The 72,089-nt window shown below is 37.1% G+C and overlaps 4 protein-coding genes, 1 non-coding gene and 1 pseudogene across 5 annotated transcripts; 2 read left to right on the top strand and 4 right to left on the bottom strand.

Moving 5' to 3' along the window:
• Nucleotides 1-25,292: 25,292 nt before the first annotated feature.
• Nucleotides 25,293-26,951, bottom strand: LOC113280098 (receptor-like protein 38). The gene has a single exon (XM_026528748.1). The coding sequence runs from the start codon at nucleotides 26,949-26,951 to the stop codon at nucleotides 25,293-25,295; it is 1,659 nt and encodes a 552-aa protein (XP_026384533.1).
• Nucleotides 26,952-29,884: 2,933 nt separating this feature from the next.
• On the top strand, nucleotides 29,885-46,117 carry LOC113280097 (annotated as a pseudogene).
• A 14,582-nt stretch (nucleotides 46,118-60,699) lies between these two features.
• LOC113280096 (macro domain-containing protein VPA0103-like) lies at nucleotides 60,700-62,494 on the bottom strand. The gene is made up of 6 exons (XM_026528747.1): nucleotides 62,357-62,494; nucleotides 61,801-61,946; nucleotides 61,613-61,708; nucleotides 61,406-61,480; nucleotides 61,160-61,229; nucleotides 60,700-60,768 (listed from the first exon to the last, which is right to left on the bottom strand). Exons 1-6 carry the CDS (start codon nucleotides 62,492-62,494, stop codon nucleotides 60,700-60,702), a joined length of 594 nt encoding a protein of 197 aa, XP_026384532.1.
• Nucleotides 62,495-62,978: 484 nt separating this feature from the next.
• Nucleotides 62,979-63,050, top strand: TRNAW-CCA. The gene has a single exon. It is a non-coding gene; the product is annotated as a tRNA-Trp (tRNA).
• Nucleotides 63,051-63,112: 62 nt separating this feature from the next.
• On the bottom strand, nucleotides 63,113-64,802 carry LOC113283709 (macro domain-containing protein VPA0103-like). Its single transcript, XM_026533034.1, has 7 exons — nucleotides 64,547-64,802; nucleotides 64,419-64,467; nucleotides 64,216-64,318; nucleotides 64,018-64,113; nucleotides 63,814-63,888; nucleotides 63,478-63,547; nucleotides 63,113-63,374 (listed from the first exon to the last, which is right to left on the bottom strand). The coding sequence occupies exons 1-7, from the start codon at nucleotides 64,667-64,669 to the stop codon at nucleotides 63,306-63,308; spliced, it is 585 nt and encodes a 194-aa protein (XP_026388819.1). The 5' UTR covers nucleotides 64,670-64,802; the 3' UTR covers nucleotides 63,113-63,305.
• Nucleotides 64,803-64,939: 137 nt separating this feature from the next.
• LOC113283708 (macro domain-containing protein VPA0103-like) lies at nucleotides 64,940-68,388 on the bottom strand. The gene is made up of 8 exons (XM_026533033.1): nucleotides 68,063-68,388; nucleotides 67,462-67,510; nucleotides 67,227-67,329; nucleotides 67,033-67,128; nucleotides 66,827-66,901; nucleotides 66,165-66,234; nucleotides 65,727-65,824; nucleotides 64,940-65,191 (listed from the first exon to the last, which is right to left on the bottom strand). Exons 1-7 carry the CDS (start codon nucleotides 68,372-68,374, stop codon nucleotides 65,756-65,758), a joined length of 774 nt encoding a protein of 257 aa, XP_026388818.1. The 5' UTR covers nucleotides 68,375-68,388; the 3' UTR covers nucleotides 64,940-65,191; nucleotides 65,727-65,755.
• Nucleotides 68,389-72,089: the final 3,701 nt, after the last annotated feature.

Below are 72,089 nucleotides of genomic sequence, written 5' to 3'. Positions count from 1 at the left end.
GAGTCGTCGATCTTTGAAGATCGTATTGCATGTGATGAACTACATGTATAGTACGAGACAACATGTGAAGTAATACATGTGAAGAGTTGTACCAAGGTTTTATCCCACTGGGTTTTTCCTTGTTAAAGTTTTAATGAGGCAATGGACTTCGGCATAAGTCATCAAGAAGAACGACATTTGAAGAGCTACATGTGGATCTCTATGTATAAATTTTTGTTATTGAACCGCGCAAGGGGGAGTGTTACAGGGCCTACGGCCCATGGATGTGCGGTCCATCTAGATTCCTAGGGTTGTATATAAAGGAAACTATGTAATGGTTCTATTTTAATCTCCTAGTAAGATTCTTCTTCTTCTTCCTCATATCTCTCCATGTTTCACCTCTAATTCTCCTCAAACAGAACCCTAATTTTGGGGATTAAAAAGGGTGAGTTTTTGGGGGCTTTTTGAGGTCATGAAATAACAACCTATATGACCCCTTATCTATATTTTTCTCTAATGTCTAATCTACCCTTAATTTGATTAGTGTTAATTAAATTGATTTAGCTAATTAATCAGTCTTAGTGAATCGATTAGCATAATAAAAACATTAATCGTATACAAATCAAAACTTGATATTTTTGAGTTTTGAAGAAGGAAAAATGGTGATTTGGGTGAAATTTTTTTGACAAATTTTGAAGACAAATGACGAAACCCTTTATCACAAAACTCAAGATAACCTTATAATCAACTCCCAACATCAATTTTATCAGTTCAAATCCGTCAGAAATCTGAAAAAAAAAATATGGAACTTTTGCCATAACGGCTGGGTAAACTTATCGACCCGGCTGAAAAAAACACCACGGTTGGGATATTATTATAATGATAAGGATTTAAATTGCATAAACTATATCAACTCTAAGATATTAACCGATACCATATCCAAAAATAAAGACTATTTTTTATGGAATTTATAAGCTTGGTTCTTCTACATAACGCACTCGAGGAGAGGCCGAATTCCATTGTTTCACATCTGCTACTCTCTTCTTCTAATGACTTTCTTTTTTGTTTTTTATAGGGTTTCGTTGATTGATAAGAAGTGTAGGTGCAACGCGATTTCTAATTATTGTCGTGGCGTGGAGAAATCGAGGTAAAGCTTTTTGTCCCTTTCAAATCTTCATATACTCCATAAACGTTGATGCATCATACACTGTTAGTATGATTATGATCTTTGTGTATCCTATAAACAGTTCGTGCCCAACTCGAAAATCCCTTCATAACATGTGGGCTTCGCTTCAATACGTATGGTAATTTACACTCTTTTTTCTTACTATATAGTTAACCAGTTAAGTTCGACAACTGATTTTTAACGTGATTTATTATAAACGGTGTTCTACAAAGCATTGTTGTAAGCTCAATAAGCTAGCGAGTTTTTGGTCGTGCGGGAAAGGTGCAGATTAATTTTTTAGTAACATTTTTCGCTTTGGCTGATTCATTGACGACTTTTCTTTGTATGGGTATCTATTTTTCTTTCTTTGTTCAAGGATATTAGACAGTAATATTGTGTTTTTACTCTTGTTTTATTACCCTTATCCTTTTGTCTTATTTCTAATAGGAATATCCTAGGTCTATTCCTTTAGGGTTTTTATCTCAGCTTGTCCTTTGTATGACTATAAATGCTGTGCTGTAATGTCCCTATCATTATCTCTGAATAGTAGAAAACTTATCTGTTCACTTATTGATATCTCTATTACATCATACTTCTGTTTATCAATATTTGTGTACATCCTTGAACTATCATACTTCTGTTTACAAATCCTTTTGTCTGATTTCTAGTAGAAATATCCTAGGTTTATTCCTTTAGGGTTTTTATCGTAGCTTGTCCTTTGTATGACTATAAATGTTGTGCTGTAATGTCCCTATCATTATCTCTGAATACTAGAAAACTTACCTCTTCACTTATTGATATCTCTATTACATCATACTTCTGCTTATCAACATCTGTGTACATCCTTGAACTATCAACATATTAAAGATAGCTATTTACAAATCTCACATGGTATCAGTAGGAAATCATTAAAGATATCTCATGGGATCTGTGTCCACCTTCCGCCGTCACTCTCAATACCTTATCTTCACTACCAGTTCCTAAATCTGATGACTACACCACTCAATACTGATATACCTCTCAACAATGACACTGATATACCTGAAAACCCTTTCTCAGACAACCAATTTGGTGAAACAAATATACCTGCAAACCCAAAAAACCCATCCTTTGATTTCAATATCTCTACTTTACCATTTACAACTATCACCACCTTTGTTACAAACAAACTTGATGACTCTAACTATCTCATCTGGAAGAACCAGATGGAATCTATTCTTATTTGCACAGATCTATTTGGTTTTATAGATGGCACTCTCCGACCACCTCCTCCTTCTATTATGGTTGTATATACTGAAGTTTTGAACCCTGAGTATCTCAAGTGGAGAAAATGGGATCGCTTTGTCATGAGTTGTTTGAATGCTACCTTCACTCCTTCAGTTTCTTCTGCTATTATCGGGATGTCAACATCTAAGCAGGTATGGATAGCTCTTGCTAAAACTTTCTCAGATCAATTTGTTGCCAAAAAGACTATGCTTAGAAACCAGCTGCATAATATTAAAAGAGGATCTTCTTCCATGTCTGCTTACTTTCTTATTCTCAAGGAAATAACTGATTCACTGGATGCTATTAATGAACATGTTCCTGAGTCTGATTTGGTTATGTATACTCTCAATGGTGTTGGTAGAGAGTATGCCAACTTTGTCATCTCCATTCAAAACAGAGATGTTCCTCTTACCTTCAATGAACTCAGATCCAAACTCATTTAGCATGAACAATGGCTGTCTACTCAAGATATTGAGATCTCTAAGAGTTTGGATTCTGCCATGAACTCTGCTTTCTTCACTAAACCTCTAAAGATGCCTCTTCAAGACCTCACAAAGATACTTCAATAAATACCTCTTTCAGACCACACAAAGATCATACCAACCAACCCTTTAAAATCACAGATTTCAGTAACATTCAATGCCAAATCTGCAAAAAGAATGGCCATACAGCCAAAAAATGTTATCATCGATACACAATTTCAAAATCTAATACCAACCCGAACAACACTAATACCCCACAAGAAAATATGTTCCTTCAAGTTCATACAACTACTATTTCTGAAGACTCAACCTACCCTGCAGCTACAAATTGGCTTCCAGACTCAGGAGCCACAACACACATGACTAATGATATTTTTGTCCTTGAAAACCCTGTCCCATACACTGGATCTGACAGAGTTTTGGTTGGAAATGGTGATCAATTGCCTATTACAATGATTGGTACCTCTATCTTACATACTGATACAACTACCTTTACTTTACCAAATGTTTTGTATGTCCCAACTCTACACAAAAACCTAATATCAGTTGGCAAGTTAACTAATGAACATTCATGCCCCATTGAGTTCCTACCCTGGGGTTTTCACATCAATGATCTGTCTACACACCAGATTCTAGCTGAAGGAAAAATTGATAGAAGCTTGTACCCAATTACTTCTCATGTGACTTCTACTATCCAAGCAAACACTTCAGTTCAGGCCTCTCCTTCAATTTGGCACAACAGATTGGGTCACCCATCTCACAACATACTACAGAAGCTGTCTCAGTCTTCTCACATTCACCTCACCAGTAAGTGTGCAGATTCATTGTGCCATTACTACCAACTAGGGAAGAGTAAGAGGTTACCTTTTCAGCCCTCCTCCAGAGTCACTACAGCACCGCTGGAGCTCATTCATTGTGACATTTGGGGGCCCTCACCTACAATGTCTCATCTTGGTTACAAGTATTACATTTTGTTTATAGATGACTACAACAAGTTTCATTGGATCTATCCAATGACAACCAGAGATGAGAGCACTATCTGCTTCAAACAATTTAAGCAACTCAATGAGAACCTTCTCTCTTGCAAGGTTAAGATTTTTCAGACAGATGCTGCATTTGAATTGGTTAAAGGTTCCCTGAAGAAGTTTCTAGATGACTCATGCATTAAAGTTTGTGTATCTTTCCCTCACACAACTCAGCAGAATGGAGTTGCTGAGAGAAAACACAGTCATATCACTGAGATGGGGAACACTATGGCATTCCAAGCTTGCATGCCTAAATCTTTTTGGTATGGCTCCTTTATCACTGCTACTTTTGTCATCAATAGAACTCCAACTAAGTTGCTTGCTTATAAGACACCCTATGAAGTATTGTTTCACAAGGAGCCTGACTTTTCACATCTCAAAGTATTTGGATGCACCTGCTACCCCTTTCTAGGCCCTTATAGGAAGGATAAACTCAGTCCTAAGTCCTCCAGATGCACCTTCATTGGGTACAGTCCATTACACAAGGGTTACAAGTGTTATGATAACATCTCAAAGAAGACATATATTTCAAGACATGTGATCTTTGAGGAGGATTCTTTTCCCTTTTGTACCTGCACCTCTACATCACCTCTACCAGTTGATACTACTGTTACACTACCCATCTCTCTAACACATGCCTCACCAACATCATCTGAAGCTCTTGCTCTTGATGACACATCTGAGCCTTCTACTAATGAAGTATTTGAACCTCCTCATAACATTATTACTTCACCAGTCACCTCAGATGAACCCTCTTCTTCACACCCAACATTGTCCCCAATTGCACCTGTATTATGTTCACAAGGTCAAAAATGGGTATTACCAAACCTATACTTCTAACTGACTTTGTTACCCACCTTTCAGTAGCTCATCCACTTCATTCTGCCTATGTCACTAAGCTACAACATATCAGGGAACCCAAGTCCTTCAATACTGCTTTTCAAAGTCCTATCTGGAGACCCTCAATGGACATTGAATATAATGCTCTTACACAGAACAATACTTGGAGCTTGGTTGAATATCATCCTTCCATGAATGTACTAGGGTGCAAGTGGGTCTACAAAGTGAAGCTCAAATCTGATGGAAGTGTTGAGAGATGTAAATCAAGACTGGTGACAAAGGGGTTTCATCAGGTTGATGGAATTGACTTCAATGAGACTTTCAGTTCAGTAGTCAAAGCAAACACTGTTAGAATTCTTCTCACTATTGTTGTATCAAATGGATGGACCATTAAACAACTTGATATCTCCAATGCATTTCTTCATGGAGATCTTAATGAGACAATCTATATGCAACAACCACTAGGATATGTGGATCCATCCAACTCTAAGCATGTCTGCAAGCTCAACAAGTCCATATATGGACCCAAAAAAGCCCCCAGAGCTTGGTTTGAGAAATTCTCTGGTTTTCTCATTGATGATGGCTTCATAATGAGTGATTATGATCACTCCTTGTTCATCTACTTCTCAAACAGTGAAGTACTGCTACTGCTTCTTTATGTGGATGAAATCATCCTTATTGGTAGCTCTCCAACTCTACTCTCCAGTTTTGTCTCTACTCTCAGCACTTCTTTTGCTATGAAATACCTAGGAGCATTGCACTACTTTCTTGGTATGGAGGTTACTAAGTCTATTAGAAGCAACAACCTACTATTAAATCAGAGGAAATACACTCTTGAGCTTCTGGAGAAGACAACTATGCTTGACTGCAAACCCTCAGCAACACCAGTCTCAAGTGGTGCTAGAGTCTCAATTTATGCTGGTGAACCACTGCAGAACCCCTCTGACTACAGGAGCATAGTTGGGGCGTTGAAATACCTCACACTTACAAGACCTGACAACACTTTTGCTGTCAACTATGCTTCACAGTTTCTCCATGCTCCAACTTCAAAACATATGCTCTTGGTTAAAAGAAGTCTGAGATACCTGAAATCTTCTCTTGGTTCAGGTATTACCATTAGCGCAGGTGATCTCACTACCATCTCTGGTTACTCTGACTCTGATTGAGCCGGATGCCCTGACTCTAGTAGATCCACCTCTGGTTACTGTGTCTTTGTTGGTTTTACACTAGTGTCTTGGCAGTCTAAGAAGCAACCGACTGTCTCCAAGTCATCAATAGAAGCTAAATACAAAGCATTATCCTGCCTTGCCTCTGAAGTTATATGGATAGCTACACTTCTTGAAGAACTGAACATTCAAATCTCCACTCCTCATCACTTATTCTGTGACAACTTGGGTGCACGTGCCTTGGCTCTGAAGACAGTCTTTCATGCACGCTCAAAGCACATTGAGCTGACCTATCACTACATCAGAGATCTAGTTCAAGCTGGCACTATGGATATTGAGTTTATCTCATCATCTCTCCAGATTGCGGATGTCTTCACCAAGGGCTTACCTTTGCCAATTCTTGATGGCCTTCGTGACAAACTGATGCATTTCTGTGACTCTGCTGCATCAGTTTGAGGGGGAGTATTAGACAGTAATATTGTGTTTTTACTCTTTCTTTATTACCCTTATCCTTTTGTCTGATTTCTAGTAGGAATATCCTAGGTTTATCCTTTAGGGTTTTTATCCCAGCTTGTCCTTCGTATGACTATAAATGCTGTTCTGTAATGTCCCTATCATTATATCTGAATACTAGAAAACTTATCTCATCACTTATTGATATCTCTATTACATCATACTTCTGTTTATCAATATCTGTGTACATCCTTGAACTATCAACATCATTAAAGATAGCTGTTTACAAATCTCACAAAGGAATATTGGTGTAAATTTGTATGTATTTCTTGATTTTCCCTTTCGTAGTTTGTTGGTTTGGTCTCTCTATAAAAAGCATTCGAGGAAAGGCCGAACCACTGTTTGCACGTAGCTGTTTTCTTCTAGGATATGCTCCTTTTTTTTGTTTTTTTTTTGGAGGTTTAGGTATTGTTTCTGATTTACTATTGTTGTTTGTTTTGCTGGTAATCTCAAATATGAAATCGATTGATCCTATTTATGTTGTTTCAATGGGATTCCTAATACATTGTCGCAAGAAGGAAATTTGATGGGAAGTAATGAAATTGATTTTTTTGCTGAAAATGATACATAGCATTTTCTTCCGGTAAACACTAATCCTATTTTTTTCATTTTGATTAACGGTTGTCTATTTAATTAGTTAGGATTAATTTATTGACTAAATGGCCTAAAAAATAAAACTTTAGGGTTATCACTGGCGAGTAAACGGGTGCAAGATTTAAATACGCGAGGTACAAGTTCGATTCATCTACTTTTTTTTTTAATGATTTTGGTCGATAGTTTATGAACAGGTAGGATTTTAAAACAGAACTGAATACAATTAACAGTTCTTCAATAGAAGTATCTTTCAAAAGTATGATCAAGTGAAGAAAAAGAAGACTCCTTTTTTACTGGAAAATAGCTATTTTGTTTTCGGTTTATCGCAGATATAGGCTTCCCTTGCTCATTAAGATGAACTGATGTTTATCACCATTCTCTCTTTTATTTTCCCAGAATTTGTGGTCTTAAAATCTTTAACTCTATAACTCCAGGCTCTATTATTATATAATGTATGTTGTCTTTCTGTCAGAACCTATAAGAACAAAAGCAATTATTTAATCTGTCCAGCAGCTACTGAGATTAATTGTCAACGAGTATTATTAGTGGAGTTACATAATTCTTTTCTCCACAACAAGTGGTGCTAACTAAGTATTCTTCACATGTTTAGATTAAATGTCCGCTTTTGGTTGGTCATTTACTGTGAGAATACATGCTACATGCTATTACATAATTCAGTTCTTGACATGATTAACCATCCTGTGACATTTTGAGACTTTGCAAGTTCCTGCATAGTTATGTGTTCTAAAAAAACGGAATCATGTATTACTTATAGATTTTTCTTTTTACTAAATGTTCGAGATTCAAGCAAAATATGGAGTACATATTTTGCAGATCTTTTAAACATGCGAGAATTGAGCAATACATCATATGGGATTATTGCCATATAATTGAAGATCTTTGCCATTATTTTTAGTATGGTAACGTGTGAGAATCGAGTAATACTGTACTCGAAGAAGGTGACCAGCGGCATCAGCCTATAACAAAAAAACAAAAAAAAGAAGAAAAGGAAAAAGATGACCAGATAAATAAATTCCCATAGCCATATTTTGTGGGATCTTTTTCGGTTGATGTAATCTTATTGGCTGGGACCTAATCTATCAATCACATGGGGTTATAATATTACCATGCAAATGGAGATCTTTAAGCCTAAAATATTTTTGAAAGAAGGAATTTGGGCATCTGTCCCACTTATGTTTAATGTTAATCTAAATACTTAAAAAACCTAGACAAATAAAGCTCCCACATTGAATGGTGAGGAAATCTTCGCTTTCTATTGGCTGAAATAGGTTTTTTTTTTGAGTTTTGTGAAACTAGCGTTTTGGTGAGGACACTTGGCAACGTATGATTGGTTTAAAAAGAATAGGAAAAGATAAAAAAAAGGAAACAAAATTCAATTTGGAATTCGTAAGGACACTTGGCAACATATGATTGGTTTAAAAAGAACAGGAAATGATTAAAAAAAGGAAACCAAATTGAATTTGGAATTCACGAGGACACTTGACAATGTATGATTAGTTTAAAAATTACAAACTCAAAAGGAAAATCTAATCTACCGTGCTTGGAATTTTATGGAAATCCAAATTCAATTAGGAAATCGAGTATCTACCGTATAAGGACTTTTTTTTTCAAATTAATATATAAAGGGAAAAAATCCACATATTTTCTGCGAAAATAAAATGAAAAAATTAATAAAATATTCACATATTCTTCATCTATTTAATGTGTTTGCCCGCCACACCAAATAAAAAATACATCGCCGTGCACACCAAATAAAAAATGCATCACCACAGGACGGGGAAGCCCCGCGCACACTAAATAAAAAATGCATCCCCACGGGGAGGGACGAAACCCCGCACACGTCAAACAAAAAATGCATCTCCACGCGGCGGGGCGAAACCCCGCGCACACCCAATTTAAAATGCATCTCTATGGAACGGGGCAAAGCCCCGCGCACACCCAATCAAAAATGCATCTCCATGGGCCGGGCCGAAGCCCCACACACACCAAGTCAAAAATGCATCTCCACGGGTCGGGATGAAGCCCCTCGCACACCAAATCAAAAATGCATCTCCACGGGCGGGGCGAAACACCACGCACACCAAATTAAAAGAAAGAAACTGTCCGGTGCGTAGCACGGGCACAAATCTAGTATTTCTAAGAAGAGTATCATACTTATGCTTGCTGAGTTGCTATCCTTTTTATAACAAGACCAATACTCAGATAGCAAGAAACATACCCGTGCATCGCACGGGTGATAAACTAGTTGAAATAAATGGTCTGGTTTCCATGAAATTTGTATTAACAGTTGTTAATACAAACCTTACATGGCCGCTCCGGGCGAATTCTTCGCACTTTCTTTGTCGTCCAACTTAATTCCTTGACTTAAAATCTCATCATTTCCGGTAGTCGGTAGTAAAGGTACGTGCTATGAATAGGTTCTATCATGTGAGACCACATGCTAAAAAAAAATGAACACATAACAAGTGGTACAAAATCAATCTTCAATGACATGAAAAAGACTCTGAAGCTCCAAATCGAATTTCCGTAGTTTATTATCATAGAAATCCCAACTTAATTCGTTGACTTAAAATCTCATCATTTATAGCGAATAGGTTCTATAATGTGAAACCACATGCTAAAAAAATGAACACATAACAAGTGGTAGGAAATCAATCTTCAATGACATGACTGGTTTGTTATAGAAGTTACACCTAGAATAGAGTTCTAGTGATCTCCTCCTCCTATTCATGTGATTAGAATTGCTTACAACATCTCAATTCATACACTGATACAAAATTATGAGAAACACTCTACTCACCTGATTAGACAATCCATATCCTACGTGGAGAATAAGTCCCTGAACAAAAAATGCAGATATGGTTATATTATTTTATTTTGCTATATAATATGCCGTCCCATTCGATAGATAGTTGCAACTCACCTATTAGATAGCAGTTTTACTGCGAGACATACCAAATTTCCAGACGAGAAGTCACTGCTCATATTGGAGTGTTACCGCAAGAATTGGAGTTATAAAGTTCACACCCAAAGTGAAGCATTTCTTAGTTTTGTTAATAGTGTCAGTTAACTAGTTAGTAGCCATGCAATGATGTGGAGATTGGTGAATTCGATTAATGTGTTTGGTTTTTAACATCATGCAAAAAGACATCGGGTTTGTTATGAAGTAAGTGTTAAAACCCAAAGAGGTGCGATCAGACATCCTAATAGTGATTCTATTGTCTTCGTAACTTCTTTTAGTGACAACATCTCTACAATCTGTGTATAATGTAAAATTGTTGTAGCCATTGTTGTCGATTATTGTAAACACAAAATTGGTTAAAATGACCGAAATCAACAATTCCTGGGTGAAAAGGACAGTTAGATTTTGATACTGTTTAAATAGACAAAAATATAAAAATTGTCAGGATGTAAATAGTTTCATCCTGCACATTTTTAAATATTTTTTCTTATTTTTAATTTACACATGATGCATCCAGTTTTATTTTTGCTATTTTTTAGGTTTAAGTCAGGATGAATCCAGTTTCATCCTTGCTATTTTCTTTTTGTCCATTTCACCCAAACTATTTTTTACTCGTCCATTTGAACCGTGTTTTAAAAATATTTGGACAAATGACCCATTTTCCGTATTGTAAAATTGTTTATGTATAATGTCCACTTTGGTTCTAGCATCTTGCAAGGTGACATTGGGTTTGGTGTGATGGAAATATGCTGCCAACATTATAATTGGGATTAGTAAAGAAAGGCGCATCTCAGACATACTTGTAACCACTCGACCATGGTGTTCTTTCAAACCTATGAAAAGAAGTAACATTGAATACTAGTTGGAAATTAGTGATGTATGGTGTAGTTTGTGTTCATTCATAGTACTCATTAGTTGAGCTCATTCACGCTAATGTTTAGTTTCACTTCACCTTGTTTATTTTTAATGATGTGCAACTTAAACAACTTTTAATTATCACGTAATTGTTGGAAAACTGTGAAATGAAACGCCATTGGAGGTAGTTCGAAGTTTGAGGTATATGTTATGTTCCTTTGTAGTATTTTTCAGCTGATAGTTGGTTTGATGCTGTTTTTCACAAAAATGGCATGCCTTGATGCGGAATAATGATATTTTCAAATGGATGCTAAGTTATTTTCATTTTTTGTAGAAGGATACTCAAAAGGCCACCGCAGGTGGCCATCATGCTGCTGGTGCTGGACCCGCATCTCTAGGAGTACTTGGAGCTGCCCCTTCCGCACGCACTTGAGCAGCAAGTTTAAAAGTTGTCCTCTCTCCTGATTCAGTCAATGTATTACATTTTCGGATCTAATTAAAATACCTTCTCTTTTGCGTTGTGTTTTGCGGAAAATTTTACACATCTTCTTTGTTTACTTGGTCACCACTCAAACCATCGTTGCTTTAACAAATCAGATTCCACCAACATCTTAGTCACTCAAATTTGATACTATAATAGCAATTATAATATTCTAATGAGAGTGAACTTTTGTAAATTGGGAACTATCAGAATCACCCAAGTTTTATGTCATAAAATATAGTTTTCTAAACAGCCCTTGTATGCGTGAAACATTGTCTATTCATGTTTACGCACAACATACATTTGTAACTGTACACGAAAATACAACTATTGAAGAAAATCACGAGAAACACACACCCTCCTTGTGATTGGATTTTCTACGTTATTCAGCTTTTTATGTTTGACGAGTTCTGTGGTGACCGTAGGGTTTGTTCATGCACCCATTGACTGTCTCTGGGTTGGGTTTTTCATTGTTGTATCAGTTAGAACTGAACTGCTCATTCTATATGATAGAGCTATATATGCACCACTTTTTGTGTGTATACCTCCCACCACTTTGTATATGTGATGCAAAATAAGACTTTGTATCACCTTGCAGTTGCTGCCCGGCTTGGACCATCCTATTCCAGTATTCCATCTCGCAGCATGGACCATCTTATTCCATCTCACGGCGACATTGCACTGATAATGAACTCCACATAATATTTCCCTCTGGTTGGTTTCTTGAAAAGTTTTTGGCAATAGATTCCACTAAGAATCTCCTTAGCATCCTTTGTTTATCATTATTCATGAATTATGTTTGATTAACTTGTTGTGTTTCATTCATTAACAAGTATTAGAGCGTGACCTTGACTTGGAAATTAAATACATGTAGCAATATTATATTTCTTGCTTGTAGCCTTGTAGGTGCTGGTAATTGCATTTGACAAAGAGATGATAAACATTTTTTCCGAATCAAGTTCAAGAATAGCTTAGTATTCTTGTGAGGCAAATGGTCACCATCGGATCTGTGGCGCAATGATAGCGCGTCTGACTCCAAATCAGAAGAGTAAACGATGATTGAAATTCACCGCAAAACCTGCTGTCTTCAGTTTGTAGTTCTAGATTTTACAAGGAAGCGGATACTTACTATTGGTGGAATCACTTCTTCATGAATTTCCTTCTACTCTATGGTGTGATAGCTTAGGTGCTACTTATCTTACAGTGAACCCAATTCTCCATGGTCACACGAAGCACCCAGAAAATGATTATCAATTCTCCATGTCCGTTTTATCTCTTCCAAAAATCAGGTTGCAAATGTGTTTACAAAATCTACTCCAAAGGATAACTTTTGTGTTCTTCGATCCAATCCAAGTTTAATGTTTTGATCATTTGGTTCGATCGAGGGGTAGTATTTGGGTTTTGTGCGAGTAATATCCGTATATATCTCATATCTCTTGTATTCCAAAAAAAAAGTTCTGCAACTTGTTCAACAAGTTTCTTCCGTGTTTCACGTTAATTCTAAGTCTCGACTATTTCAATCCCGGCCACCGATCACCAACCCTATTTTCTTAATTTGAGGTATGGCAAAGCATTAGGGCTTTACAAACTTATTTGAGGTATGGCCACTGCACCAACCCTATTTTCTTGAAAACCATTTTTTTTCTTCTTCTCACACGACATAAAGATGAAGACGAAGAAAGAGGCAATTGCAGCAATGATATACTTTCCGGAAGACATTCTGAAAGAAATCTTCTTAAGGCTACCAGGGAGGTCTCTTTTACGATTCAGATGCGTGAGTAAGTCTTTTTGTACCTTAATTAATAACCCTAGTTTTCGTAGTATGAATCATGAGCTTAGTTACAGTAGCAACAATCCTAGTTTTATGTTTTGCGAGGCTAAACGTAACAAAATATACACGATAGATTATAAGTCAGTATCGTCTTTATTGTCATTGTCAACAACAACATCATCAACAACGTGTGAATTTACTACTAATCACATGAATTACCCTCTCAAATTTCAAGATTGCGAAGTTGTTTTTTTGTCTTCATGTAATGGCTTCGTTTGGATACATCTTAGAAAAATTGGTGGTCATGGAAAGGAGTAATAGATTATATTTTGCCATATTTATAGGACCCAAAATATTCTCATTGAATAATAATAATAATATATATTTCCCCTTCTCCCTCAAGGAAGGGGGCGAGAGTTTTACCATAATTCAAGATGGTATCACGATCCTAAAACCGATCTTTCTTCTTCTCCTTTTTCTCCTTCTTCTTCTTCCCTAGAACCCTAGAAAAACCATGGCAGGTGATAAAAAATCCGTGCATCCATCCTTTGTTGTGACAAACATAAAAACCCTAATCCCTATTCTCCTTGATATCAAACAGGATGAATATTCTTCATGGGTTTTTCTCTTTGAACTACATCTTCAAGCTCACGGTCTTCTATTCCTCATTGATGGATCCGCACCACCAACGGAGATTGAAAAAAATATCTTGACTCAACTCGACGCTTTGTGCCGTCAGTGGATGTTCTCCACCATGGCCAAGGACTTGATGCTCACGGTTTTGAAATCCGGAAAAACCGCTAGAGAACTTTGGGATCATCTTCAAAAGTTTTTCAAGATAACAAAGGTAATCGTGTTACAACCCTTGAAAATAAATTTGTCAATCTAAAGTTTGTTGATTGTGCTAGCATTGATGACTACTGTGACAAGCTTAAGTCATTGTCGGATCGATTGACTGATCTTGACTTCCCCATGAATGACAAACGGTTGGTTATCCAACTTGTCAATGGTCTTCCGGAGGAATACAACACCGTTGCGTCTTTCATTCAACAGTATATGCCAACGTTTGATGCTTCCCGTTCACAACTGTGCACCGAAGAAATTCTTCGTACGCAACAAACCTCCATGGCGTCTTCTACAGCCCTAGCAGCCACCGGTTCCTCCACAGGACAGCGTCCTCAGCGCTCCGGCTACAACAAGCGGAATCAGCACCATCAACGCCCTCAAACCCAACAGCTTTAAGCAGAACCCCCACTTCTGCCAACCCCGTCCCAGTTCCGTCAGCCCAATAAACCACGAGCTGTAGTCTACCCAAACCCAGCATACCCAACACCCTATATGCCTTACTGGGCTGCACCTCCAAGCCCATACCCTACCGTCCCCCACTGGCAGCCCACAGCTCCTCTCTGCTGGCCTTCTCCAGCTCGCTCCCGCCAGACCCAACAACGTCCACGAGATGCTGCCTATGGACAGGCCCAAGCATATGCCATTCCTTCCACAGAGATGTTGCATCCTTCGGACTTTGCGGAAGCTTACAGCTCCAAGAGTCTGCAGTCACCGGACGACACGTTCTATATGGACACTGGTGCAACCTCACATATTACTGCGGATCCAGGTACGTTACACACTGTTTTCAACACTAGCAATGTTAAATCCATCTTAGTTGGCAACGACAACTCTATCCCAGTTACGGCCAGTGGTACCCACTCTATAAATCTATCTTCCCGAACTCTTCACCTCAAATATACTCTCGTTGTTCCTGATATTATCAAAAACCTTATTTCCGTTCGTAAATTTACTACTGATAATCATGTGTCTGTTGAATTTGATCTATATGGTTTTTCTGTGAAGGATTTGAATTCGAGGGCGATCCTTCTTCGCTGTGATAGCTCTGGGGAACTTTATCCTCTCACAGATTCTGCCGTTCCCACTTCAAAACCATCCCAGTCTCCTCCCCTGTCTCTTACCGCCTGCTCATTTGATGTCTGGCACAGCCGTCTTGGCCATCCTGGACAAGCTATTTTAGATAATTTACGTTCCCACTCTTTAATTCAATGTAATAAGAAACAGTCTACCAAACTTTGTCATTCTTGTCAAGTTAGTAAACATGTTCTTCTACCTTTCTATGACTCAAATTCTTTCACTTTTGCTCCTTTTGTTATTATTCATAGTGATTTATGGACTTGTCCTTCACATATTGATACTGGTTTTCGCTATTATCTTATATTGTTGGATGACTATACTAATTATCTATGGGTATATTCCTTGAAACTCAAATCTCAAGTCTACTCCAAATTCTTGGAGTTTCGGTCTTTTGTCAAAACTCAATTTGAGCGTGATATTAAATGCTTTCATTCCGACATGGGACGTGAATTCGATAATTATTCTTTTCACAATTTCTCTCAAACCGCTGGTTTAGTCTTTCGTTTCTCCTGTCCTCACACTTCATCTCAAAATGGGAAAGCGGAGCGTATGATTCGTCGTGTTAACGACATCACCCGCACTCTCATGTCCCATGCTTCTATCCCATACAAATATTGGGCCGATTCACTCCATATGGACGTCTATCTCCATAACATCCTCCCCTCAACCGTTCTTCACTTCGCCTCACCTGTGTCAATTCTTTACCAACGCCAACCGACGTATGATCACATACGTATGTTTGATTGCCTTTGTTATCCTAATCTTTCCGCCACCACCCAACACAAACTTTCCCCTCGGTCCTCTAGATGTGTTTTCCTTGGTTTTTCTTCCCATCATCGTGTCTATCGTTGTCTCGACCTAGACACTAACAAAATTATTTTATCTCGACATGTAATGTTTGATGAAAACTTTTTCCCCTTCCGCACTCCTTCCAACAATCACTCTCAAAATCTCGATCCCTCTCCCCAATCCATTTCTCCTATGTTCCAACTTCCACTGGTATACCCATCTCCTCCTACTACACAGCCGTCCTCTCTTATCTCTCACCAACTCTATACCCCACCTCATCGCCGTCAACGACCACCTCCTTCCGCTGTCTCCCCACTTCCACTCTCCTGTTCTCCCTCTCCCTGTCCGTCGCTCATGGAAACAGACATTCCCTCCAGCTCCTCCAATTCTCCTTCCCGGTCCCGTAAAGCACAACACACCGAGTTTTCCTCCACCCCAAATACCACTCCAGGTCCTTCTCAACCAACTCCATCCACGTCTTCATCCACTCCTGCACAAAAACTCCCCCCATCACACAGCTCCACTCCAGGTCCCACTGTACCTTCCATGTCTGCCAACAGTTCCAGTCCGAGCAACACTCCTGTTGCTCCTTCTCGCCCTGCCACTCGGGCGTCCCATGGGATTTTCCGTCCCTCTCACAAGCTAAATCTCCATGTTCAAATCCAAAAACAAATTTCCAAACTCCCAAAGTCTCACCTATATGCCCTTAGGGACCCAAACTGGAAGAAAGCCATGATGAATGAATACATTGCAATGTTGAAAACTCACACTTGGGATCTAGTGCCGAGACCTTTTGTTGCTCATGTCATTCGCTCCATGTGGCTATTTCGTCACAAGTTTCATGCAGATGGTACTTTGGAACGTCACAAAGCCCGTCTTGTCGCCAACGGTAAATCACAAAAAGTTGGAGTTGATTGCTTTGAGACGTTTAGTCCGGTCGTCAAGCCCGCAACTATCCGCACAGTCCTCACCATTGCTACCTCCAAATATTGGCCCATTCACCAATTGGACATCAAGAATGCTTTTCTCCATGGGGATCTAGCTGAGACAGTTTATATGCATCAACCTCCGGGATTTGTTGATCCTACTCGCCCGGATCATGTTTGCCTCCTTCGTAGATCTCTTTATGGTCTAAAACAGGCGCCTCGGGCGTGGTTTCAGGGGTTTGCGACTTTCAACATTAGCTGTGGTTTCCAGGGTAGTGTATGTGATCCATCTCTATTTATTTATCGGTCAGGACACAACACCGCATACTTATTACTGTATGTTGATGATATCATACTCACTGCCTCAACTGATGTTCTTCTCACCCGTTTTATTGACATGATGAAACGAGAGTTCTGTATGACTGATCTTGGCTCATTACATCATTTTTTGGGCATTACTGGTACTCGGTCATCTTCCGGGCTGTTTTTATCTCAGTCACTCTATACGAAGGACATCATCTCTCGTGCATCCATGACTGCCTGCAACCCAGTAGCCACTCCGGTCGACACCAACTCGAAGCTTAGCGCTACCTCTGGACCAGCTCTTAAGGATCCTACCTTATACCGAAGTTTGGACGGGGCATTACAGTATCTTACTTTTACTCGACTGGAAATATCTTACGCGGTTCAACAGGTATGTTTATTCATGCACGACCCTAGAGAACCTCACATGCAGGCGCTTCGGCCTTTACTTCGGTACCTCCAGGGCACTATCAATCATGGATCGTTTTTATCTGTATCCACCATTTCTGGCATCCATGCATACTCCGATGCTGATTGGGCGGGCTGTCCTGATTCACGGTGATCAACCTCTGGTTTCTGCATCTTTCTGGGTGACAACCTTGTTTCTTGGTCTTCCAAACGTCAGGAAACTGTTTCTCGCTCTAGTGTTGAAGCTGAATATCGGGGCGTGGCCAATGCTGTGGCCGAGACAACTTGGCTCCGGAATTTACTTCTTGAGCTACATATACCACTACGACGCGCTACTATCGTGTATTGTGACAACGTGAGTGCTGTCTACATGTCTGGTGATCCTGTTCAACATCAACGCACAAAACATGTGGAAATCGACATTCATTTTGTTCGTGAATGCGTACGTATTGGAGACATTCGAGTGTTGCACATTCCATCTGAAAATCAGTATGCTGATATTTTTACAAAAGGTCTTCCTAGACAATTATTTATTCGTTTTCGTACTAGTCTAAGCGTTTGTTCCTCTCCCGCTAAGACTAAGGGGGTGTAATAGATTATATTTTTCCATATTTATAGGACCCAGAATATTCTCATTGAATAATAATAATAATAGTATATATTTCCCCTTTTCCCTCAAGGAAGGGGGCGAGAGTTTTACCATAATCCAAGAAGGAGTATTATATTTGGAATCCGGCAACAGAATTTTACAAGAGCATACCCATGCCAAGAGAAGTAAAAAGCCTCAGGCGTGGTTATGGATTTTGTTATGATTACATGACTTAAGACTATAAATTGGTAAGGGTTGTTGTCGATTGGGCTACAAAGTGTTCTGATGTTGATGTCTATACGTTAAGCTCAAATTCATTGAAAACCACTCAAAGCATACCTAACAATATTTATTACGGAAAATGGGTCATTTGTCCAAAAAAACTTAAAACATGGTTCAAATGGACGAGTAAAAATTAGTATGGGTGAAATGACCAAATTTTTTTTAGCAAGGATGAAACTGGATTCATCGCGGCTTAAACTTAAAAAATAGTAACGATGAAACTGGATGCATCCTGATATAAATTAAAAATAAGAAAAAATATTTGAAAATTTGTAGGATGAAACTGGTTACATCCTGGCACTACGGGAAAAATATACATTTACAACTGGAGATTTACAACACTTCGCTATACATCGTAGAAAGTCCTATGTTTTACAACTGGTTTCAAAGGAAGAGTTGTCGTATATCATCACTACCAACCCTTAAGAATAAGGGGTTGCGCTAAGAAAACAAACGACAACTCCTTTAGCAAAACTGTTGTGACGACATTTAGGTATAACAACTTTGTTTCATAAGTGTAGTGACTTAGCCTATCACAATTCTCACAAGTGTTGTTGAAGAACACAAAAATATGATAATGAAAAATACGTTAGAGGGGAGATTCGAACATGAACCTAATGCGTGGATGTCTAGCTCATCAACCATCCTTACAGTTCACAAGTTTTTTTTTTTTTTTTAATAGAAACGTATAACAACACTTATAAGTGTTGTTGAAGTTAAAATATAGAATGTGGGAAAAAATGAGGTTTGGGGGATTCGACGGCCAGGTTTCGATCTTGGATCCGGGTACGCATACAATATGCAGAAATATGATTTTTTAATGTTTCGTAGAATATCTCGAAGGAATCTTACCTGTAAATGGAATATTCTGATGGAATCTTATCTGTGGATTGGTGAATTCATCGTTCCTATAAAGTTTTCGACTTATAATAGTCCACTCGCGACCAACTATCGAGCTCAGAGCCTGGTTCAGTGTCTAATTTGTGGTGTGTTTAAGGTTTCGGAGAATATTCCGATGAAATCTTACTTGTAGATGGCTGGATTCATCGTTCTTACGCAGTTTCCGACTTATTGTAGTCTACTCGCGGCAAGATTTTGAGCTCGTAGCCAGGTTCAATGTCAAAGTTAACAAATTTGTGGTGTGTTTAAGGTTTCGAAGAATATTCCGATGGAATCTTAGCTGTAGATGAATGAATTCATCGTTCTTAGGAAGTTCAAACCGACATTGAGCTTCAAATTTATCGATTCGATGATGTATCATGCTAAGTTTGAAGTCAGAACTCTCCCAGAGCTTCATGATTCATAGTTTCTATGTCGTTATACCATATTTGAAGTTCGAATCGACTCTGAGATTCATATTTATGGATTTCGATGATGTATCATGCCAAGTTTGAAGTTAGAACCCTCCTGAAGCTTCATGATTCATAGTTTGTTTGTCGTTATACCGAATTTGAAGTTCGAAATGACATTGAGATTCGTATTTATCGATTTCGATGATGTATCATGCTAAGTTTGAAGTCAGAACCCTCCCAGAGCTTCTTGGTTCATATTTTCTATGTCGTTATACCATATTTGAAGTTCGAATCGACTTTGAGCTTCATATTTATCGATTTCGATGATATATCATGCTACGTTTGAAGTCAGAACTCTCCCGAAGCTTCATGATTCATAGTTTGTTTGTCGTTATACCATAATTGAAGTTCGAATCGACTCTAAGCTTCATATTTATCGATTTCGATAATATATCATGCTACGTTTAAAGTCAGAACTCTCCCGGAGCTTCATGATTCATAGTTTCTATGTCGTTATACCATATTTTAAGTTTAAATCGACTCTGAGATTTATATTTATTATCGATTTCAATGATGTATCATGCCAAGCTTGAAGTCAGAACCCTCTTGGAGCTTCATGATTCATACTTTATTTGTCGTTATACCTAATTTCGAATCGACATTGAGATTCATATTTATCAATTTCGATGATGTATTATGCTAAGCTTGAAGTCAGAACCCTCCTGGAGCTTCCCGATTCATAGTTTGTATGCCATTATGCCACATTTGAAGTTCGAGTCGACACTGAGCTTTATATTTATCAATTTCGATGATGTATCTTGCTAACCCTAGTTAAAATAAACCGAAAGCAAAAAAATAAAGCACAAAAGCACAAATCGAAATCACAAAAAAAAGAACAAAAAAACACACAAAGAGCTTCATGTTTATCGATTTCAATGGTGTATCCTGAGAACCCGAGTCTTCCAGTGTGAACTAAAGATACTTCATGACATGTATGGATAGTCGAAATTACTTCACGACTTATGTGACTAGTCGAAATTCAATCCGGAAGCACATAGAGAAAGCACAAAGAAAACACACTTTCGTTGATCCGTATGACAGTCTCAAATCAAATCTGCACCGTCCAAAGATATCCCTAATCCGTATGACCATATTTAAATCAAATCTTGGCCGTTTAAAGATAGGTATATAGAAGATCAAAAGAAAATTTCTCACAGTTTCTTCATTTTCCTCTCTTATCTTCGTCTCTAACCTTATCTTCCGCCTCCCTTGCAAAAGAAAACCCTAACTCACCACAGAATCTATTTCTCGATCACTCTCTTATGTAAAAAAACTTACGGAAGTTGTAGATCGGTTCTTTCAAATTGCAATGGCTTCTTTGAAACTCATTTTATCTTCTTATTCTCCCTTCTTCTTTCTTCTTTTTCGTTCTTCTTCTCTGCTCTTCTTCAGTTGAAAATCGAGAGGTGAAATTGAGGTATGGCTTGAGGAAATTTAAATCGTGAGGATGTATAAAAGAAGAAGGAGTTGGTGTTTCTGCTAATTATGAAGAAGAAGATTGAGTCCTATTATGAATCGAGAACTAGGGTTTTCTTAGTGAATCGTTAATTGAGTTAGAAATGGAGAAATTAAAGATGGGTTTTGTGAACACAATATGATGAGGAAGAATTAGTGATTGATGTGTGAGTTTTAATGAAGATTAGAGAAGCTAGGGTTTATGTTCTTTCCCAAAATAGATATTAGGGTTCTTGGATGTAATTGAATCAAGTGATTGAAATTGAAATTGAGGTTTTAGGGAAGGATTAGAGATGGGAATGTTTGATTTGAAAAATTAGAGGCCATGGTGGTGGTATAGGCAGAGGAGGCAGCAAAGGAGGAGGTCGTGGTAGTGGTGGAATGAAAGGTGGTAGTAAAGTGATTAGGTACAAAGTCTGGAATCCTTTTAGATCAAAGCTTGCTGCTGCTGTACTTGGTGGTGTTGAAAATATTTGGATTGTAAGTATTATTTGTGTATAATGTTTGGGATTTTTCACTTTGTGTTTTTACTTTTTTTTTTCTTTGTCATTGTTTTAACATAATTGTGTTTGATTTGCAATTTCAGGTACCGCCTGAGTTAGACCTAGAGGTGGTGCTAGTGGAGGAGGAAGAGAAAGAGGAAGATATGGAGAAGAATGGGAGAGGAGGTTGGAATTTGTATTCGGTATTGATTCTTGTTGGTCCTGTATTTGGATTCGTATTGATTTTGGTATGTGGGTATAGTGGATTGGTATTGATTTTGAATTGTGGATTGAATTTTTTGTATTAGAATAATGCAGCGTCGGAGATTGCTGTGCACGATGATTGCAAACAAAGGTTTTTGGAATTGAAGGAAAAAAGGACTTTCCGTTTTGTTGTGTACAAAATTGAAGAGAAGGATAAGCAAAAGCAAATTATTCTGGAGAAGCTTGGCGAGTCAGCTGAAAGCTATGAGAATTGCCAAAAGAGAAAGGTTTTCTTCATCTATTGATAACTTTTGCAACTGTGTTTTTTGTTGTCTGATAGGAATTATGGTCAGGGTTAGAACTGTGAGTAACCTTTGTCTCATTATTGTGTTTTGAAGGTCTCATGATACCACAAGGGTGAGGACCAAGATGATTTACGCGAGTTCATAGGAGAGGTTCAAGAGAGAGCTTGACGGAATTCAGGTAGAGTTGAAAGCAATTGATCCTACAGTTACAACTTATCTTTCTTGTATTTTTTCTTAGTTGAAATGAATATGGCTGAAACTGAGTCTTGAGATAAAAATGGGATTGCAGTTGGTGATGGAGATGCCGCAATACAATGAATGGCCTGCGAACCTAGTTGTATTTTAGGACATTTGGAAGCAAGATGAATGGAGTGATGTGAAATGGTAATGGGGAATGTTGTTATGATGGCTGTGAAGAAGGGAATGTATGTCTCATGAAACTGGTGGTGTTGAGCTGTTGCAGTAGCACATGTATGGACTGCAGTTAAAGCTCAGATGGATTCAGCTGATAGATTTGAGGAGAATGGCTTAGGATATTGGTGTTGTGACTGTGATGCTGCTGCCATGGCTAGGTTGTCAAGCTGCAGATGTTGATGCAATTAATGCTTTGAGGAGGATGTCTGGAATGGTGGTTGTGTAGTGCATTGGACAGCAGGGGATGACTTGATGGGCAAAATTTGTTCTTGTGTAGGATCAATTATGCTCTGTACGAAGATCTTGATTCGGAAAACATGGATCGAACTAGAGAAGTTTACAGATATATATCTTCATTATCTGCTAAAACCTCGTATATGCAGTTATATGCGAATCCTTTAGCTATTAATTAGTTATCCATCTCTTTATATACAGTAAAAATTGCATGATGATCAGGTCCTGTTTACTACTGCCAAGATTGCATAATCTATGACTACGTTCTGCAGAATTTATATCCTGAACAGCCTTCAGAATAATTTGTTTCTAACTCGTACATTTTGCGATTGCAGGTACATTGATGAATATTGTCATCCCCCGTCCACAACCTAACGGTGAACCCTCTCTAGGACTTGGAAAGGTTAGTTTCAGTGTAAGGTATTGTTAAATGACACTCTTAGGTTGACTGTTACTTTGTATTATAAAATTTTGACTGTTACTTTGTATTGCTAAATGACACTCTTCTCCTATAGGCTTTCATTGAGAACTATGACACTTCATGTCTAAGCCAGTGCCTCTACGGTATCATCTACCACTATATTTCTCATAATCGGTGTTAGGTTTACCAAGAAGAGAGTGTGCAGCAAAAACGGATCATTTCCATTTAGCAATGTAACCCAGACTACCATACTGGAACGTGTATGCTACTGTCATATTTTTAGGGAAGGCCAATATCTATGTTTTACGAATTATATGATATTTTTAGTCATGTTCAAAGAATCTATCATTTTATTTTCTTTCGTTGAGCAACACACTTTCATACAAGGTGATTTGAAGTTAGATAGGTAATGCAATTGGAGTGGTAGGTTAACTTGAATGAATGTAAATGTGCTACACTGGCATGTTAATGTGAATGTGAAATACTTTCGGCAATTCATGCAATTCGGTTTCAGCTATAATTTTTTTTTTCAAAATAGTTTTATGCACACAACTTCTAATAAGAGTTGTATTCCATATTTCAACTACACATACCAAAGGTTGTGAAAAATGTCTTTACGACATAACCAGGTGCTGTCCAAGATAGTTCGACAATTCATACAAGTGTTCTGCAAATATTATTCATAATACTGGTAATTGTTGTTGTATATGTTTCTATGATATACTACTTATGTTGTCCACGATTGTTTTACAATACAAGCAAGAGTTGTGTTAGGTTATCAAAAAAAATCAAAAGAGAATCACAACATTGACAAACTATTGTCGAACCATGAATCACATCACCCTTTACAACACTTGTCATCCATTGTAGAAAAACTTGGACTTTCTACAATACCCCCATTCCACAATGCATGAAATGGAGTTGTCGTAGGGGTACTGCAACTCTTATCTTGTGTCGTCAATGATGTTTTTTCCCGTAGTGTGGCTATTTTTATATTTTTGTCCATTTGAACAGTATCTTTTTAATTTTTGGCCATTTAAGCAGTATCAAAATGTACAAGTCTTTTTCATCCGAGAATTGTTAATTTTGGTCTTTTTAACCAATTTTGTGTATTTATTACCAAGGATATTGTGGTGTGCTCTTTTGTGGAGCTCTTCATTGGCTTATGCGTACCTTCGGGCGAGACTCCACTCATGTACTGGTTTGTTTTGATATTGTCAATGAGAGATTCGAAGAGGTTGGACTGCCAGAAACACCTATTCCATATCCAGAAGAACCTTTGGAAGCAGATATGTTGGATTTAGGAATAGGAGTATTGGGAGGGTGTATATGTTTAATTTATCGTTTTTTTGGTGTCGGGGTTGATGTATGGATGATGCAAGAATATGGAGTTAGAGAATCTTGGACTAAAAGTTTTTCCATTACCCACGAGAGTATAACCAGCAGTATATATTTGGAGTTGATGTGGAGTTTCAAGAACTACAAGATTTTATGGGGGATCGATCATGGATTCATTTTATATGATTCAAACAACAAAATATTTAGAGAAATGGTGATGTATTCTCATTGGACTGATAGGCTTACTGCAGAACGGAATTATATGGTTAGTTCAGTTTCGCTTTAAGTTACTTATGCAGTGAGATTTACTTATGCAGCACGGAACTCAAGATGTATATTTCCAACACTGTGTGTTTGGAAAGTTCGGTGATAACTGTAAATCCATCCTGCACAAGTTGGTTATCCAAGATATTGTAGGGTTTGTTCATTGTAGTATCAGTTAGAACTTAATTTCCCAGCTACATATACATCCAATCCTTAATCTTTCTGCAAGAAGCCATCAAAGATGAAATTAGCGATAAGGATGCTTCGCACTCCTTCCTAATATCAAATGCTACTATGACTATGAGATCATAATTCAGAAGAAAGCTACTTGCATTCTACATAGAATAGAACTTGTGACTGCAATCATTAATAAAGATTTTATTATTGTGATTGCAATTAGATACACAGATCTCCATTACACAAATTGGTAGAGTAACAGAGATAACTAGAATTCGTTTCAAAAAGATAATAAGAACAATGTGTTTACTCATTTTTATGTATACATCTTTTTACTATTGCAACGGCAACTGAATCAACAATTCTCCAATAAGGGAACCACCATTTCTGTTTATTTAGAAGCAAAACTAAAAACAAACTCCAAAATCCTAAGGAAACAATAGCATACAACAATAGCTTCTGTTTTGCATCCTCTTTATCATCGTTATCAGTTTCACTTGAAGGATTAGTTTTATCGATACCAATACTATGTTTACCCTCGCAATCTTTCTCCGTAGGAAATCCACACAAAAACTCATTCCCAACGAAAGTAGAACCCTCCAAACTCAACGTATCAAAGTGATTTCCTCTTGGAATCTTTCCGCTTAAATTATTATGAGATAAGCTTAAAAACCCAAGAGAATCGATCGATGTCAAAGATTGCGGGATATGTCCAGATAGTCTATTGAAACTTAAATCCAAAGACTCTAATTTAGACATGTTTCCGACATTCAGTGGAATATTATTGGAGAAAAGATTATGCGACAGATTCAACATAGCAAGCCCATTTAAAGAAGCTATCTCTGTGGGAATTTGTCCATCCAGAATGTTGCATGATAGATTAATTCCTGAACTATATTCGTATAGGTCATCAAATTGTGCCACGCTGCCTTTAATGGCTAACTGAAATTGCATTTTACCATTTTGCGTTCGCCTTAGGTACAGAGTAGTTGTAACTTTTAGCATCATCAACTTTGTTATTTCTCTTGAAATGGGACCTGAGAAATTGTTTATTGACAAGTCTAATATTTGAAGGAAAAAGGTAATGTAAATCCCTATAGGAATGGACCCATTGAACTTGTTTGACCTTAAAGAAATAATCCTAAGGTCAGTCGGTGAACCAAAACCAGACGGTATATTACCTTCAAAGTTGTTATATCCTAAGTCGAGACCTTGCAAGGAGTAAAGTTTTTCTATGGACTTGGGGAAAGTACCATTGAGTTTGTTATGGCTTAATTGAAGATATTGTAGACGTTCTACTTGTTGAAGCTCATTCGGAACATTTCCAGAAAGATTGTTGTTGCCTAGGTTTAAATACCAAAGTAAACTGCATGACCCTATACTAGAAGGTATAGTCCCAGACAGTTTGTTTTTTGAGAGATCAATGAATACCGGATCATATGTTTTCCTTGGTTCTGGTGAACATATTGAAGATGGAATGGTACCCGAAAGTTTGTTTCCATTTAGACTAATTTCTCTAGCACTCGATATTCTTTCTCCAGCTTTTAATGAGATGTCACCATCAAGCTTGTTTTGTGATAAATCCAAATGATAGATACCTTGAGGTAAAACAGGAAGAGGACCACGGAGTTTGTTGTTAGACAAATCCAAGTACAGGAGATTTTTGAGTTCGGAGATGCAAGAAGGAATAGGTCCCATGAGGTTGGAATGAGACAAATTCAATTGCTTAAGATGAGTCAAATTGCAAATGAAAGTAGGGAATACGTTCGGATGCAGTTTCCCCAGTTTTAAAGTCTCCAATGTAGGTTTAGAGTACAGATGCACGCGTTCATCTACGTCAATGGTCAGCTTAGTTGAGGACAGGTCTAGACTTGTTAGTTTGAATTTGCTAATCAAAGAGATCAGTGAGACAGTGCCCCGGATAGCGTTATTAGATATACGAATGTCAACAAGGTTTTTGAGCATGGTAATGCAACTTGGTAATACTCCTGTGATATTATTACTATCTAAAAAAAGTTGTCGAAGTAGAAATTTTTTGCAGATTGAACTTGGTATGGGTCCTTGAAAATTATTGTGAGACAAGTCGAGAAAGTGTAGTTTTTTTTAACTGGAGATCGAAGAAAGATTACTTGTAATGTTATTATTGGAGAGGTCTAGATACTGCAACAGAGAAAGATTGTAGAATGAAAAAGGCACGGAGGATCCTTGAATTGAACACCCTGAGGCAGAAAAACTGACTAATTGTGGTGCATTTGAACTCGGAATGTATCCAGTTTCATTAGTTGATGATATCTGAAGTTTTTGTAATTTAGGCCAACTGCTGTGAAACATTCTAGTTAGATCAGTGTGAAGATATGGATTGTCATTCACATCAAGGTGGGTGAGTTTAGTTAGCTCAGAAAACCGAAATAGGATTTCCGGTTCCAGATTATGAAAATCATTGAAGGTAAGATCTAGATACTCTAAATGAGTAAGGTTGAATAGAGAAGGAGACAGTTTACCTGTTATTGAACTGCTTGGTTGGATGACGGTTTCTTCACCGTTCATAGCTTCGTCCATATAATTTTCTAAGTGTATATTCCGGAGGTCGATTGATACAACATGAAAAGTGTCATATGAGCATCCAATACCATGCCAACTGCAACAGTTTTTATGTTGGCTGCCTTCTTGCCATGAAGATAAACGATTTTATGGGTCTTCCAAAGAAGACTTGAAAGTTAAGAGTGCCATTATTTCCTCTTCGTTGCATCCATGAGACGGCAATGGGCACAGAGTGATAGTGCTTAATAAGAAAAACAGGAAATGAAGATGGATAAGAAGAAGATGAAGTGATATCATTTGAGTTGTCTTAGAACATGAATTCATCGCTACCTAAAACCGAATTAGCTCAATGCGAATGTGTAATTTTTTTGTTGAATGGTTTATGTCTTTAATAGCATATTGCATTTGACAACTACATAAAACCACCTTGTTGTGCATACTGTAGCCGTGTATTTATCGGGACATGATGAATTGCATTAGTGTCTATTACAAGTTGGGTAGTTAAAAAGCCATAAAAGCATTATTGCAGTTGGTCCCTCCGATGACCCGTATATATTCCTGTTAGAAGTTTGGGCAGTTAGCATATCTGATCCCACAGCCATCAATTACTTGCATATATGTGATGCAAAATAAGACCTTGTATATCCACTTAACGTCTCCTTTGGGTCGGTTTGTGGGATTGCTTTCGGCAATGGACTCCACTCAGAGTTAATATCCTTAGCTAGCTATCTTTGCTTTATTCATCAACAAGAATTAATGCGCAGTGCTACCTTGACTTGGAAATTAAACACTTCTAGCAATATTTTTTTTGCTTGTCGGTATTGCATTTGATAAAGACCGACAATAAAATATCGTAATTATACAATATTGCTAATACGAGTACTAGATTACTGGGGAGGGTATTAAATGCAATGTAGGACAAAGCACCTTCTTGTTTGTCCAATATGAAATTTGTTGCCCTTCTCATCAGTATGGTACTCCCATTAACAGTCATGGTCGGTATGTGGGTGGCTAGGCGCATTTGAACAATACAATAGTTATTTAAACTTTTGAGGCAGATTATTACCTGTTGGATTTGTTGCGCAATGGTAACGAGCTTGACTCCAGATCATAAGGTTGTGTTATTCGATTCACGTCAGATTCAACTTTTTTCCTTAACGGCGATTGAAATCCATTGTTTCCAAGCAAGCATAGATACCATTGCTGGATCAGCAGTACAGTTCATTATTGAGTAATATGTAAGCTCTGGTGTTGAACACAGGAAAGCGACCAAGGATGAAAACAACTCTTCTGATTTCAGCATATTTAGTTGTCATTTCGTCTCAATCTTTTCAAACATACCAAAGAAAATGAAAATGAAAGTTTGTACTAGCGTGTGCTATGCCCAAAGCACACAAATCATGTTTTTCTTTCCACATCTCAAGCCAGCAAATTTCACCCATATAAAGGTGAACCACACATCGAGTAATATATACAACCTGTTTAAAATCAACTGTTGCGTGTGGCCTTGTGGGCTGCAACTAAATTGTAGGAGTGAATATCGCACATTCATTATGCATGCGAAGTAAAGGTCATTTAAGGAAAGAGAAATACCATCGCGTATACTAAAATTAGGATGACGTTTTTAATGATGTCACCATAGTCACGAATAAAGTGCGATGATCTGTGCGAACGAGTAAAGTGTGCGAAGTTGAGTGAATGTACATGAGCGATTGTAACACACAGTGACTCCGAAAATAGGGGATCTATTAGCTGTCATCCATTATGTAATACCCTATATAAGGGAAAGGAATCTGTGTATTGAGAGAGTTCTTTAATATGTGTAAGACAAGAAACTAGGAAAGAAAAAGTTTATTTGGAAAACAAGTAAAGTCATTGTATTATCTTATAACCAATTATAGAACTTGATAAATAATAAAAGAATTTGATCATGATTACTTAGGATCTGATCTAAGTTCATTAGGGATGTGGTTGTAAGATTTCTTGCAACTACATAAATGCTAAAGCAATCCTTTAGCCTTCTCCTACCAAGCATCCAAAACCTCATCCTCAAGTAAAACAAAGTGCACCTACGGCAAAACGCTTGAGATGGGATTTCCTTACCCAGCAGTCCAACCCCAAAACAGTGAAGCTTACTTTATCAGTTCTGAGTCAATAAACGGGAATTTAATTAATAGTTTTGAAGAAAAAAAGAATGTTCCATAGACAATTGGCCAGTTAGCCTTTAATATACGCGTCTGGAATTTTTTGGTCCAAGAAGTCCAAAGTTGAATAAAAAAGTACATCAAAATATATCTATATTTTTGTTGAAGTATGTTGTTCATCAATATTCAAAGAAAATTCTAAACATTTTAAAGATGTTAACTCACAATCCCTCTACAACAGAATTTATCCAAATTCCATTTCTGTTTATCATCTTATTACGTGGATTACATATTCAAGCTCAAGACATTTTTCTCCATTGTCCTACTAATACTCCAAATTATACTTTTGGTAGTGAATACGAAACCAACCTCAGAAAATTTCTTCTTCCTTCTTTGGTTTCAAATGGTTCTATTCATGGATTTTTCAATACTTCGGTGGGTACTAATCCAAACAATACTGTTTACGGACTTGTTCAGTGCCGAGGTGATATTTCTATGGATTCTTGCAAATCTTGTCTAAATTCTTCCAGTGTTGTTGTCATTCAGAAATGTACTAATCATATAGACGTCGATGTTCGTCTTTATGAATGTCTTATACGCTACTCCAATACTAGATTCTTCGGAGAAGTTGATGAAAGTTTGCTTGTTTGGTTTCCGAATCAGGAAAAGGTTAATAATCTTGATATATTTAATGGTCAACTAGGTAATTTGATGAATGATCTCATGGCTGATGCTTCATCGGATTCGTCTAAGTTTGATGTTGGATCATTTAACTATAATGATTTCAGTAAAATATATGGTATGGTTCAATGTACTAGAGATCTGTCAAGAGATTCTTGTACATCTTGTTTACAAGATATGATTGGTAGAATTCCAAGTTTATATAATGGATCAAGAAGTGGACATATGATGACTCAAAGTTGTTTTATAAGATATGATGATAACATGTTCTACGAATTACAAACACCACCGCCACCGCCACCGCCACCGGACACAGTTCCAGGTTCTATGTCGCCGCTGCCGTCAGATTCTGGAAAAGGTTTATTTTATTTATTTATTTTTTTGGCTTTTGTTTTAAGGATGAATGAATTAGTTGATCTCATGAAAACTTGAGCTTAATTTCTTGACATTGCGGTAACAGAACCGCCGCCAGGGCCAGAACCGTCGGTGAATACTGTTGCAGTAGCTGTTCCCGTAGTAGTTGGAATTTCGTTGGTGTTAGTAGCAGTGTGTTTTTACTGCTTAAGGAGAAAGAAAAGTGTGACTAGTAAATCTGACATTCAAGGTAATTAAGCTTTTCACTTTTTGGTTTAATGTTGATTTTCTATGCTAGTAATAATATATGAAACCGGCGATGAAAACTGTGCAATTTTTTTTTTCTTTTTTACTGCAGGAGCTTCCAGGGATCCAATGGAAAATCAAGATTCTTTGCAATTTGACCTGGTTACAATTAGAGATGCTACAAATGAGTTTTCTGATGCTAACAAGCTTGGGGAGGGTGGTTTTGGTGCAGTCTACAAGGTAAGAATTACAAAGTGAAAACTACAGGGAGACCCATTTTTACACATTTTCCTACTGTGAAACCCACCCTCACAAAATCTGACGGGCGCACCCAAAAGCAGCCAACAAATTATTTACAGGCCTAGAGTTTTCAAAATTCATTTATTTTCTTTTTTATTTCCCAGTTTAGCCTCACTTTCAGTTTCAAAATCCTGTTTATTTTCGAGAGATTGATTATCGAGAGATTGATCCAATTTACTCAACAAGCTTTAGCCTCACTTGTCCTTGATTACCGAGAGAGATTCAATTTACTCAGCAAAGCTTCAGGTTCGTTCGTTTTTATTCCAATCTTGATTCTGATTTTTGTTTAATCTTGATTCGATTCTATGTTTTAGTTTCTGTAAGATTAGGATCTATTATTTTAGGTTTCCGAAGCTTAATTTAGTTTTTCGAATCGTTTTTTAGATCTTTTGAGCTTGTTTTTGTTTATTTTCTAGGTTTTGAATTTGTTAACATCAATGTAGATCTTTTCGATTAAATTTTTTTGTTTCGATTTCATGTTCCGATGTTGACATACCAATTTACTAGGTTTTGCTTCTGTTCTGTTGGATTTTTTATTTGATTTGTTTTTCCATTCTTATTTTTGATCTGTTATCTGTTATTGATTTTGATATCCTGTTGATTTCTCATCTGATTATGGTTAATGTAGATTGTTTGCTGTTGTTGATTTGATCTTTTAATTTTGAGTAAGAATTTTTGTGAAGGAATATGCAGGATAGATATGTTTGGTTTTTTGTCTTTTGTGTTTTGCAGGGTGAAAATGCCTGTTGGTAGTGCACTAGCTGTAATTCACTACTTCAGTGAATTCTTAGCACATCCTGTTGATGTCAACACAACTTTGGAGTCTTTGAAGACAGCTGTTTGCCAGAACTGGACTCGTTTATTACCGCATCATGTCAGATTTTACTTTAATGATGGAAGCAAGTTTGTGCGAGTTGATTCTGATATTCTGCTTCAATGTTTTGTATCTCGTTGCCACTGTAAAGGTCAGAAGAGCTTTGATTTACTTGTCGAAGTTGGCTGTAATTCTTCCAGAAGTCGTAGTAGAGCTTCAAGTAGTCGTGTAATAGAACCTGAACCCGAACAAGCTATGGTGAATTTCCTTGAAGATGGTTCTGTGCCTGTTAACAAGGTTCTTAGGACTGAAGGTTGGGATAAATTACTTGGTGAAGTTGGTAAAGTGTTTTTTGGAGGTGTAGTAGAGGTACGTATCGTAGTGAAGAAATACGAGTTAAAAGCTGGGAGTGTTCTTGTATATAAGAAGAATGAACCTAGCAGGTTCTATGCAAAATGCTCAAAATAAAATTGCCCTTGGGAGTATAAGGTTTGTACTGTTGATGTTGAAAACAGGATGCTTAAGGTTAAGAAATATGAGAGCAGTCATACCTGTGGTGTTGGAACTGAAAGGCTTTTCCACAGGCTCAGCAGTAAATTTGTTTCTAGTCTGATCAAGGATGAAATCCGAAGTGACCTGAGTTTCAAAGCATCTGATTTGGCAAAGTTTTTCAAAACTAGCTACGGGATCAATGTGAAATACTAGCAAGCTTACAACGGAAGAGAGAAAGTGTATGAGGATATATTTGGTGATGAAGCCATGTCGTATTCGCATCTTTCATGGTATGTAGATTCCATTCGCAGCATAAATCGTGGGAGTTGGATTGATTTTCAAGTTCAAACGGATGAACCTGAAGCGAACGAGGATAGTTCAGCTGAATTAGAAGATGAAGCACCTTCAAATAAGTTTGTGCGTCTTTTTATTGCTTTCGGGGCATGAATCCATGGTTACCGTTACCTTCGCCCCATAGTTTATGTCGATGCTACCTTTCTTACAGGGACATATATAGGATGCCTCAAGGCTGCAACCGCTATCAATGCTGAAAATGGTAATTTTTCTGATAATGCATCCTTTTTTATGCACATGCATAATGTCTTATGCATCATTTAGTTTAGATGCATAAGACATTATGCATTATTTGTTTTCACTTTTCTGGTTATGCATCATTTCTGTTTTAGATGCATAATGTCTTATGCATTATTTAGTTTAGATGCATAATGTCTTATGCATTATTTAGTTTAGATGCATAATATCTTATGCATTATTTAGTTTAGATGCATAATGTCTTATGCATTATTTGTTTTCACTTTTCTGGTTATGCATCATTTCTGTTTTAGATGCATAATGTCTTATGCATTATTTAGTTTAGATGCATAATGTCTTATGCATTATTTAGTTTAGATGCATAAGACATTATGCATTATTTTTTTTCACTTTTCTTGTTATGCATCATTTTCTGTTTTAGATGCATAATGTCTTATGCATTATTTAGTTTAGATGCATGAGCCATTATGCATTATTTTAGCTGCACATACTTCATGTAGACGCTGGCTTGATTTTATATTTTTTTTCTGTGCAGGCTTCTTCCCACTAGCCATGGCCCTGGTACCTGGTGAAGATAATGATAACTGGGAATGGTTCATGAGGAATTTGAGTAATGTTCTTGATCATGATCAAAGGCCAATCATATTTTTATCTGATCGTGCAGAAGGATTAAAGAAAGCGATTACATTTTACTTTCCTGGAGCCTTCCATAGTTTCTGCTATTATCATCTTAAGATGAACCTACCTATTAATGCATCTGACGAAAGGTATGGTGCAGTTATTGATTCATTTCAAGCTGCTGCTTATGCTCTTAGTCGTGAAGGTTTCCAAACTGCCATCGATACTATTAGGGGTCTTGGTTGTGGTTGGGTTTCCGACTATATTGAAGATATCCCTCCATAGAAGTGGTCAAATGCCTTTTTCCAGGGTTGTAGGTATGGTAGGACATCTTCTACTCTTGCTGAATCCTTCAATAGTTGGATGAAGGTACACAAGAAGCTCCCTGCAAATGCTCTTCTGGATCAGATAAGGAAGGATGTGATGAGTATGATGTTAGAAAGGCGGAATACGGGTAATAGTTTCATAACAATTCTCACACCGAAGAATTAAAATAAGATGAAGGCTCTTATTGATGGGGGTTTAACCTGGCTGGTTATACAGTCCGATACTCATGTTTATGAAGTGGAAGGAGGGGACAGTTCTCATAGTGTTAACCTTGAGTCAAGGACATGTACCTTTCAGAGGTGGCGCGTCTATGGGTTTCCATGTGTGCATGCTTTCGCATAGATAATAATGTCTGGTTCTAATCCATATGATTTTGTTGAACCTTATTTCACTACTTCATACTTCAATAATGCCTACAGTCATGCAATTCATCCTATTCCGAACTATAACATGCCTGAAGTTTATGAAGGTAATGATATTATCGATGTACCTGATGTTAGGAGGCCGCCAGGGAGACCACAAGCTAATAGGCATTTGAGCAGATATGAGAAGCCGCCCAGGAGAGCTATTCGCTGTGGTAATTGTTTTGAGCTTGGTCATCATAACAAGCAAACATGTACGAATCCTACATGTTACAAGAAGCCTCCGAAGCCGCCGAAGCAGCCTAAGAGAAGTTATAGAAGAGCAATTATCTTGTTTGTTTCTTCAGACTATTACTTTTATCTTTGAACCTTATTCATTTTTCTTTCATTAGTTTCTGTATTAGTTTTTATGAACAAGTACTTTTTATGTACTTAGTTTCTTTTTTGTATTGGTTTTATGAAAAATACTTTTTTTTTTTTGCACTGTGTGTTTTTCTGCTTCTATCAGATAACGTTTTCATTTTTATTCTTAAATGCATAATGGATTATGCTTTAGTTTTTTATGATGCATAACTTGTTATGCATTAGTTTTTATGATGCATAATCTCTTATGCATTGTTTTTCGACGATGCACGATATGTTATGCATTTATTCTTTTAAAGATGGCGTCATAACGAATCATGCAAATGTGGTTCCTTCATGCATCTGCATAACAAGTCATGCGTCTGCCTAACAAGTCATGCACATTTATTTTATTAGGAATAACATGTTATTCAGGTTTATTTTGTTGCATAACTTGTTATTTAGATGTTTATATGTAACCTGTTGTTCCTTCATTTTCCTTGTAAGATTTATATCATAGTACAGTTAAATGAAATAAGATTGCAGCAAATAGAAGCAATGAAACCAGCATTGATATATAATAAATATATATATATAAACATTGACAAGATAACATAAGTTGTTCTGACAAGAACTACTAACTACTTTCCCATTAGTTTTCACTCCCAAGTTAAATTTCTCAACCTACCAACAACACACAGGTTGTTAAAACAAAGTTATGTTTGAGCCTTTGTATTATGCACAACTTCACATTTGACGCTCAGTTTCATCACATTGACGCGCAATATCATCCCAGATGTCTTCATTGGCATCTATCTCCCAACTGTTTCTAAGATTCGTCAGCATTTTCAATACCAGACTTACTCTTTTCTTGTTGGCTTTTTCTACTGCATCTTCCTTTCCCAACTTCAGCCATTTGTCCCTGACTTGAGACTTCATGCTTATCTTCATATAATAGCATACAAATATGAGGCAGTCGGGGTGATGACCTTGTTCAGGAACAATCTTGGTAAAAATATACTTGTATACAAGCGGTTCCCGCTTTATATCCACGATTTGTGGTGTTAGATTCAGTTCATCATATCTTTGGATCAAATACGACATACAAGCCTTTGCCATTATGAGAGCTTGTTTCTTGCAGTTAGATTTATATCCTTCAACACTGTTATGGTAGTTCCACTCACCCTCTGAAAAGTCATACTCTAACAATGTCCAATGTGTACCAGCAGGGTTTTACTTTGTCATATAGTTCATTGGAATGAACATTTTCTCAACTTCAATAGGGAGATTCAAGATGAATTCTCCAACAAATTTGGCAATCCCATCTTTCTCCTTTGTTTTAACAAAGAACTGCAAAAGAAATATTTTTTAGGAAAAAAAAGTTAGTGGATGCAATTGAAAGGGTGCACAACAGGTGTAGAAAACAATGCTGAATAACTTGTTATGCAGTTCAATCTAGTTGCATAACATTTTATGCTGAAGTAATTATATGGGCATAAGATAATATGCCAGAATGACTTGTTATGTAGCAAAATGATTTTATTTTCTTGACTTACCCAAGCATCTGGCGTCATGAATGCAGACTCCGCATACCTATGTTCAACACTATCAGCCATCTTTTCATTTTCCCGCTTCTTGAACAACCTATAACTGTAGTAGCGTACTACTTGGTCTTCTAATTATTCGTTGTTCATTAGCTGCCTTATTATATCTCCGTGAATCCGAATATCCCACAAGTACGGGTCTTCTCCTTCTCTGATACTCCAAGCCGAATTTCTGCAGATGACATAAGACACAATTGGTGAGATGTTTTATTCAAGTGACATGCGGCAGAACCATAAACTAGAGGGTTGTGTTATGCATGGTTTTTTTTTAAGCATAACTTGTTATGCATTTATTTCATAAGAAGCATAACCTGTAATGCATTGATTTCTTAAACAAGCATAATAAATATAACAACATTTTTTGCATAACTGAACATGCATTAAACATTGGAGCTGCATAACATGTGATGTAGATATTTTAAACAATGCATAACTAACCATGCATTAAACATTGGGAGCTGCATGACATATTATGCAAACAAGCATAAAGGTAATTTTGATGTACTTACAGGCTGTTGGCATTCTCAAAGTATGTCTCCAGTACTTCCATCATGGATGGTTCTATTGTATCCTTGTAATCTTGAAAGCATTCCATTGTTTCCAGCGGAGGTAATTTTTTGAATGGCAAGCCAGCAGACGTACGGGGATTTTCTTCTTCAACTTTATTCTCATCAGGCTTGTATTTTTGCTTCTTCTGCTTCCCTAGCTCACAATCTTTGAGTAGTACACTGGTTGTCCTTTGATTCGATGTTGTCCTTTCCTTGATTCTTCTTACCTTGCTTCCTGGTTGCTTCCCATCCTCTTCTTCCTTGTTTTCTTTTCGCTTCAATACTGACTTTTTCTTCAATGGCGACCTCTTCAAAAATTCTGTTCTTGGTACAAACTCCCCTCCTACGTCTTCTTCCTAGAGATTCATGTAACTAAAATGTGTTAGATATAAACAGTTTATTATGAAATTAAGTAAATAGTTGATTAAACAACAAAACAACAATATAGTAAACAATTTATATTGTTGATTAAAAATAATAAGTAGTACATTGTTGATTTGACATTAATAAAAATACCATAATAAAAGATGTTATATTTTAGGTACCAGGTTTTTTGAAACGGTCTCCATCTCAGCATCTTCATTATAGCCTTTTTCTTTTTCAGCATCTTGTGTGGCACCAGGAGTTAAAGGATTCTCAACCACCATCTCCTTCTCTGCATCAACAACCATCTCAACAGTTACTTGTTGTGGCTTTTCAGCCACTGGCTCTTCTGGTTGTTGTGGTTCTTCAGTTTGATGTTGTGGTATCTCAACAGCGGGTTGTTGCAGATTTTCAGCTTGCTCTTGTGGTCCACCAGCATCATCTTTAATTGCAGCAGCAGGTTGTGATAAATGCAGATTAAATGTGGGCACCACATATTCTTCTGCTTTCTTCTGAGTTTCTTGAAGAATGTCATCATCACCACCGGCCAAAAAGTCTCTTTCCTGTGCTTCAAGTCTTTCTTGTGTTGTTTCTATATTTGGTGTTGTCTCCAATTCCACTTGAGTTTCTGTTTCCTTGTCGTCGCTGGAGAGATTAACAACTTTTTCCATGTCCATGAACTTGAAAGGTGAAGACTGGATACCTTGACTAGCCGTTTGGTCTTGGCTATCGAGTCTGATAACTTCTGGAACTGATTCTTGTGTAGGTGGTTCAGTTGAAGATACCAGTTCAACAAGAGTCTCATTCCTTGGCAAGTTTTGGCTCAGTGGGTCGCTTGGCTCAGCTGATGATACATTGACACTAGTTCCACCTGATGACTCCTCCTGCACTTCTATGTTGCCACAATCAACGAGCAATTCCTTCACGTAATTATACAACTTTTCATTGAAGTCTACTCCACTCTGTTTATTCCTCTCCTGAGTCTGCTTCATGTCTTTCAGCTTTGCTTCAATGATATGCAACCTTGCTTCAGCACAATCGGGTGGACATGTTTCTTGTTCAATGATCTTAATCGCATCCAGAAATGCTTTTTCATACTTGTCCCTGTTCTCTTCAAGATTCATTGCGACGAGATCATATATCTCTTTCTTTTTTCTTGGTTTTCTTGGTTTTCTTGGTTCACAGAATTCCATCTCCATTTCACTTTACTCATCTCTAAATTTCTCATTGTATTGCAACATGATTAATGACACTCATCAAAGGATGCATAACAAATATAACAACATTTTTTATATGCATAACCTGTGATGCAGCTAATCTAAACAATACATAACTAGTCATGCATTGAATATTGGAACTGAATAATATGTCATGCATTGATTTTTGTTAAGGTGCATAACTTATTATGCATTTAAAAACACAACCCTGCTTAACTCCTTTTCAATATTGAAAAATGCATAACCGGTCATGCATTCATATATTAGGCTGCATAACATGTTATGCATTGATTTATTAAGGTGCATAACTAGTCATGCATTGAATATTGGAACTGAATAATATGTCATGCATTGATTTTTGTTAAGGTGCATCACTTATTATGCATTTAAAAACACAACCCTGCTTAACTCTTTTCAATATTGGAAAATGCATAACTGGTCATGCATTCATATATTAGTCTGCATAACATGTTATGCATTGATTTATTAAGGTGCATAACTTATTATGCAGTTATCATTTTTTTCTAACGTAACTTATTATGCATTCATTTTTAAGGAATTTAGAGATACAGTAATAGATGCATGAAGGTCAATTATAAATCATGAAATGTTCACAAACAGGTACCTTTAAGAACGTAATATTCTTCTTGAGCATTGCTTTCTTCATTGCTGCCAAGTCCCACTTCGCAGCTCTCGGTGTAGCATTGGAAATGACCTTGACGATGTCCGATGATCTCTCATCTATGTTAGAATGCTCAGCCAACCAAAGCTGCAAAAAATAATAACTAATAAGATATTCTGTATCCAAGAAAGTAATATTTATTGACAGATGTTATGAAAGTAAAAAAAAAACTAACTCACAAGAGAATATATAGTGCAACCACTGCAATTTCTGATATGAAGATTGTTTCTTTTGACAGTCTTGATGCTCTCCATCAGTTGTTCATGAATAAGATCAGGAAAAGGGACAGAGTCCATGGTTTCCAAATCCTTAACCAAACCAACATACGAGACATCTAAATTGTCTCCACTTGAACGACAAAAGAACAAGACGACTAGCATGTAAAGGAAGATAAGGCAGACAACTTCCTCTTCATGACCTTTCTTATCAAGTTTTTCCAACACCAGCCTTTCAATATCATCTATCCACACCTTTGTTACCCGTGCTTTGGGATCTTTGCTAATAAATCCTGGCTTTGTTTTGAATGGGAATTGCTGGACGAGGGGATGTGACTGAGTCAGCTCTATCTCTGCCGTCGAAGTCAGAATATCATTTCCTCTGTCTCCTTCAATTCTTGGAATAAAAAATGTAACAGCAAGCTCACTAGACGTTGATGTTATGGACTTGTTTTCAGACAACTTGAATGAATGTTGATTCAAATCTTCATGGTCATATGATAGAAAGACTTCATCCATCAGCTTGTTGCTCTTACCATCCAAGTATGCCATGTTTGCAGCATATAACTAGTTATAGAACTTTCCAAACACACACACATTCATCATGTTAGCCTGCAACGGATTCAAACCACCTGTGTCTTTTATATTACTAAACAAGTGACCTACCCTAAGGAAACCTGCTCTATAAGTACCTCCTTGAACTGTAGATTTGGTTTTAGGTTTAACTGCGTAAAAAAAGAACAAAAAAAAATGCATTTTAGAACTGCTATTTAGAACAACAAAGGAATGCATAACAAATATAACAACATTGTTTTATATGCATAACCTGTGATGCAGCAAGTCTAAACAATGCATAACATGTTATGCATTGATTTATTAAGGTGCATAACTAGTCATGCATTTAATATTGGAACTGAATAATATGTCATGCATTGATTTGTTAAGGTGCATAACTTATTATGCATTTAAAAACACAACCCTGCTTAACTCCTTTTCAATATTGAAAAATGCATAACCGGTCATGCATTCATATATTAGGCTGCATAACATGTTATGCATATATTAAGGTGCATAACTAGTCATGCATTGAATATTGGAACTGAATAATATGTCATGCATTGATTTTTGTTAAGGTGCATAACTGATGCATAACAGGAACATGAAGGAATTCAACGCACCTTGTTTATAGATAACACATTGCTTATTAGATTCAAAGCAAATTTTACCATCTTCGGCATCATTTGTATTATCATACTCATTATCTGCATCACCCAATACTTCCTTTGGTGCATATTTCTTTGCTTTCTTTGCCTTGATTTGCATCTCCTTCAGTGTTTCGACACTATCAATTTCCTCTTGTTCATCTTCAACATCAGAAGGTAAAATCACATTGAGGAGAAAATTATGTTAAAATCGAATAAGAATAAAGTGATAACTCAAAAAAAATTATGGGTATTCAGGATTAAAAAAAATAAATTCAAAAAAAACAAAATTAAACACTGACAGATGAAGCTAATTATAAATCTCACCGGGTTTTTTCTGTTTCTTCGACTTCATTTTTCCTTTTTTCATTTTGGTTCTACTGAATTCTAGGGTTAATGTTTTTTAGAGTTTGAAATTTATTTTTAGGGTTTGATCAACTTCAATAATCAATCATCCGTTACAGTGTTTATGGAGGAATAGGAATAGAAAAACGGATGAAGAAAAACTGAGAAGAACGGATGAAGAAAAAATGAGAAGAAGAGAAAAGAAATGGTTCCGTCCGTTTTTGGGAGTTAATAAAACCGCTGAAGGGTAATTGAGGAACTCTGCACGTTTTTAATGATTTTAAATAATGTTGGGCGCGACTGTAGGGAAAAGTAATTCTGGGCCTGGCGATAAGAAAAAAAAGAATTCTGGGCCTGCGCCTAAGTTCCCCAATTACAAACCCAAGAGCCAATTATTATTTTCAGCGTTACAAGCCCAATAAGATCACATGTATCAAAAACCAATCATAGTCCACGGGTAAGCATGGGCCGGTATGGACTAGTTTTTACCTCATCCGCATCCAATCCAATTCAATACGGATTTCAAATTCGGCATCCGCATCCAATCCAACATCCAATGGATTTGCATCCAACAGATGGACGGATTGGGTGTGGATAATCCAATGGATTTGTGTTAATTAAAATTTATAATGAAAAAATAAAGTCTATATAGATGACTTCTTATAGAACCTACCCATTTTATATATGTATATAAATATAAAAATGTCATGGACAACACTCCAAGCAAACACCTTAAAAATTCCAACATTGTTTTTATATTTTCTAGAAACTATATAAATGCCCTTAATCTAACGGGTATGGATGTCCAACGGATTTTCAAGGTTATATCCGTGTCCGATCCGTAATTCGTTGGATTTCAAAAATCTCATTCGCACCCAGCCCATTAACAAACGGTCCGGACATCCATCCGCAACAACATGGTTGGTCCCGGTTAAATCCGCGGATTACGGATAAAACCCCTAATTCCTTGTTAATAATACTACTTCAGTCCCAGCAAAAAATCTTCGCTTTTACCAAAACATTTACGAAAAAGGTATGATAACAAGTTCATATTTCCTAAAATTACTCTTCTCTCCACATAACAAATAGTAGAAAATTCTAGTTTTCACCCGTAATAATAAGTTTCTTTTAACAAAATAGAAATATTTGTGAAATTTCTAGTTTTCACCAATGATAACTAAGGACAGTTGGTGAATACTCAAATTTTAAACCATAATAAATTCTCGGTAACATAACTGAAATAATTGCAAAAAGAAATTTCTAGTTTTCGTCTATAATAACATTAGGCATGATATGAATACGAAAAATGATTAGTGAAATAACATTATTCTGCAAAGATTTTAATGGAGGGGAGATCAAATTCACAAAGAGGAAGGATAAGTGAACGATGTTATTTTTTTCGAAGAGAAGGTTATATTAAAAGAAAAAAGAGAACCAAGGATCAATCCAAGGTTAATACAACGAAATTTACATACACATTAGAGTACCCCAATTACTCCAAATTAAGGTAGGATCAATATACTTAAAAGTATCGTTGTCACAAGACCATAAGACTACCAATTGTTTTACCAAATCAATATTTTCTTGCACACTCTTGTGACGTTCTCCAGAAACTCTTCCATTCCTCTCCTTCCAAAAAATCCAACAAACCGCATAATGAAAGATTTTCCATACATCCTTACCTCTCCCTTGCAACACATTGTTAGACCATGCTTCGTACAATTGAATCAAAGTATTTGGAAATGGCCAAGCTATCCTAAAGGATTCGATGAAATAATTCCAGATCTCAGAAGAGTACTTACAATGAATGAACATATGATTTGCTGACTACCTGACGTTGTTTCATAAAGCACACAACTCACGATCAATGTTCACACCTCAATGTCGCAACATATTCCTGGTAGGTAACGAATCATGAAAAGTAGCCCAAATAATAAAGCTCACCTTGTTTGGAATGTTACCTTTCCAAAGAAACTTATCAAAACCGCACTCTTCAAGGTTACCTGAAAGTATTTCGTAACATCTTGAGGTATTAAAGTTCTCCATAATCACCACCTCATCATCAGCTTCAACAAGCTCAAGGACACGATTTAAGTCGCGCCTCAAAAGATTCCATTCTAATTGCTCATTAGAATTTAGGGGCCTCTTAAAATCACAAACCCAAACTCCATTTGCTATCAGTCATAAATAGTTGCATCCTTAGCCTTAGATGCCTGGTAAACCACAGGAAAAAGGTCTTGTAATTTCCACCTATCTGACCAACGATCCTTCCAAAAGCGGATGCGTTTACCATTTTCTACCGTGAAAGTCTCCATATTTTGAACCGTCGTCACCATGTTAGTAATTAACGTTCTTCCACAATCTTCTAACCTGGGTCTTATCATCCACATCAGGAATTAAAAAATTACTATTATGAGCAAATTTTTCATTTACCAACCTCCTCCATAGACTAGTTTTGCACTTCGAAAATCTCCAAATCCACTTAACTAGCAAAGATTGATTAATTCTCCTCAAATTTTTCACGCCTAGACCCCTATTCACCTTAAGAACACAAAGCTTCTTCCAAGAAACCTACACCAATTTCTTTCTACCTTACACCGCACCCCACAAAAAATTACGCATAATAGTAATCATTCTTTTTTCCACGCTCACAGGTAAATGAAAAAGAGAAAAATAATAAATAGGTAAACTCGTAAGACAACTCTTAATAAGAATTAGTCTACCTGCTTTATTAAGTTGCCTTTTCTTCCAAGATGCTAGCTTTCTCTCCATTCTGAGCATAACATGTTCCCAAACAGAAGTATTACGCCAATGTGCACCAATCGGCATCACAAGATAAGTAAATGACAATTTTTCTGTCTTGCAACCTAGCTCTCTGGCTAAAACATCGATCACCTCATCTGCTCCCACACTGATCAAAATACTCTTATCTAAATTCAGCTTCAAACCCGTAATAGTTTCAAAAACTGCCAGAATGATTAAAAGATGTCTGACTTCCTCCACCGAAGCATCAATGAAAATAAAAGTATCATCTGCTAATTGAAGATGAGAGATAATAGTACCATGATCAACCACTTTGAAACCAGAAATCTGACCTCTATCAACCGCATCATTAATCAACTTAGAAAGAATATCGACCACCAAAAGAAACAAATACGGTGATAATGAATCGCCCTGTCTCAAACCCTTACTTGGTTTAAACTTTCCAGTCGAACTGCTGTTTACAAGAAGAGAAAGATGAGTAGAAGTTACACACCATTTGATCCAAGAAATCCATTTGACGCCGAAGTCATGCTTCTGTAAAATTGTGAACAAAGCTTGTCAATTAACATTATCAAAAGCTTTCTCCATGTCAATCTTGCAAAGGATTCCCGGTTTCCTAGCCTTCAATCTGCTATCAACACACTCGTCGGCAATTAGAACACCATCAAGGATTTGTTTACCATGAATAAAAGCCCCTTGAAATTCATACATTATCTTATAATTTTAGCCCTAATTTTTCTATAAAACTCAAATAACAATAAATTTAAAGCTATTTTTTTGTGATATGTATGTTCATTTTATAAAACTCTATATTATTACTAAAAATAAGCAGAATCTAAGATAGCAAACCTCACCATCTCCCAATTTTAATTTTAACTATTAATTTTAAATGGTTGATTTTGAAAATGGTCGATGCATGCGTTACACATCTACCGCTTTGCGCCTAAATATTTTCCTATATAAGTATGGTAATAAAGGTTTTATTTGCAATTACAAAAGTGTTAAAATTGTGAATAAAACAGAATATCTAACAAAAATTTCCAATTTACCCACTAATTTTGTATCTCCACGATGGATTTCCAGAGTACCTAAGCCTCTCCCGTGGTCATCATAAACAGTGTGGTTGAAACTTAATAACTACTTATTAAAGGCAATAGTTGGTAAGCAGGTAAATATTTCTTAAGTCTGCTTAAACATTAACAGGGTAAGCTTCAAAATGGGCAAGAAATAGCGGTAAAACGTCTCTCTGTGAATTCGGGACAAGGTTTGCAAGAATTCAAGAACGAGGTGGTTTTGTTAAATAAGCTTCAACACAGAAATCTTGTCAGACTTTTGGGTTTCTGTTTCGAAGGCCATGAGCAGATACTCATCTACGAACATGTAGCCAATAGAAGTCTCGACAAGTACATCTTTGGTATGCCCACGGCGGCCCTATATATGTCTCCCTTTTGTTTTGAAAATCACCTATATATTTTCATGATGTGCTTAACTGTTACTGATGAGAATGTGCAGATACCAGAAGAAAAATTCTTTTGGATTGGGAAAAGCGCTACAAAATCATAGCAGGGATTGCCAGGGGACTTTTATATCTTCACGAAGACTCTCGGCTTACTATTATTCACAGGGATCTTAAAGCAGGTAATATTTTGTTAACTGAAGAAATGGAAGCGAAAATTGCAGATTTTGGGCTGGCTAAGCTTTTCGAGATCGATCAAACATAGGGTAACACAAGTAGAATTGCTGGAACACTGTAAGTATAGTAGTGTTCAGCAAAAACGTATGTTTTACGTAAAACCTTTAACTGTTTGTAAATAACGTGACGGCACGATCTACAGTGGTTACATGGCCCCCGAGTATGCATTGCGTGGACTATTTTCTGTAAAGTCAGATGTTTATAGTTTCGGGGTTTTGCTCTTGGAAATCGTAAGTGGTCGTAAGATTACCAGTTCTCATCGGTCATCTCCAACACCAGATCTTTTAAGCTATGTAAGTATGAACCCCTTGACGAAATGTTCCATCTCAAATAAGAAAAAAAAGGAAGAAAAGAATACCTCTGTCAATCTACAACTAACCTCCTCGAATTTCCTAAATGCAGGCATGGAAAAATTGGAGAGAAAGTACACCCTTGGAGCTGATGGATCCAATTTTATCCCACTGTTCTTCAAGAAATGAAGTGATTAGGGTTATACATATTGGATTGTTATGTGTGCAAGATAATATCGAAGATAGACCCACCATGTCTTGTGTTGTTTTGATGCTCAGTAGCTACTCGGTCACTCTAACATCTCCTTCACAACCAGAGTTTTTTGAAGGAAGCATACCAGCATTGAGTAAGCTCAACCCTTTAGAACATTCTAGGAGCAACTCAAAATCATATTCTGCTAACGACATTTCTGTTAGCGGGACCTACCCAAGATAACACTGGTCTAATTAAAATTATCCTTGGCTGCCTATATATATAGTCGTAGATTTGTGTGAAAATGATTCCACATTTTTTGTTTTTTTGATGAACGAATATGCAGATTACGGTTTATGTCTTAATTACGGAAAATGGCTCATATTTATATTTATAGTGTTAACTTTCAATTGTTATATTGCATTTCACAGCTCTATGAACTCCACCTTGTTGTGCATACTGTAGCTCCTTTTCTTTTTCTTTTCCGTGTGTGTACTGGGACATAATGAATGGCATTTGATTAGCGTCCATTACGAGCTGGGGTAGTTGAAAATCCCTCTTAGATCACCTTGTAGCCAGAGATGTACCATCTTATTCCATCATGCAGCGGCTTGGCAACCGTAGTGAACTCTTCTTAACCTCTCCATTGAGCCGGTTTTCTGGGTGTGCTTTCGGCGATGAACTCCTTTTATGGACTCGTGTTTCATTCATCGACTAGTATTAGTGTGTGTTCTGGTATAGATAATCTGCTTAGGGGTGAATGTTGGTTGGTTTGGTTTGGTTTGGTTTAGGTTTCGAAAAATCTAGACCAATCAAACCCGACAACGGAGAGGCCAGACACTATACCGACACAATATTAAACTGGAAAAATTGACAAGTTGGCCGGCAAATAGTTTACTTAGTTAATAATTATACGTTAGAATCTGAAACCTAGGAAAAGATTCTCATTCATTGGTTGATTTCCACCTAATGCATTGATTGGATAACCAAAATACGGAATCCTTAGTTAGTACAGAAAGTCTAGATTGACCGTGAATATCTCCGGCGAATATCACCGCTTGAAATAAAAAATGGGGCCCACATCTGCCCGTTCACCATCCCAATGCAGAGAGAATTTTTTTCTTCCGTTCATTCCTTTCTCGGTGTGATTCACGGTGATTTGATTAGGTGAGTCTAGACTCGCTCTAGTTAGTAAGCTGTCTCAATTAATAAAATCATTAATTAAGGTGCGTAATACAAGCAAGTTTGCACGTTTTACGATAATATCGATCATCAATTGAGACGGCTTTAATCATCATTTCATATATACCGTTAGTTTGATTAGCCGTGTGCCATCATTGATTGACATAGTCGACATGTAATTTGGTGGATTCTCAGTCGTCCATCCATCCGGTTAGAACAACACTATTTTCGTTGAAAACAAATGGCAGCGTAGATCAGATGTCCCTGATAGATCAAGGCAGTACCTTCTTAATTTGGAGGACTCGAACTACTTTATCGATTCTAAACTCCATTAAATTAGAAGCGGAATTAATGAGAATCAAAATCGGACAGTACAATTAGATCCAGTTCTGAATAACCCAGCCAAACCAAACCAAACCGTTCATACTCCTAACGGGCAGCACATGGCCTGCATGCTAAGGAAAGTCGCAGATCTCCCAAAAGATTTTGTTTTCATATTAGTTTTCCGTTCAAGGGAGGGAAGCGGTGATACATATATGATATATTTCAATATATATCTTCTTAATTATAGCTCAGTTGGCAGACAGTTAATTTAAAATTATAATATTGAGTAACGCAAAATATTTGATTATAAGTAGATGTTGTTAGCTAGTATCTGATCATCAAATCAAAAGCATTTGCAAAAAAAAGAAAAAAGAAGAAGAAGGTTGAATCATGGCTAAGATTAACGTTCTCCTCATCAACACATTCTTATTGTTTGCCATGATTTTCATCATGTCATCTTCTTCTGATGGTAAGTATATATACTCCATCTCTTTATATTTCTTTACAAGTTCTGTAAACCCGTCCAAATGGACGGGCTAGTTCATTAACTGAACCAAAATTAAGAAGAAGTGCTAATTCATAATGGTTGATCATTAATTTACGCATGGAACTTCTTTAACATGAAACCATTTATACATATTGGTTGACATAAAATATTATGTCAATAGACACGGAGAGAACATATATATAAATTAAAGTGGTAAGCCACCTGAAGCATATTAAAAAACTGTCATTCCAAGAAAATGATGAAAAAATGAATAATAAATGATGATATGGGGAAAGAGAATGCCAATTGCTAAAATATGCTGAAACTTATCTGTTGTTTACGAAGTATTTCCCAGACATACATGAAGTCATTAACTGTGAATCACCTCAGCGCTTTATACATTGATGCACAACTACAGATTATTGCTGGACTTGCCAAAGAGCCTTTCGTTATGTCGTTTTCAAATTGATATGGAGCCTTTTCTTTCTCGCTGCCTTTCTAATTGTGAAAAGCCTGAAATGAGACCATAATGGAAATGTAATATGTGTGAGAGTTAATTAGTGTTTGGGTCTTAGCTTTTGGTATGTCTTTGCGTTTGGGTCCTAAGTTTGTTCATTTTAGCATTTGGGTCGTTGACCCGTTAGTCAAGTAGTCAATCCGTTAAGAAATCAACGTCCGTTAGTGAGGTTATATTTATCCCTTAAATAAACGCCCCACGTCTCCAAAATCCATCATTTTTGCTCGGATATAAAACCAACGAAAGTAAGCTATCCGATCTGAAAACTCAGAAGTTCAATTGTTTAGCATTGCGAGATTGATTTTTAATAAGATGATTACTAATCTCAAACTGGATTTGGGGGTCTTTTCAAATTGAGATGATGATATGTGGGAAATGGAGTTGATGGTGGTGACAGCGATGTGGTAGGAGAAGCACTTAATGGCTAGATTCAAGAGGAAAATTCAGAAATGGAACCCTTACCAGCACCCGCTCAATTAAATGACGGATCTGAAAATGATTTGAAAGTTTATAATGGTTGTTTCGTAAAAAAATGGTTATGACCAAAAGAATTCTATTCTGGCAGGAAGTATGATGATGGTTTTAGGGCGGAAAACTGGGGAAAATTAGGAGGCGAAATTTGGGGATAAAATAGGGCTTTGATTGGTTCAATTGGACTATAATTTATGTGTATTTTGGCACTACTGCTATTATTAGAAGATAATTGAAGATGAAATGAAATGGTAAGTGATTTAATGTTTTTCTTGATGATGTAATTGGTGAAACAGTGGCAAGGTTGTTTTAATTTGCTTAAACTCAAACTGAATGATGTGAGTATTTGATTTAGTTCGATGTGTTTGATTTTTTTTTCTTTTTTTTTTCTCTGGTTACTGTAGAATTTGAGTATTGAAGATTAGGGGAATGGATTAATTAATATGTAAACAATCAGGCTTCAGTAATCTTACTAGAAAATAGTACTCGTCATTGATATATTGCATCTCCCATTTTCCATTGACAATCTCCTTGGTGTTAGACTGTGATACGATCATGCTGATGAAAAACTTGATGATCTAATGGATGGTGCTTTATTTCATGAACTAATTTCACTGATGGACGTTGATATCCTAACGGATTGACTAATTGACTAACGAGTCAACGACCCAAATACTAAGACGGACAAACTTAGGACCCAAACGCAAAGACATACCAAAATCTAGAATCCAAACACTAATTAACTCTATGTGTGAAACTTTTGAAGGTTACCAAAACTATTGTTAGACCTTTTTCTCAAAAAAAAAAATAAAAATAAAAAAATAAACTACTGTTAAGCTTTGAGGGTTTTTTTTCCTCGAGAATTGAGATAAAATCAACGATCACTTCAACCCATTATGAAAGTTATAGATAAAACCTGAAAAATATATGCACATATACATCGAGAAATAGTAATTACCTTAATCACATATTGCATTCCCTCCTTAATGCTTCTGTAGAGAGAAGAGAGTGGAAAGTTAAACATTTGGAAAATAGACGACCAATAGCTAGCTTCTACCACCAAGAAAGGGAAAGAAAGGAAAAGAAAGAGGAAGAGAAAAAACAGTTAATGATCCAATCCTTATCACCTTTCGGTCGCTGCAAGAGCCGTTCTTAATAAATAAGTTATAGCGGAGATAATTTCCTCATTACAATAATTATGACAGGAGATATTCTTCTTAATAAAAATAAGTAAAGCAGTATAATATATTTTCTAATAGAACATACTCGGTCACCATTTTTGTCTAGGCTTTTGTTTGGACCATGCATTCAAATAAAATTTTACTTTTCCATTTTTGAGACTCGAACACTACATCCGAAACCCACCGTTTGACTTCCATTAAGTTCACAAAAGTATTCCAATTGACGTTGCACCGAGAATGAAACATATTTATCGAGAAACTATTACGGTGCCATAAACATAGGAAAAAAAGTCAATGATTCAAATTATAAGGAACCAAAGAGAACATAGAGAACACTCATTGCTAAGCAAGCCCGGAAACATCCGTGAACATAGTAAATTGTTCGAAAGAACTGATATCAGTAAAATACACGGCGATAAAATGAATCCACGTATCTTTTCATATTGTTCTGTACTCATTCTATTCTTGCAACGGGTTGGATAACTTAATCAACGGATAAGAATACAATTTGTAATAAAATGTTCACTATTCTCTCCCACATGTCATCACTTACCATATCTACTTCCCGATTGGTTTAAAACTTGAACCATCTTTGCACGTGGTTATACCCTTCTCCAAGCATATGCATTCTTCAGTTACCAAATCCCAAAGAGTCTGAAGTTAGAAAATTTGAGAAAGTAATATGAGAAGTTTTATTTACATCTCCAAGGACAGACCTGAAAAAATGTCACCAAAGTACTTCTTCTCATCTCTAATGGCCAATACTATTATGCGTATGCTCCACGGTTCTATCAGTGAGTGCACATGGCAAATTATTGTCATGTCATTTCCACCATATAAACGGTAGGGCTTGCCCCTCTTCCGAGATCGCTATAGTTTTCCAAACCACATTTATCTTCTTGGTAACTTTTTCATAAACACCTTAACAACAATGTGACTACTAAAAATCCAGTAGCACAACCAAATCTGATTTAATGGTGAAAATGATATCAATAGAATGATAAATATAATGTAAGAAGAAAGAGATGAGAGATGCTGAAATGTTGACACCGGATTTAACGTGGTTCGGGATACTGAGGCCTACGCCCACGGGTTAGTGGTTTTATTAAGTGTGTAAAAAGAGCCTCCATTAAAGAGGAGTTCTGCAAGTGAAAGAGGTAAAACTGATGAAAAAGAGAAGACCCCCACTCTACCCTAATCTCTTCCTTTATATAAGGAGAGAGGTACAAAGATATTTACTATATTACCCTTAGCTTAATAATTAAGCTAACATAGAAAGTTGTAGTGTATGTTGATGTAGAGTTGTAAGTTGATGAAACTTTAATCTACTGTCACGTGTCTATAATATATTTGGTATCTACAATTTGCCCCTTTTCTTGAGGGTTGTTGATGAACGATCCTTAAGAAAATATCTCCATGTCTTGTTTGTACTTTTGCTTTGATAGTTGATGTTGTTGATGCTCTGCGCTTCGTCTTGACTAGGTCTGATGCTGCTATCGTGTCGCTGATGCTTGGAAATAGTGCAGAGCATTTTGTCATTGGATCAGGTGTTTCCCTGGTGGTTGCTTTTTCCCTGCCTTGTCATGATGAGAGATTAATTTTTCCCTGAAATGTTCACTTAAGTACAGAGTTTTGCTGCCAATACTTACACATAAGCACACATTAGTGTAAAGATCTCATCCCAATACGTTATGAACAGAGATGATAAATAGATGAATGGAACTCGCCATCCATTCAATCTTTATGAAAATCTGTACTACAACATCTAGTGCACAAGCATAAGTCAATCGGGGACTCAAATTCAAGAGGGTTATCGAGATGGGTAGTTTGTAAGGTGTCATTGGACGCAGATTTGTACGTACGTGCCAATGCCTGTAATGGTACCTCGCATCTCGAGTGTGCCGCTACTATCAGTAAGAGACCTTTTCATGACTCATACCGATGGCCAAATACCACATATACGAGGAATTCATAAATACAAAATCGATGAAGCAAGAAATTTTAAAACAGTTTTAGTTGAAAATTAACTTTTATTTTTTTTTATTTTTTTATTTTTTAAATGTCAGATTCAAGAGGTAAGAGTACTTAGCTCTGTTGCGAGTGTCCATGTGGATCTGTCTCAACTGGTGTGTAGCTTTGCTTGTTTCTAGTTGTAAATGGTTGTGGGATAGACCTGCATGTTGCCAAAAGGGTTGAGATTTAGGTTGGTGCACTTACTTCTTATGGAGATGGCTGCCCATTGGTGCTACTTGTCTTGCTAGGAGCGTGGTAGACTTCGTTGAATTGTATTGTACTGGAGTCTTGGTTATGTTTCTGAAACAAGAAAACCAAACGATACTGCTCAGCGACTCAAATATGTATTAACTTAGTTTTAACTTGACCTGCAAGTGGCTTGATTTTTTCTTTGATTGATGGAGTTGTCTTTCGGTTTTGAGTTGATTCTGCCCCTGTGGAAGATTCACGCTCTGCTGCTCTAGCTGCACTTCTTCACTTTGACTGCATTAGACACGACTTTCATTTTGTTCTTCTGCTGCTGTTGATGGTGAAGGAAATGAGGTGAAGAATGTAACGCTAACGCTGGAGTATACATACTTGCCCCCATTCTTTGCTAGATTCCGAGGTATCCTTGATCAATGTCCTGCAAAAAAATAGTTTCAAATATAAATTACATTTTCATAGCAAAGTGTACTGGACATATTGAATGGATCTCTGCCTCCTTTTGCGCCTGCAAATTTAAGATGAAAAGTTATTTAAATGTACAAAAAACTAGTACGACTCAAGGATTGAATCTGCGAAGGTTTGCAGTTGCATCGTCCATAGCACATGCACGTAGTGATGGTGGTACGGAGTATCCTGTTGAAGGCCATTTGGGGTATACTGGATGTACTACTCTAGGCTTACATACCTGCAAAACCAAAGAACATTGAAACTGATCTGTTAACATTTGCAGGATGCATACACATGTGTGTTGGGTTAAGTTGCCTGCATCATTCTGTTACAGTTGTACAAGCCGAATGAGTTCAGTTCTCCTTCGTATGTACTAGCACCTTGTCTTGACTAGAGCCAATGGCGCCTGCATCTTTTGTTGTTCCCGCGTATGCCAAATTAGTCCATATGGAAACAATTAATAATAATAAGCAATGATTCCTGTATAAAGGATATATTCTAGAAAAACTTGCCGACTGATAGCACTTTATGAGTGCAGAGGTAATGAGACAAGTATCGTTGAGAAACGTATAAGAAGTATGTGGAGTGGAAGTACACGAAGTAACAATGGTCACTAACGAATAAAAGTATGATAAAAATAAAAAAATCCTCCGTAAGTACTCTTCGACAAGAAGCATGAAGTATAAGAAGTAAGAAGTATAAATTGTTGAAGAAGTACACTACGCGTAAGAAGTATAAAGTGTCAAAATAAGAAGTATCAATCCTTGGAGTAGTATGAAGCATTACCAATAATGAACATGAAGTATTCCTAATAAGAAGTATGAAGTATACCCAATAAGAAGTATGAAGGATAACCATGACCAATTAGAAGTATATATGAAATATGACCAATCAGAAGTATATATGAAATATGACCAATCAGAAGTATGAAGCAATGAGAAATACCACTCTTCACCGTTAATAAGAAGTACTGCCCCTTGTTGAAAGGCTCGAGCTCTTTGTAGAAGAATTTGGGTAAATAATATGCTACGCCGAAGTATTAATACTTTCCCCTATTCTTTACCGAAGTTCTGAGACATTCCTACAGATAAAGAAGTCAAATGTATCTTACCCTTTCTGATTGATAGGTGCTTCCTAGAACTTGGTTGTGAGCTTTCCCAGTACATTACATCTTTAAGTCTCCTCTAGTGTGGATCAAACCATTGGTTGGTGCTGAAGTTCATGTTTTGTAGGTGTGGGATGAGTGTTTGATCGCGTAAATTCACAAGGGAGTTTTACCTTGCGTTACGTGTGGACCTGTCACCCCGCTGGCTAAACTATGGCCAGGAGATTACCAAGCGGTGGGGATCCGAAACTCTCGATAACGTGGTGTATGCAATATTAACAAGCACCCGTTCCGCCGAGATGCCAAAGGCATGTCATGTTAGGTATCTCTTTCTTCTGGAAGCCTTCCCTCCGGTCATACACTCATAGACACTTAAAGTGGAGTCCTGAGAGATTGCATGCAAAGTGCTTTCCCCAGTATGATGTAACAGTAAAGATTAGATTAACAAGAAAGATAAACACAACAGTATCAATAAAAAACCCATGGAAGATGCAACATTGCGGATTCAAGAGAGGGTTAAACACGTAATTGATATCAAGTGTTAAAGATTCGCAGAAAGGATTAGTATAAACAGTAAGAAAATTTAGTTGAGAAGCAACCTGTCTAAAGCTCACTTCTTTCCCCCTGCAATGTCAAGAAGAAGAAGAAGAACAGAAAATGCCATTAAAGAGTAACGATAGAATCTAACACTTATATTTTTTCTCTATGGTCTGCTTTCTTTGTGGCATTGAGGACTACACCATATGGCATTAAGAACTGAAAGGAGCAACTTAAGAGGTAAGCAATGATATAATAGTAGTAAGAGAAATAACAATAACAATCATAGGCGCTGCTAGTGATACAGTAAGTGTATAGGCCAAAGTCCTCCATGATGAGAGTGTAGTAAGGGGACAATTGTGTGCCAGGTTGTTCTCATCCATGGTCGCACCAAAAATGTTGCTGCTCCTTCCTTAGTTATGATGCTCTGTCACTTTTGGGTGAAGTCTTTTATAATCCTGAAAATCAAAAAGAGAAGGAAATTAAAACTCATCCAATTTTGGCACTTTTATGAGTCTGTGTATGCCTGTAGCTTGATTCTCACTGCCCCTTGTTATTGTAAACTGGTGTTGCATAAGTATCACCTAATTTCGTTGGTATCACTGCTACAAAAATACAATTTTCGTATCAGTATAAAGTGAATTGACAAGGAATGAAGAAACTTGCACACTCAGAAATCAAACCAATGTTTTCTCCCACCATGTGTTACTGAATTATTTTGCAATAAATGTTAGTGCAAATGGTTAAACATATAAAGCAGGAACAATCATTAGTTAAGAAATAATTTTGTTAATAGCTCATTTCTGCCTCTGCACTATCATGAAACAAAACGATGGAATGTATCAAAGATTAATGAGTTAGTCAAGGAATTTATCTGTATATGTGGCGTGAAATGTCATTTGGCAAACTCTCGACTTCCGCTTTCTAGAACGTTGTATGAGTAGTGATCATCCATTGATTCTGAGATGAGCCTACAAATCAATAATCCGACTAGAACACGAGTTGGATAGTTAGTCCCCTTGGCAAAAGATTAAAAACCAAAATAGGCATGTTAATAAGTGAACCCAGAATTAAAACTTAAAGAATTAGGTAAAGCTTATCATTTCCACAATCAACTACTGCTTATCTCATAGGTGACTCGGCTTCTTTTCTGTATCCGCGTGCCAACGCGGAGCTTCTCTTGTGGCTTTACTGAATTCAATGCCCCACCAAACAAGATTCAAATAGCAACTATCCGTTGATTTAAGAACCTAAATTTCAGTCGTTAAACTAGAATAAGATCGAAATGGTTAGTCAAACTTAACCTTAAATGAAATTGAAGTGCGGAAGCCTAGTGGTATTTGAACATGAATTAGACCTAAGCAGAAGACGTGGAACTTAAAACCGTACTAGTGGCTCGGCTAGGCATTTTACCAAACATGTTAAGCATACAAGTTCAGGTGTGACTAACCAATTTGTTATTTATGCCACACAAAAGGAAAATCATACCTGCAGCCTTTGGGTACGCAAGAAAATGTTTAAGAAGAGTGGATCATTTCTCACATGAGCGGATAATCCATATAGAGTAGATACATGGATTGAACAAACCATGTTAAATTATATCAAATGAAACGAAAAAGGAAATGAAATTTATCTGTTGCGAGGAGGTTATGATTACGCCGGGTGATATCCTACGGAGCTGGAGCTGCGGAATTGAATCTGGGGAGTTCAACCTGAGCTGCAGAATTTCACCACGGAGTTGATCTTCGGAATTGAATCTGCGGAATTGAGCTTCGGAATTGAGTCTGGGGATTGAAGCTTCCGAATTGAGTCTTCGGATTGAGGCTTCGGAGTGGGAGTTTGGCAGCGGGCCTGAAGCTTCGGAGTTGAATTGAGCTGCGGAGCGGGATTCGATCATCGGACTTTGATCTTCGGAGCGGGATTTGATCATCGGGCTTTGATCTTCGGAGTAGGAGTTGAGCATCGGAAACTGAGCAGCGGAACTGAAGCTTCGGGGAAGGACTTGAGCAGCGGATTTTGAGGCTTCAGAGATTTATCTGCGGGAATGAAGCTTGCATCTGCGTAACTGTGCCTGCGTTTTTACAAATGTCAAAAGATTAGCTAAAGTTTAACAACGTAGCTTATGTAACTTTATTTTCTTCGGATGCGACTTGCAAGGTCCAAATTTCTATGCGTTGCTGGTGCTGCGTGGTTCGAGGGTCCGATCTCTTCTCCCTGCGGAGAGTGAATATATTAGATTTCTTTCAAACAAGTTACTAGTAATATGACATGAATGTGGCATCGTGATTCTCTGTACGTCAGTTTCCAATTGCGTACACTTCTACTTTCCTGTAACGGCGAGGGATAAGAGTAGTTAGTAGTTTCTATCCGTAAATAAAATGGAAAGACGGGATATTTTTTAATGAGGAATAAACAATATAGGGGTGGTGTTTAGATCTGCTGATATCTTCATAGATCTGCTGATATCTGATTTTTTACATCGATGTAAATTCTTCAATGAAGCATAAGAAAAGATAATAGATCCCTCACTGGAATAGACTTGATTTGAATAAAATACAGGATAAATAAATTCTTTAACATCTCTCCAGTTTCTTAGCGCCAAATTGTGACTACTAAAAATCCAGTAGCACAACCAAATCTGATTTAATGGTGAAAACGATATCAATGGAATGATAAATGTAATGTAAGAAGAAAGAGATGAGAGATACTGAAATGCTGACACCGGATTTAACGTGGTTCGTCATACTGAGGCGTACGTCCATGGGTTAGTGATTTTATTAAGTGTGTAAGAAGAGCCTCCATTAAAGAGGAGTTCTGCAAGTAAAAGAGGTAAAACTAACGAAAAAGAGAAGACCCCCGCTCTACCCTAATCTCTTCCTTTATATAAGGAGAGAGGTACAAAGACATTTACTATATTACCCTTCGCTTAATAATTAAGCTAATATAGAAAGTTGTAGTGTATGTTGATGTAGAGTTGTAAGTTGACGAAACTTTAATATACTGCCACGTGTCTATTATATATTTGGTATCTACAAACAACACCGATATCCATGAAATAAGAAACTCTTTAGCGCCAGAAGAAGTTAACCCAGAAATAAGAAACCAAATATGGTTACGGATGACAACCTAATTTCCAAATAATGTCAATTAATAGATTGTCGAGCGCTCTTAAATGAGTGTCGTCAAACAAATACGCAGAGAAATTCAGATGATTCTTGTTCTGTCCATTTGGTACTCTTTTGAAACCTTCATCCTACTATAAGTCTCCAACAAAGAAATTTAAAAATTAACGTATACGTGAAATCCAACCATCAATACATAAAGAAAATACGGACTTACTTTCTTCGTAGGGCTTTCTTCTATAAAATCAACCTTTCAGTTTTCATCTTTGCAATGGATGATTCTGCGAAAAAAGAAGAAGAAAAAGATGAAGCAAATATTGAAGTTGTATATTATGCAGTTGGGCTTGAGTTTCCGCATACAGTTTTCAAAAGGCTGTCTAATACCTTCGCGGCTTCGCATAACGACGATGGGTAATACCTTCAAGTTCTCTTTCGATGGCTTATCAGACCTCCAAATTAATGGTTTAAAAGCAAGGATTAATACCAATCAAATTAATTCAAGCCCCTAAATCTTTGACTATTCAATACCTAAGTTGATTGATAGAAAGATGCTTTCGATGAAGGAAAACAGGAGGTTTATGAGAAAAGGTTTACCCATGAAGTGGCGTGACCCAAAATTTGGATGAAACTCCTCTCTTCCTTTCTCAGCAGGTAAAAACGATTCCCCCTTGCAAATCTCTTTCCCTCGGTATGGAAGAGTCTGTGTGTACCAAAATTTGTGAAAAGAAAAATAAAATAAAAGTAAGAACGAAATTAGAACTTGGAATCTGGAAAGATGATGATGAAGAAAGGCTTGTTGCATGGTATCAAGTTAACCGGATTGCTGTGTATCTGGTATCTGGTACACATTATTTATGCATATGAAGAGTCGTGTTCGTTAATCCGAAAGGTGTGTCTTCTCGTATATTATGGAAACAGTTACGTCTTTTTCCATAAGACGTATCTTAAAATGTGGAAAAAGACGTATCTTAAAATCTATCCACATGGCAGCCTAAATTTGCAGGAAAAATGGAGGATGAATTTGGTGTTGACACATCAGCAAAATCATCCTCCTTTATATAAAGAAGAATTGATTACAATGATTTAGGCGGCCTTTTTATGAACTGAGCTGGAGGCTTTCTTATTATGATAATCTGTTCGATATGTGCAGATTCTTTTAATTATTTAGTATATATATAATCGATCAGCGAACTAATTCTTTTTTGGTCGTTGTATGCAAGGAGCTAAATTGTATATATGATCCCGATAGGCCACCAGTAGAAGTTTATGATTATGGCACCCCGGATTGCGATGAAAAATGCACCGTTGCTTGTAAGGATAGAGGTGGAGGCAGTTGTCCCCCAGGGCTTGCTATCTGCTCTTGTAATTGCATCATTATTTAAATCCGCTGTTGGAATCGGGGCTATCTCCAAGTGTGATGATGTGTGCGTCTTGATGGAAGGTATTACTTACTGGTCTGGGCTGATGCCAAACCTAACAAGGGATACTAAATTACTGAACCAACGGGTAGGCATCAACTCTTAGTAAGAACAGGATTGTTTTGCACAATTTGTTATGCATTTTATTCTATAACGTCTTTTTTTTTCTTGCCAAGTCCATCACCTCGCGTTTTATGTTTTCTTGTTTTTACTAATAAAATCCCAAGTGAATTTTACCCAAAAGTAAAAATATAATATCATGAGTCACTAATAATATAACAAATGGTTTGATGCGAAACTTATTTATTTGCTGCGTTGGGTTGATGCCAGACTTAACATTATAGGGCTTTTCCACCCCTCTCGTTTTATGTTTTCTCACCAATTAATCAAGAACGATTTTTTTGGACCATGGTTTTTTTTTGGGACCATGGTTTTATTTTGGGTAAAGACATTACAAGTAAATCTAGGTCACTCCTTATTTAGATATTTATATTAATACCTAAATTACCCTCCTGATTAATTTTGGGTGATGATTAGTTAGTGTTAATAATAATTAGTGTAATGATTAGTGAGATGATTAAGTTAAAGATAATTAGTGAGATTAAAAAATCAGATGATTTTTTTTTTTAAGAAGTAGAATTATTGAGAGAGTAAAGTTAGAGAAGATGAAGAAGGAAAACATGAAAAACATGGATTTTACCAACCACAACCGGAGGAAGGGTATTTGGGTACCCAGGTAGGCTTCAAACTTAGATAATGTTGGTTGAATTGCCAGCAGGAGCTCAGCCCGGCAAAGCATGCTAAACTTTGAGCACAGTCCAGCCCAACACGTGACTTAGCCAGCACGGCACGCCACGTTATTTTTATGAGATGGATTGGGTTTAACTAATCGGCAAACCAGCCTAATATAGCGCGCGTCACGAATAAACACGCGGCACGGCACAACACAACACGTTAAGAAAGCATGTAATAATATGTATATAATACACAACATGCACAATACATCACATTTTGTGTATATTTCATAAAGGAGAACAATAGCCAATTATAAACATTTTATTATCGTTATATTGACTTATTTTTTCATAATAACACATATAATACCTAAATATTTGCAAAACATTTATATTAGAAAATATGAAATAAATGTGCCAGGCACAACACGTTTATTTTCCAGGCATAGCCCAGCACAACACGCTTTTTGGTGCGGCACAACATGGCACGTCATAATCTCCGGCACAACACGGCACGACACATAGCATAATAAGCACGCGATTTCGTGGACTGGGCTGTGCTGAGCCGGCATGTTTTACACCTCCAAGACTAGCCCTCCACACAAGAAACTTTTGTATTTTCTTTTGTTTTTGTGTCTAATATATCAAGGGAGGGATGTCGTATTAATACTAATTTTAGAAGCCGTCGCCTAACTGATATTACCGACTCATATTTAAAGATATTCATCTGATACGGTGATCTCATGACTCTCGTCGAGTTATTAGTACAAGTAAAAAGGGCTTGCTTCAGCAGTGAACGCAAAGAACAAACGACAATTGACATTTACAGTGAACTATATATAGACTATATATGTAAGCTTTGGTGATGAACATAAGGAAGCAACCTAAGAAGCGAACTGGTTCAATTTTACCATATGAAAGAAATAGAAAATGAACACAAACCATCTTGCTTCTTTCCCAGCCGGTTTAAGTCAACTAATTTAATTCCATACAAACTGTTCAACCACACACTGCGTAAAACTGCTACTCCTATAACCCTGTGTATTTTACTTTTAACTAACTGTTGGCTGTGGGAAGCAACTAAAGCAATGCATTTGCCTTATTCAACCAAGCATCGTAAATGTCATCTTCAAATAGAACAAAGTGCACCTACAATCGAACAGAAAGAGTTAGATGAGTAGTATGTGCAATTCAAGAAGGGTGGGAGAAAAACTTGTTAAACTGGATGTTATACAACCAGGAATAGCAAGGAAATGCTTTCAAGACGGAGTGCAACGTTGAAATTCATATCCTGTGATGTTATATTACATTTTTCTGTTTTTATTTTTTCCATAAAACAACAGCAAGGGGCAATGCCTCAAACTATGATAAAAGCCAACTTGTTTCAAGATTATGTTTTCATGTCAACAATTAGCATCTTATATATGCTCCACTGAGCACATCACTTGAAAGAAGTTAATGTCATGAACAGGAAAATCATATGAAAAGTGATTGAAGAATTTCAATGCACACAGAGCAAACACAACCGAATTAAGATTACCTCTTTTAAGTCACCATATAATTCCATTATAGTAGATATTGCAATTGCAGCAGCTTCGTCATAGGGATAACTGTAAACAATATATCACAAGATGAGGAGAAAATACATGAAAGAGTAAAAGAAGAACAGATTCATGGGATTTATCCAACTCGCTTGAGAACTACAAGATACATATATATAGCTACAAGCCTATAGAACAGATCTTGTTGGTACACAACATTAAGTGCTCATATTATACATGCTTACCCATAAGCACCACAAGATATGGCAGGAAAGGCGATATACTCGATCTTGTTCTCTTTTGCAAGCTTTAAGCAGTTTCTGCAAGAAATGGAGTTAACAACTTCCATTTAGAAACTATTGACAATTACAGAAAAATCGACCAACTGACATATAAAAATCCCAGAATTGAAGATCCATGAGTTCAAATTTCCGGGATCAATATTGATATACCTGTATGCATTTCTTAGAGTAACTTCTGGGTGATTATCAACGTGATAAACAGGACCAACAGCGTGAATAACATGAAAAACGGGCAACTGAAATGCTCTGCACAAATTTTATTTTAGCCAACATGATTTGCCATAAACATAAGTTCGCATTTAAAGATACAAACGATATCTAATGTTAGGAACACCTACGGAGTAATTCTGGCTTCTCCTTTTGGACAGCGAATTCCAGGACGGACCTCTGGAACAGTATAACAAGCTCTTCCTAGTTCAGGTCCTGCTGCTCTATGTATGGCTAAGCAAAAACATTTCCAACCAGTATGAGGCCACCTACCTAACTAATACGAACCAATGTAGATTTTCTAAAAACTAAAGAAAGTAATTAAAACCCTGTGATGCGTTTAAGTGCTTACCTGTCAGAAGAGAAGGGTCATCAGATCATCATCACGGAATATTCCTAACTGGACAATGTAAGCTTATCAAAGACTTTTAGAACAAATCTGACTACCACCACAACCTCCCCAATGCGGTTTACAATTCTGACCAGCACCTTCACCATGAAGTTTACATTTCTGGTCACCAATCACACATCAACACCTCTAGAATGGGATTTACAATTACAATTCTGACCACCACAACCACCACCACCATCAGGGTAGTAAAATCACTAGAAAGAAACTAAAGAGGCAATAAACTGAAAGCTCGGAGTCAAATTGTATAAGAAGCTAAAAGAAAGAATTTTACTCACAATGGCATCAGAAGTACCATTAACCAACCACATTGTGATATCACCTCTTTGTATTTTAAGACTACTTGATAAAGATAATTTGAAATCCTTAACACCATCACCGCGATTTCCTTCTCCTCCGCCGCCCTTAGATGCCATTGTAAGTGCACGGAAGACAGAAGTAGTGATGCCGGAGAGTGTAGCTGAGTTATTTGCAAGTTTGACAGTTGAAGTTCTCGAGCAGGAGGACTTTATGTTTACAAGGTTATTGGTGCTTTCACGGAAATTTTGTGTGTATTGAAACCGATTTATAGAATTTGATTCTGGAAATATAGGTCGACAAGTTCGAGCCCAAATGGCCTTCTCGCTCATCATTTTGATTTGGCTCACCGGAGAGAGTCTCACGATTTCTTTACAGTTTACACCATTATCTGTAATAGAGAAATCACACCTATACTTCTTCAACCCTTTTCATATCTTGGAATCAATCGTAAACCTACACTTTCTCCCCAAGACTTTTTGGACGTGCCCTCCACAAAAGTTCGGGTGTGTATTCATAAAATATACGAGGGCGGACGGATGTCATGATAGTTAAGTTGGAAGGTCCTTAATAAAGGCAGATGTATAGGCAACATCAACAAGTGGATCTGTGGCGCAATGGTAGCGCGTCTGACTCCAGATCAGAAGGTTGCGTGTTCGATTCACGTCAGGTTCATTTTTTGTTACTTCATTCCACACATGATACATTTACTGCTGACTCATATATGTAAGCTTTGATGTTTACTCCGTCTTTTTGGACAAAATGAAATTTCGTTTTTCTCTTATTTGATTTACAAGAACACACAAATCATGTTTTTCTCCTTTCCACAGCTCAAACCATCACAATTTCATATTTCACCCCATAAGTAATCACACATTTGCATAAATATCATCACTCTGTTTAAAATCCATTGTTGGGTGTGGGCAGCACCTAAAGCAATCCGTTCGCCTTCTCCAACCAAGCATTGAAAACGTCATCTTCAAGCAGAACAAAGTGCACCTAAATCAACCACCGGAGTTTCGATGAGCAATATGCGATTCAAGGAGAAACTTTGTACGACTAAAAATGTTTTCCAACCAGAAAAACAACAAACAGACATTACCTCTTTGAAGTCACCATCTGATTCCATTACAGTAGAAATTGCAATTGTAGCAGCTTCTTCTAATGGATAACTGAATAGAAAATGACACTACTTTTAGTAGAAAATATATAAAAGACTAAAATATATAGTTTCACCTGACAAACAATCTATCCTTCAAAAATTCACAAATCTTCTATTGATTTTGCTCACACTCTCACTAGAATCACCAACAGAGATTTCAAACGTAAATCATAAACATCGGTATCAACTATTCAACCCTTAAATGCACCACTGCATATTGAACGGGCTATAAATAATATCAGCAAAACAACATGTAAGTGCTCATGTGAAACTTACCGGTAAGTACCACAAGATATGGCAGGAAAAGCAATATAATCTATGCTGCTCTCTTTTGCAAGCTTGATGCAGTTTCTGCAGCAAATTGAGTTAAAAAATGCCATTAGAAACTGCACGATGATTACAGAGAAACCAACCAGCGCGCAACAAAAGTAAACATTGATTATCCATCTGCTCAGTTTTCTGGAATCAAGATAGACATACCTGTATGCATTTCTTAGAGCAACTACTGGGTGATTTTCATTATCATAAAAAGGACCAACAGTGTGAATAACATGCGAAACGGGCAACTGAAATGCTCTGCATAAATGTTATAAACTAAATAACCAACACAGGTTTTCCATAATCATAAGTTCGTGATTGAAGGTTCAAATAATCGCATCTAATGTTAGGTACACCTACGGAGTAATTCTAGCTTCTCCTTTTGGGCAGCGAATTCCAAGACTAACCTCTGGAACAGTATAACAAGCTTCTCGTAGTTCAGGTCCTGCAGCTCCATGTATCACTAGCCAAAAACATTTCCAACAAGTATGAGACCGTCTAGCTAACTCGTAGGAATCAACCAAATTAAGAAACTAAAATCATGTCATAGGTTTAAAGTTTACCTCCATCAAGACCCCCACCTCCAAGCATCTTTTCATTAGCTGTATTTACCTGTCAGAGGAAAACGGTCATCGAATAATCATCATAGAATAGTCCCGACAGAACAATGTAAGACGGAATTTTTACTCACAATGGCATCCGAAGTACCATTAACAGACCACATTGTGATATCACCTCTTTGTATTTTCAGACTACTTGTTGAAGAAATTTTGAAAACCTTAATACCATCATCGCGTCCACCCTTAGATGCCATTGTAAGTATAGTGAAGACAGAAGAAGTGGTGCTGGAGAGTTTAGCTGAGTTATGTGCAAAACTATGTGATCGTTGAAGTTCTCAAGGGGGAATTTATAGGAAGCGTGCAAACTTTAGACGTGCATAGCATTTGTAAAATAGATTGAAGGAGAGGGTTGACACTTGACATGACAGTTTGATATTATCCTAGGTTAGCTAAGTTTTCCAGAAAATCAAGGTAAAATTCGTATATTCCTTGTTCTTAGTTTTAAATTGTACTCAGTGACGCGATTTTGACAGGATTTGTGTTATTTTATTTGAATATCGAATCCTATGTTGGATCATGATCAGAATTTCTCAATCAGTTCCGTTACATATATAAAATGGTACATAACACTGCTAATACACACCAAAAGCTAGTGTTTGATTTATTGGACACCCATTTCACCGATTATTGTTATAGGACGTGCACTCCACACAAGAAGTTTCTGTTTTCTCCTTAATCTGTGAGTCTAATAAGGCAGGGATGTCATTATGTTGAATCTGCAGGAGATTAATTCAGAATTAGTACAATTATTCATTTCTTAATTTAAAATTTGTTTTTCTTTTTCCTACTTCAAAATTTTCTGAAGAGTCACCACCACAAACAACACAATTAGTGCGGTTGGGTTGAACTTGCTTCAGTGGTGAAGGCAAAGAACCAACAACAACGGATATCCACCGTGAACTCGAACTCGATATCCACCGTGAACTCTGCAGTCTTCAATCTGCAATTTTGAGACTGCTAAAGCAGGAACTGGGATTTCAGCTTTACTATAGATTACTGAGTAACATGTAGGCTTTGGTGCCAACCTCAGGCAAGCAACCAAGGATGGGAACCGGTCCAATTTTTATATATGAAAGAAACGGAGATTGAAAATTTGTACTAGTTAAAGTCGACTAATTTCATGCCATACAAAGGTTAACCGCATGTTGCATAACATTACTCCTACAACTCTGTCTACCTTAATCAACCAATTGCATGCCATACAAAGGTTAAACGCACATTGCATAACATTACTCCTACAAATCTATCTACCTTAATAAACTGTTGGGTGTGGGCAGCAACTAAAGCAATACATTTGCCTTCTCCAACCAAGCATCATAAACGTCATCTTCAAATAGAACAAAATGCACCTTCAATCAAACAGAAAGAGTTTGATCAGTAACATGTGCAGTTCAAGAAGAGAGGGATTGAACTTGTTAAACTAGATGCTTCCCGACCAAAAATCGAGAGGAAATATGCTCTTCCAAGATGCAATTGCATATCCTGTGATGTTTTTAGTATACTTTTCAGATTGCAACAGCAAGCTGCAATGCCCTAAACTATGATAAAAGCCAACTTCTCTCCAATTATGATTTTACCACAATCCATTGAGCATGTCACATAAGGGAAGTCAATCTCGAACAGAAAAATCAGATTACATATGATTAGAGAACTTTAATGCGCAGAACAAACACCAACAACAAAAATTACCTCTTTGAAGTCGCCATCTGATTCAATTACAGTGGATATTGCAATTGTAGCAGCTTCTTCATATGGATAACTAAATAGAGAATGACACTTTATTAGAAGAAAATGCATAAAACATTAAAAGGAGATCAAAAATGATCAGATTTGTTGAACTGCTATCTCCTCGCAACTAAAACTTGGAAACTGAAGGACACATAGCTACGAGCCTATATAACAGATCATGTTCAACAGTTCAAGTAAGGTGACTGAGTCAATTAGTTGGAGTAACCAGGCATTTGTAATTGTCGATAATAATTTTCCATTAAACTTAACAGTGTTAGTACTCAAAAGCAGTTCCACCACAAGAACTTTTAGTTCTCAAAACAGTAGCTCTCAAAAACTGTACCTTCCTAAGAATTTCAACTCTAGAAAATGTTCCGCCATTATGTTAATGATAACATATCATTTGGCTGACCTTAAAGGAGAAAGGGCAGCCAAAATTCAAATATTTTATCCTTAAGATTCACAAACATCCTATTGATTTTGCTCACACTCACTAGAATCACCAAAAGAGATTTCAAATGTAGATCACAAACATTGCTATCAACTGTCAAAAACACCACTGCCTATTAAACGGGTTATATATATCAGCAACACAACACTAAGTGCTCATGCGAACCTCTTACCCATAGACACCACAAGATATGGCAGGAAATGCAATATAATCTATGTTGCTCTCCTTTGCAAGCTTTATGCAGTTTCTGCAACAAATTGAGTTACGATTTCCCATTAGAAACTACAGCCACAATTACAGAAAAATAAACAAAGCACAACAGAAGTAAACATTGAATATTTATATGTGTTCGATTTTCCAGGATCAATATAGACATACCTGTAGGCATTTCTTAAAGTAACTTCTGGGTGATTGTCAATATCATAAATGGGACCAACAGTGTGAATCACATGGGAAACGGGCAACTTAAAAGCTCTGAACAGATGTTATAAACTTTTTAGCCCACGCGAATTGACATAACCTTGAGTGCATGTTTAAAGGTTCAAAGCAGATCTTATGTTAGGTACACCTACGGAGTAATTCTGGCTTCTCCTTTTGGGCAGCGAATTCCAGGACGAACCTCTGCAATGGTATAACATGCTGCTCGTAGTTCGGGTCCTGCAGCTCTATGAATTGCTAACCAAAAAAATTCCAACCAGTATGAGATAATCTAGCCAATTAATAAGTACCAATTCCAATTCGTGCCCCATAAACACAAACTACATAGAAACTAAAAGGTTGTTGTTATGGGTTAAGTGCGTGTTTTACCTCCATCAACACCCCCACCTCCAAGCATCCTTTCGTTAGCTGCATTTACCTGTCAGAAGAAGAGGGTCTTAAATTAATCATCACAGGACAACTCCACATGGACAATGAAAGCCAATCAATCTATTCAATATAAAATGTCACAGAAATTGCAGAACAAATTATACTAATCTGACCACCACCTCCACCAATTAGTTAAAATCCTCTACATTGGAAGCACTTTTTAGCCACCACCACCACCTCTACAATGAAGCTTACATATCAGATCACAAATCCCACCACCTCCAGAATGAGGTCTACAATTCTGACCACCACCTTCACAATTAATGAGGGTTACATTTCTGGTCACCAATCCAACCCCCTACACCACCTCTAGAGTGGGGTTTACAGTTCCGACCACCACCACCACCACCACCACCAGGCAACTAAACCCACTAGATATAAACCCATGAAATTAGCAATTTTGTAACCAAACCCTAGAAATTACACAGGCAATTAACCTAACGAAATCAAATTAAATTGATAGACCACTTTGTGATACCCCCAACGAAATCAAATTAAACTAAACTAAAAAGAGAGAAATTTAAGAAGTGGAAAAACTCACAATTGCATCAGAAGTACCATTGATAGACCACTTCGTGATATCACCTCTTTGAATTTTGAAACTACTTGATGAAGAAATTTTGAAAACCTTATTACCATCATCGCCTCCTCCGCCACCGTTAGACGCCATTGAAAGTGTAGTGAAAAGTGAAGTGGGGGAGCTGGAAGAGAGTGTAGCTCCTGAGTTAAGTGTGATCGGTGTTGATGAAATTGAAGTTGTCAAGGGGCAAATTTGTGCGTGTTGAAACCGATTTCTAGGGTTTGTGCGTGGTCGATAAATTCGTGCCCATATGACCCTTGCAGTAGCCATCATATGTGCTGCCCATTACTATTTATGAACTCAAAAATATGTAATTCGGGAGAACCATGATATTGGACATACCAAAAACTTTCAAGGCATACAAAGGACTAGTCCTAACTTGGGTGTCTTTATAAGGGGTATCCTATGGGTGGTTTAATTACCTATATGCCCTTAAATCCTATAAATTACTAATCTATCTCTAACCTTAATACAAAAATCTATAATCATAAACCTAAAATCAGTTTCAACCCCTTCTTCTTCCTCCTCATCCTCCACAGCCGAACCCACCTTCTCCTTTTTTTTTTCATCGTATCATCGCCGAAATTTAATCGTCGATTCGTGAAAATTTAGTCGACGATTAAACTCATCTATATAATGGTTCGTCGTAAGACAGTATCTCGTTCTAATCGAGCGATTGAACAACCCATTGAAGAACAAGAAGATTTAGAGAGTGAAGAAGAAACTCAAAATCAACCACAAAATCAACCGGAAGAAGAGATTGAAGAAGAACCAACTCCAGAAATGAGAATAAGAAGGTTAGTTCTACAAACCCATCTCGTATTTGATGTTTTTGATTGGTTTGATTGATTTAATTCGTCAAAATCATGTTTCTGCGGCGGTTACAGGGTATGGATCGGCGCAAAACAAATCTTAGATGTGCGCCGAGCTGTTCTTGAAACTGAACCCTGAAAGTGCATATGAACGGCTCGGCGTATATCTGAAATCCGTTTTGAGCCGAACTTAGTGACACATAGACTTATATTTAGGATCGGCTTATTCGATGGTGTTAGTTTTGTGCCGAATATGTTTTGTGAATTTTAGAAATTTTGCATGTGCATAGGATCGGCTTGTATGGTAGTATTAGTTTTGTGCCGAATAATTGTTGTTTGAATTTCAGAATTTTTGCATGTGCTTAGGCTCGGCTTGTATTGTTGTATTAGTTTTGCGCCGAATAAAGGTTTCAATTCATAAGTCTAGATTCGGCTTATTCGATAGTATTAGGGTTGCGCCGAATATCATTGTTAAAATTTCATAAATTTTACAAGTGTATAGGATCGGCTTATTTATATGATATCATGTTGCGCCGAATACATGTTTGAGTTCATAACCATAGACTCGGCTTATTCGACGGTATCGGTTGTGAGCCGAATATATAGGATCGTCTTATAATTTTTTTGTGGTATGAGCCGATCCACTCTCTGTGTAAGCTAATAAAAATTTCAAGACATGATTCGGCTCATATTTCTTATTTCGGGTAAGCCGAGCCTTCTTATTTTCTTACAATTTTTTTGATTTCCAAATCTCTTTGTTGTTCGAATTAGTCTTATAACTTTCATACTTGTGTCAGGACCAATGCAGCTACAAAGAGGAAGAAGATGGAGGTAACACCTTCTACTTCTAAAACTCCCGATCCTAGAAGAGGAGGTAAGAAAAAATTGGGAGCGGGAGGTAGAGGAGGAATTTTAGAAGAAGAAGCTGAACAAGTAAGAATTGAAAGACAAGAAGAAGGAATAGCTGAAGATGAAGAAGTTGATGATAATCAAGAAGTTCATCAAGAAACACAACCTCAAGGAAAACCCAAGAAAGACAAGAAAGGTAAGAAGGTGGCAGAACCCGAGAAAGAGAAGAACGATGATGATCGACGGATCACTGGTTTACACATTCCTGATGAAGATGACGTAATTACACCTCGATCAGATGGTTTGCCTCATGGTATTCCGGAAGATGGAGGAAATGTGTTGATTGGTTATGCCGATTCTTGGGCGAAGAAAATTTATGAGACTCCTGATCACAACCGTGCAGTTCGAGTATTGAGACACTAGAGGGAAGCGGAATGGAGTCTTGATGAAGAGGTTCCTGAGGTGATTGCTTACGTACAGCGCAGTGCTTTATGGCCTATCATCAATTATGGACATAAGTAATATGATAGTGTGTCGGCCTCTGCATTTACCGAGCGCTTTTGTCCAGAAATTTACACATTTCAATTACTTTTTGGAGAGATGGCAATCACTCCTGATGAGGCTAGTAAGATTACAGGCCTTAAAGCAAGGGGTGTAAGTGTGGATGCTGATTTTTATGACATGAGTTGGGATGATCTATACAATTTGTACCTGGAATGCCTTGGTTGGGGTTCACAGAAAACTGAGTTGGAGTTTTGTCGATCAGTTAAAGATGTCGATACCGTTTGCATACCAGGTGGCAGAAATAAGAAGAATAAGAAGATCAAGTTGAGTAACTTGAAAAAGGAGTTTGAGAACACAAAGGAAAGAGTCACACAAGGTTTGTTGATAATGGATCCCGTCAAAGTGAAGCAAACCGGAACTGCCTACTTGCTTTATACTCTTGGTAGAGACATCTTTCCCGACACTACCGGAAACAAGGTAAATGCTAATTATCTCCAATTGGTAAAGAATCTTGAAACTTGTAACAAGTTTGCTTTGGGAACGGCTACGCTCGCTTACCTGCTAGACCAACTTGCCACCGCGTCTAGGTTGACAAGTACAAACATCGGAGGGAACTTCACTTTGCTCCAGGTAACTTTTGGGAGTTCAGAGTATGGTTCGGCTTATAACCATAAAATCTTTTAAGCCGAAGTTTTTACTTACTTGGTTCGGCTTATAAAACTTGATCCATATAAGCCGAACAGTTCTCTGAGTTTGCAAACTTTATTCTTACTTTGATGTTTCCAAGTAAAACTTGTTTCTATCAATTCAATTCCTTTGATTTTTTAATGTGGTTCTTTGGATGTAGGAGTGGATATATGACCATTTCCCAATTTTGAACTTGGCCAAAGTATTTGAGAAATATGTCGATTATGTTGATACTGAGCCAACTGCAGCACGGTACGCGTACGAGGACTTCAAGAAAAGGAACAAAAATAAGTTGGTGGCAAGTTTGAGAGAGACGTTAGACCGTCTTGGTGTTGATGATGTCACTTTTCAACCATATGAGAAGGAAGATGAAGAAGATGAAGTTGTTGAAGATGAGGATATGCCGGTAGGTATGTATCATGGGCCATTGTGGTATCCCGGTGGTTATGTTATATACGATCCTAGGCGAGTACTCCGTCAATTAGGATGCGTCCAAAAGGTTCCTTTGTTTGACGAGAAATTCAGGTTGTTACCAAAGAGTGGTAAGGGAACTAAAAGCACCACTTCATCTTGGGAACCAAAGTATGATCCTGATCCCACCATTGAGTTTTGGAATAATTTAGACAATCACACATTAGATGCGTCCAAGTTAACACCTTTACTTGATGATCCATGTGAAGAGGATCCGGGCTATATGGATTGGTATAACCAAATTTCTCATCCCTTCATTATCAATAAGAAAAGGCAAAAGATAGCTGATAAGGGGAAGGCGAAGCCAATCAAGATCACCAACAAGTCTACTTCCGAAGATGTAGTCAAGGCTTTCAAGATTATGGTAAGAATGACTTCACTTTATACTATTTTCATATATTAGTTATGGTAAAAATTTCTTCAACCTCATGGTTATAAGTTGACAAATGAAAAAATAGGTTGCCGCGGGTAGGGAGATGTTGAAAAAAATGAAGGCCAAACTTGGTTGCAAAACACCAATGACCGTGGAAGAACAAAAATACCTCATCAACAAGTGGGATGCAATCATCAAGAAAGGACAAGGACCCGAGGAACCCGAACAAAGGCCTACCACTAAGAGGTCTCGACAAGTTGGTGAAGGTACAAGCCAAGGTGGTGCTACCGTC

This window comes from Papaver somniferum, chromosome 5 (assembly GCF_003573695.1).
Source record: "Papaver somniferum cultivar HN1 chromosome 5, ASM357369v1, whole genome shotgun sequence".
In the NCBI taxonomy this organism is placed as follows: Eukaryota; Viridiplantae; Streptophyta; class Magnoliopsida; order Ranunculales; family Papaveraceae; genus Papaver; species Papaver somniferum.
Note: the sequence above shows the minus strand (reverse complement) of the source record. Positions and strands in the feature narration are given on the sequence as shown.

What these genes read in the sequence shown, in the direction of transcription:
- LOC113280098 (XM_026528748.1), bottom strand. Translation starts at nt 26,951, where the DNA reads ATGCTCAAAAACCTTGTTGACATTCGTATATCTAATAACGCTATCCGG.
- LOC113280096 (XM_026528747.1), bottom strand. Translation starts at nt 62,494, where the DNA reads ATGGCATCTAAGGGCGGCGGAGGAGAAGGAAATCGCGGTGATGGTGTT. An exon ending in ATGGTACTTCTGATGCCATT is followed by an intron (nt 61,947 to 62,356) that starts GTGAGTAAAATT and finishes GGTTCGTATTAG; the next exon opens with TTAGGTAGGTGGCCTCATAC. An exon ending in GGAGAAGCCAGAATTACTCC is followed by an intron (nt 61,709 to 61,800) that starts GTAGGTGTTCCT and finishes AAATTTGTGCAG; the next exon opens with AGCATTTCAGTTGCCCGTTT.
- LOC113283709 (XM_026533034.1), bottom strand. Translation starts at nt 64,669, where the DNA reads ATGGCATCTAAGGGTGGACGCGATGATGGTATTAAGGTTTTCAAAATT. An exon ending in ATGGTACTTCGGATGCCATT is followed by an intron (nt 64,468 to 64,546) that starts GTGAGTAAAAAT and finishes TTCCTCTGACAG; the next exon opens with GTAAATACAGCTAATGAAAA. An exon ending in CAGATGGTGACTTCAAAGAG is followed by an intron (nt 63,375 to 63,477) that starts GTAATGTCTGTT and finishes TGGTTGATTTAG; the next exon opens with GTGCACTTTGTTCTGCTTGA.
- LOC113283708 (XM_026533033.1), bottom strand. Translation starts at nt 68,374, where the DNA reads ATGATGGCTACTGCAAGGGTCATATGGGCACGAATTTATCGACCACGC. An exon ending in GGAGAAGCCAGAATTACTCC is followed by an intron (nt 67,129 to 67,226) that starts GTAGGTGTACCT and finishes ACATCTGTTCAG; the next exon opens with AGCTTTTAAGTTGCCCGTTT. An exon ending in ACTTTAAGAAATGCCTACAG is followed by an intron (nt 66,902 to 67,032) that starts GTATGTCTATAT and finishes AATTTGTTGCAG; the next exon opens with AAACTGCATAAAGCTTGCAA.